The sequence below is a fragment of the Panthera uncia genome, chromosome D1 (assembly GCF_023721935.1).
Source record: "Panthera uncia isolate 11264 chromosome D1, Puncia_PCG_1.0, whole genome shotgun sequence".
Lineage (NCBI taxonomy): Eukaryota > Metazoa > Chordata > Mammalia > Carnivora > Felidae > Panthera > Panthera uncia.
The window spans coordinates 51,795,061-51,860,451 of record NC_064808.1 but is presented as its reverse complement, the minus strand read 5'-3'; the positions used below and the strand labels follow the sequence as shown (position 1 = coordinate 51,860,451).

General features: G+C 36.8%; 6 protein-coding genes and 1 pseudogene across 6 annotated transcripts; 2 read left to right on the top strand and 5 right to left on the bottom strand.

Annotated features, from left to right (window-relative positions):
• Positions 1-2,715: 2,715 nt before the first annotated feature.
• On the bottom strand, positions 2,716-3,660 carry LOC125916819 (olfactory receptor 52K2-like). The gene has a single exon (XM_049623096.1). The coding sequence runs from the start codon at positions 3,658-3,660 to the stop codon at positions 2,716-2,718; it is 945 nt and encodes a 314-aa protein (XP_049479053.1).
• A 5,972-nt stretch (positions 3,661-9,632) lies between these two features.
• On the bottom strand, positions 9,633-10,597 carry LOC125916806 (olfactory receptor 52E4-like). The gene has a single exon (XM_049623091.1). The coding sequence runs from the start codon at positions 10,575-10,577 to the stop codon at positions 9,633-9,635; it is 945 nt and encodes a 314-aa protein (XP_049479048.1). The 5' UTR covers positions 10,578-10,597.
• A 5,995-nt stretch (positions 10,598-16,592) lies between these two features.
• Positions 16,593-18,515, top strand: LOC125929294 (olfactory receptor 52A1-like; annotated as a pseudogene).
• Positions 18,516-26,333: 7,818 nt separating this feature from the next.
• Positions 26,334-27,284, top strand: LOC125916794 (olfactory receptor 52A1-like). Its single transcript, XM_049623084.1, has one exon. It carries the CDS (start codon positions 26,334-26,336, stop codon positions 27,282-27,284), a length of 951 nt encoding a protein of 316 aa, XP_049479041.1.
• A 10,781-nt stretch (positions 27,285-38,065) lies between these two features.
• On the bottom strand, positions 38,066-39,043 carry LOC125916783 (olfactory receptor 52D1-like). The gene has a single exon (XM_049623078.1). It carries the CDS (start codon positions 39,041-39,043, stop codon positions 38,099-38,101), a length of 945 nt encoding a protein of 314 aa, XP_049479035.1. The 3' UTR covers positions 38,066-38,098.
• A 7,360-nt stretch (positions 39,044-46,403) lies between these two features.
• Positions 46,404-47,520, bottom strand: LOC125916772 (olfactory receptor 52D1-like). The gene has a single exon (XM_049623070.1). It carries the CDS (start codon positions 47,518-47,520, stop codon positions 46,576-46,578), a length of 945 nt encoding a protein of 314 aa, XP_049479027.1. The 3' UTR covers positions 46,404-46,575.
• A 13,781-nt stretch (positions 47,521-61,301) lies between these two features.
• On the bottom strand, positions 61,302-62,260 carry LOC125916762 (olfactory receptor 52M1-like). Its single transcript, XM_049623062.1, has one exon. It carries the CDS (start codon positions 62,244-62,246, stop codon positions 61,302-61,304), a length of 945 nt encoding a protein of 314 aa, XP_049479019.1. The 5' UTR covers positions 62,247-62,260.
• Positions 62,261-65,391: the final 3,131 nt, after the last annotated feature.

The following is a 65,391-nucleotide window of genomic DNA, read 5'->3' as shown; positions in this document are numbered from 1 at the left end:
TGTGTGTGTTTACTCAATTAGTGAACAGTATGAGAAAATGTTTCACAGTTTGTATAGTGAAGAATCAGATACAAGAATTTAGATAGTTGAAGATTTCTAAATTTGAACTTAAAGGAATATGTGGGGACATTTGTTTTTGGACAAGTTGGAGTAACAGGAATGTGCATGAAAGAACTAAAGTACCATAAAATATGTGAAGTAAAGGCACTCAAGGTATTGGACATCAGATAATGAAAGACAATGGAATCTGTGGGATGGGAAACTAATGAGGTTATCCTTTCAATTGCCCAAGCTCTTACTGCATAGGGAAAGTTACCAAAACACATTAGGGAAAGGTAGAGCCCAGGCAGAGTACAACATGATTCTTAAATTCAGGATCTGGAGCTGGGATTCTTCTTCTTTCCTCTTTCAGCTTTCTTCTTTTTTCTTCTTCCTCTTCCTCCTCTTCTTTCCCTTCCTCTTCTTCCTCTTCTTTCTTCTTCTCCTTCTTCTTCTTTTAAGATTTCTGTTTGTTTGTTTGGGGTGCCTAGGTGGCTTAGTCGGTTAACCATCCAACTTCCAAGCTTGGCTCAGGTCATGATCTCACAGTTCAGTTCATTGAGTTTGAGCCCTGCATCGTGTGCTGACAGCTCAGAGCCTGGGGTTTGCTTTGGATTCTTTCTGTGTGTGTCTCTCTCTATCTGCTCCTCCCCTGCTCATCCTCTGTTTCTCTGTCTCTCAAAAATAAATAAACATTATTTTTTTTTAATTTTTGAAAAAAAAGGAATTTATTTCTATTTTTATTTTTGAGAGAGAGTGAGTGGTGAAGGGGCAGAGAGAGACAGAGAGGGAGATAGAGAATCCTGCTGTCAGCGCAGAGCCTAATGCGAAGCTTGAACTCACGACCCCATGAGATCATAACATGAGCTGAAGTCAAGAGTTGGATGCTTAATCGAATGAGCCACCCAGGTGCCCCTGGATCTGGGATTCTTGGAAGAATAAAACAGAAACAGTAAATCAGTGTACCAAAGAGAAGAAATCTGCAGAGAGACAACTTCTTTGTTCTTCAGAAGGACTGCTTTAAAAATTACTTCAATACTGATTAGTTCATTGTGAACTAATTAGTTCAGATTAGTTGGAGCAAAACCTCTGTGAACCAATCTACCCAAAACCACACACACAAAATTGGGACAATATTTGAAGCCAACCCTTTTTGAGAAGTCACTGAGGAATTTTTCATAATTTATTGTGATATAGGAAAATATAGGGAAACCAAACAGTGAGACAAAATGAGAACTATATGAAATATTGCTTTGGTTTCACACTGTACAGCCTAAAACAAAACCTGACAAGCTTGACCAATATTCAATCTAATTAAGTCCCAGAACAAAGCCTGAAAACATAGAAATACAAAAAAGAATTTAGCATCCCACAGGGTAAAATATATATTGTTTTTTTCATATTTTAGATGTTTATATATGTTTTATATATTATCATATATAATTATGTATATAATCCATTCCAACCTATAAGTCATGAAAAGTAATAGAAAAACAAAATTCATAATAAGTAAGAAAAATTAATCAATTGAAACTGACCCAGAAATGACACAGATATTAAAGTTAATCGACACAGGCATTTAAAGTTTTTAGAAATGCATTCTATGTCTTTGAAAACCAGCATCCTAGCATCCAAAAGAAGGGACAAAATTGGTTTGGCAGTCCAAAAATCACTATCAAAATAAACTGTCACTATTTGACACAACAGGAAGCTTGAAAAATGCTCTATTCAAAAGGCTTGTTTTTATTTGACATGACTCAGAAATCAACCTATGAGAAAAAGGCATTTGTAATGGCAATTGTTTAACATTAAAGTGTCCTAAGACAAACTTACTAATTGGGTTAACAAAAGACTGACTATAAAACTCAAAACAAACCAGCCAACAAACAAACAAAACAAAAACAAGCAAACAAATAAAAACAGAGAGTGAGATGTTCATAGGAGGATTTGAAAAGTTCCAACATATTTTTAGGAATATAGAAGGCCACCTACCCATGTGCATAGTGCATGCACAAGATTTCAAAAACAAAACAAAACAAAACAAACAAACAAAACCCACTCCAAGTAAAAATCTTGCTTACGAATCAGACTTGATATCAGCTATTACAAATAAGTTCCAAGAACTAAAATAAACCAAGTCTAAAGAAGAAAAGGAAGAGTTTGAGAATCATGTGTCACCAAATACAGAGTATAAATAGACAGGAATTATTTAAAAAGAACCAAATATAATGGAAATGTATAATAAATGAATGTAAAATCCACAATAGGTGCTCAAAAGCATATTTAAACTTAGAGAAAAAAATGAATAAGCAAGCTTGAAGAGAGGCCAATTGAAACTATTCAGCCTGAAAAGCAAAAAAAAAAAAAAAAAAAAAAAAAAAAAGAAAAAAAAAAAGAAAAAGTCTCAAAGACCCCTGTAGGATACAGAAAAAAAAAAAAAAAAGCCTATAAAGAAAATCCTAGAAGGACAGGAGAGACAGAAATAACATTTGAAGAAATAATGGCTGAAATTTTTCAAAAATTGATAAAAAAAACCAAAAAAACTTCAATCCTCACAAACAAGAAGCTCAACAAATTCTAAGCAGAATGAAAACAAGATATCTTTACCTAAAGTATCAGTCAAATGTTTAAAAGAAAAAGACAAAGGGAGAATCTTGAAAGCAGCAATATATGCTTTCAAACACATTTGATTATTAAGAATTTAAAGAATCCCTCCCGGATTCTCTTGGTTTTTACACCATAAATAATAGGGTTCATCATAGGTGGAATAAGAAGATATATATTGGCTATAAAAATATGGATATGTGGAGCGATGTGGTGGCCAAACCTATGAGTGAGAAAAGAGAAAAAGGCTGGTGTATAAAACACTAAGATGACCCATACATGGGAGACACATGTACTTAAGGTCTTGAGGCGGGCAGCTTTCGAAGGCAGATTAAAGACAGTGAAAAGAATAAGGACATAAGAACAGATGATCAATATGAAATCCAATCCCCCTGTCAGGAATGCCACAATTAGGCTGTAGGCTCTACGAATCTTGGTTTCAGTGCAAACTAGCTTTATCACAGCCATAAACTCACAGTACGTATGGGAGATGACATTAGTTCTGCAGTAGGAAAGCCACCTCAGTAGAAAGGGATGTGGACTGAGGAGTACAGCTCCTCTAAAGACAATGCCCAAACCGAAGCCTATAATCACTGCAGGGGTCAGGATAGTGGAATGTCTTAATGGGTGGCAAATGGCTATGTAGCGGTCAAAAGCCATGGCCAGGATAAATCCAGATTCCATAGTAGACAGAGAATGAATAAGATACATTTGAGTGAGGCAGGCTTCAAAGTAGATCTCTCTGTAATTGAACCAGAAGAGGCTAAGTATCTTGGGAAGTGTAGAAGAAGTAAGAATCAAGTCAGCCACTGAAAGCATGCATAGAAACAGGTACATAGGTTCGTGTAGTTTGTGGTCTGTCTTGACAATTAATAGAAGGGCAACATTTCCCATTAGTGACACGAGGTAGACTAGACAAAAAGGGATAGAAATCCATATGTGAACAGCCTCCAATCCTGGAATGCCAAGCAGTAGAAAGCTGGTAGGGTGAAGACTGGTCCTGTTGTAATTTAACATTATGCAAACAGTAGATATTCCATGACCCTGTCCAAATTAAAAATCACAAAGATTATAAATATATGAATATCAATGTTTTTCTTCCATTACTATGGGTTTGGAGAGATGCCAGTTATTGAATTATTTCTTCAGTAGTATAATCTCGCAATGCATTAAATATATGGGATTGTGCTTTTTTTGGGTAAGAAAAATTAGTAGAAAAGTATCTATCTATCATCTATCTATCATCTATCTATCTCCTTGCCTTTTTTTTTCCAGAAAGTGTTGTTCAGTTAGCCATATGCATTTCAGTAGTATTATAGTATTAGAGAGGTAACAGGTGATATATTGCTGAGTATGAAGATATAATTTTCTATAATTTGAGACAAGCAAAAAAGGGTAAGTCCAACCATTATGATTGAGATCAGTGATTTGTGATATTTAACCTCTCTCACCCCCTTCTCAATGATAGGGCTTATAGATATAATGAAAAGGTGACTTGGGAAATACTAAAGAACAATTGGGGAAATTAGCTAAAAAAAAGGAGAATGAAGAAGTATGAACCAAACTGGTCCTATTTTTAAAGGTGAGTCATTGAGCTAATAAATCAAGGACCCTTATCTTCATAAAATCAGCTCAACTGAACAATAAGAAAATCACTTAGCAAAGGACTATCCAATAGAAAAAATGACTAAGTCTGGAAAACATGGGTATTCAGATTACCAGATATTTGTGTTGTTTTGTAAAAGATCAATCAAATTCTTCCAGAAGGTGAATAATACATTTTTCAATCACACAGTACACTTCACACTGACTTCTGTTTCCAAAGCTAAAATTTTTTCCCTATATGCCCAATGCTGTGCCTTTTATTCCTATAACTTACTCATTCCATAACTGGAAGGCTCTATCTTCCATCTCCCACCCCTCTTCCCTCTAGCAACCATCAGTTTGCTGTCTGGGTTTAGAGGTCTGATTCCTTAAGAAAACTTTTAAATAAAACTCTTGATTTCCAGAAATTGGCTTACCAGAAATCACTCCTTAGAGTTTGTGAGCAATTATTTTGGAAGGATATCCTAACAATACTAAATTTTGAATTGATAAATAATTATCTTGGTTCAAATATTGGTATATGGTGAGCTTTTATAACATGAAGTATCCTTTCACTCTGAATAAAAGAATTATTTTTTAAAAAAATGTTTTGACCAGTTCAGTTTAGGACTAAATCCTAGAAGTAGATTAACAAAAATTATGAATGAACAAACTGTTCATTTCAGCTTAAATATTGAGTTCATCTTGTTCTACCTTATTTTTTGTCAAGAAGTTCAACCATCTTTCAGAGAGCCACAAGTGCTGTCTTCACCACTTAAGACTGGACCTAGAACCCCATCCTAGGTTCCATCATTCCCTTCTTATGGAAGCATTGAGTTTTCCAATCCCAACTCAACTACAACTCTGCAGCCTGTAACCAGGTTATCTTACCTCTATAATGAGATGGCCCCATTGTTCACTGTGAAGGTCAGCTTAATATATGCTATACTACAGCAAGTTTCATTATATCTCTTATCCTGGGGGACCAGATGCCTGCAAGGAATATCCTACCTATCACCTCCTTCGAGAATGTTGTCTGATTATAAGCAATTTCAATAATTTCTCCTAGTCTCTTCAGGAACAGTTTGGTCTCTTGAAGGGAATCAATCTTGTAGTGTCATTGCCACCCAAGCTAGCTCTGAACTTAGAAACCAAGAAGAGATGGTCTCTGGACTCCGAGTCTCTTGAGATACTTGATTTATTACACTTCTAGGGCTTAAGCACATGTAGGCACTGCGAATTAATGCCTTCTCACAACATATGTGATGAGAGCTAGACAGAATGGAGAATATCAGAGAGGCACATGGTTATTAATTAATTAGGGTATCCATATTAATATCCCCATATGTCTCCAGATATTAAGTAACTTACTTGAATCTTATCTAGTTCTGAAAAACAACCAAAGCTCCAGGATACTTTCTAGTCATGTTTCTATTACTGAATCCTCTTGAATTTTACTTGTTTAATCAAGTAAAGGATATTCATTATCCCTATATACAAAAGAATCATTATGTGCATTTTCGTTGCAATGTTATGCATATATTAAATATGTCTTCCTTATAAACTTGTCCTTCCTCAACTTCTTCTCCTTTTTCTGTATTTCAGGAGCATTGACCATTGCAGGCTATGTTTCCCAGGATCACAGATCATCTGTATTTATGCTGGGTTTGTTCAGTGTAGGTACTGGCAGGAAAATATTAGGGAAGAGGAAAGAAAGGTCAGGTTATTTCTCCCTATTTCTCACTCTCTTCAACTGCATCTACTCCAGGGCTCCAGATCCTGCCAGAGAGGACTTCCATGGTTTCACCTTCCACTGGGAGACTCATATCTTTGAGTCTGGAACTGCTGGCTGCCCCCTATGTTTCACTGACCTAGAGCTGGTATGGCTTCCTATAGTTCTTAATTTCTGGGAGTCTTTATTTTTAATATTTCACTTCTCAGAAGCTATATAATTATATAAATAATTATCAGTATTAAAGATATCCTGTCCTAAATATTCAAATTTTTTTTGTGTCCTGGTTAGATTCTTACTAATATAGATACCTTTAATAATTCTATAGGGCTTTGGTAATTGGTTGATTTGAAAGAATGACGGTATTTCCTAGTTAACTGTTATTAAATATTAGAAAGAGTACAATAAAAAATGACCAGCAACCTCAACCTCAACATAATAAAGGCCATATATGATAAGCCCTTGTACTAACATTGTACTCAATGGTGAAATACTGAAAGTTTTTTCTTTATGATCAGGAACAAGAGAGATATGCCCATTTCTATCGCTTGTATGCAACATAGTTCTGGAAGTATTAGCTATAGCAATTAGACAAGAAAAATAAATAAAAGGCATACAAGTTGGGAAGGAAGATACAAAACTATGTTTGCAGATGATTTGATCTTGTAAGAAGAAAACCATAAAGATATCACACTTGTATGCACACACACACACACACACACACACACAAACATACCTAATATAACCAATAAATAAATTAGCAAAATTGCAATATTCAAAATCAACATGCAAAACCCCAAAATTGCATTTCTATACACTAACAATGAGCAATCTGAAAAGGAAATTACATAAATAATTATATTTATAATAAATTCCAAAAGAATAAAATAGGAATAAATTTAAGCAAAGAGACAAATACTTGTACACTAAAAACTACAAAACATTGTTGGAAGATATTAATGAAGACACAAATAAATAGAAAGATATTCCATGGTCATGGATTGGAAAACATAATGTTAATATGCCAATGCTACCCAAAGTCATCTACAGATTCAATGCAATCCTTACCAAAGTTGCAATGACATTTTTGTAGAAACAGAAAAATCCAATCTAAAATTCATACAAAATCTCACACAAAATAGCCACACACAAAAAAAAATCTTGAAAATAAGAACAAAGTTGAGGTCTCATACTTCCTGATTTCACAACTTACTACAAAGCTATAGTAATCAAATAAGTATGGTACTGGCCTAAAGACAGACATATAGACCTATACAAGAGAAAAGAAAGCTCCCAAATAAACTCTAACATATATGGTCAGGTAATTTCTACAAGAGAGCCCAGATCATTCAATGGGGAAAGAACAGTTTTTTTTTTTTTTTCAACAAATGGCAGTGAAAAAACTAGATATCTACATGCAATGGAATGAAATTGAACTCATATCATACAGAAAAAAATTACTGAAAATGGATCAAAGACCTAAATAGGAGAGGTGAAACTATCAAATACTTAGAAAAAAAATAGAGAGAAAACCTTATGACATTGTATTTGACAATTTCTTGGATAAGACACAAAAACATAGGCAACAAAAATAAAAATAAATAAGCTGGACTTCACCAAAATTAAAACTTTTGTACTTAAATACAGACAACAAACTGGTTGTTGCCAGAGGGGAGGTGGGTGACGAAATGGGTGAAATAAGTGAAGGGGATTAAGAGTCAACTTACTGTGATGAGCACTGAGTAATGTATAGAATGTTGAATCATTATATTCTACACCTGAAACTAATATAGCATTATATGTTAATTATATTTCAATTAAAAAATGAGCAGGAAAACAATACTTTTGTGCATCAAAGGGCACTATCAAGAGAGGGAAAGGCAACCCACAGAATGGGAGAAAATATTTGTAAACCATATATCTGATAATAAATTAATAGCCAGAATATATAAAGAACTTTTAAAGCTCAACAGCAATGACAACAACACAATAGATTAGAAAATGAGCAAATAACTTGAATAAATTTTTTTCCAAAGAATGTGTACAAATGGCAAATATATACATGAAAAGATGTTCAACATCACTAATTTTTAGGGAAATGCAAATCAAAACCAAAATGAAACACCACTTCATATATATTAGGATGGCTACTATTTTTAAAAAATTAAAAAAATTAGGAGTGCCTGGGTGGCTCAGTCGGTTAAACGTACGACTTCAGCTCAGGTCGTGATCTCACAGTTCATGGATTCAAGCCCCACATCAGGCTCTGTGCTGACAGCTCAGAGCCTGGAGCCTGCTTGAATTCTGTGTCTCCCTCTCTCTGTTCTACCCCCTCCTCACTTCCTGTTTCTCTGTCTCTTGAAAATAAATAAACATTTAAAAAAATTAAAAAAAAATCATTGGTGTGGATATGAAAAATTGGAACCCTTTTGCATTGCTAGTGAGAATGTAATATGATGCAGCTGCTGTGCAAAAAGAGACATGGCTATTGCTCAAAAATGAAAACACAGAATTACCATATAATACAGCAATTCCACTTCTGGGTATTTATCCAAAAGAAATTAAAACAGAGACTAGAACAGATATTTATATAACTACATCCACAATAGCATTACTCATAGGAGGCAAAACTTGGAAGCAACCCAAGTGTCCATCCATAGATAAATGGATAAATGAAATATAGATAGATAGATAAGAATCTGTATCTAGATATATGTCTGTTTTATCTATGTATCTATAGTCCACTATAATATTTATTGGAAATATTATTCCACATTAAAAGGTAAGGAAATTCTGACGCATTCCACAACATGAATGGAATTATGTTGAGTGAAATAAGCCAGTCACAAAAAGACTAATACTGTATGATTCCACTTATATGAAGTACCTAGAGTAGCCAAATTCACAAAGACAATATAATGGTAGTTGCCAGGGAATGTGGGGAATGGGAAGTTAATGTTAATGGATAGATTTCAGATGGGAAAGATAAAAATCTCTGAAGAAGAATGGTGGTGATAACTGCACAGCAATATGAATGCATGAATTACACTGAACTGGACAATTAAAAATGGTTAAAATAACAACTATTATGTTATGTATATTTTACCACAATACTAAAAAAGCCACCAGTAAATGTCCTTTAGTTACATTCTTATCTTAATTGCAAAAAGCATAAGTGGTGATGTTGGATAGATACATAGATACATGGATATATAGATCGATGATAGACTGATCTTCATGGTCTTTTCTTTATTACCAACATACAAATATATATTAACAAAGAGAAACATCAAGAGAAGTTTATTGCAGTTGTACACTGAGCTGTTCCATAAATACAAGTGGGAAACTGTCCATCATTTAGTTCTCTATAGAAATCCTTTTTTTCTATATTGTTTACTTATCCTTTTTCTTCTTCCACTGTTCACTCTCTGTTTGTAATTATCCTCCATAAGACATACAGTTAGAAGGAGATTGATAATTTGTCCTCGAATATTTAATACATGAAAAAGCTGAAATAACTTGTTTGATTAGAATTTTTGGAATTCACAGACATATAGTAAATAAAAGAACTTTCAGATGGTAAATGCAATTCTGCTTGTGAGAGTAAGAGCAGCTAGTTATTTTAATTATATCACTTCTTTTATTTCCATTTATTTTATCAATTCAACTACAATCAAGCAACTTTGACCATTAATGTCCTAATAACATGTTCCCGTATTTTCTTGGTCCTTACTCCATATACAATAGGGTTGAGAAAAGGGGGCACCAAAAGGTACATATTTGCAATAAAAATATGGACATGTGCAGGCACATTTTTCCCAAAACGGTGAGTGAAAATGGAAAAACCAGCTGTGGAATAGAAGACAAGAATAACACAGACATGTGACCCACATGTGCCCAGAGCCTTAAAGCTAGCTTCTCGGGATGGCAGACGGAATACAGAGCAGAGGATGAAGGCATAGGATACAGCAATGAGAATTGCATCACATGAGCCAATGATAGAAGCCATACTGAGGCTATAACTCTTGGTGGCCCCTATGTCCATACATGCCAGCTTCACCACGGCCATGAACTCACAATAGGTGTGGGCAATAATTCGTGATCTGCAGTAGGGAAGTTGTTTGAGCAGGATGGGATGTGGAGAAAAGAAGGCTACACCCCTAATCACCACAATAATACTCATTATGGTGATGCGTGCATGGGTGAGAATGGTAGTATGGTGCAGTGGATGACAAATGGCCACGTAACGGTCAAAGGCCATGGCCAGAAAAAAGCCAGATTCCATAGCAGTAAAACTATGAATGAAGAACATTTGGGCTAGACAGACATCAAAGGCAATGTCATGGACTCCAAGCCAGAAGAGACACAGCATCCGAGGCAGTGTAGATGTGGAGAGGACCAGGTCAGTGACGGAGAGCATGCACAAAAAGAAGAACATAGGCTCATGGAGACTCCGCTCTGCCTTCACCACGGCCAGGATGCTCACATTCCCCACCACAGCCACCACGTACATGGAGCAGAAGGGAATCCCAATCCAGACATGCAGGTGCTCTAGTCCTGGGATGCCCATCAGCAAGAAGGTGACAGGAGAAGGATGAGAGGTGTTGAAAGGAGGCATGATGCTTTTTCCCGGGCTTATCAGTACTTCTAAAGATAAAGTTGCTATGGCAGATGATCACAACCAGACGCTAAAAACATGGAGATTCAGTTCAGGAAGACCCTTAATGATCTATTGCTAAAAACAATTCAAATTCATAATCAGGTGTATTTAAATTCACTAGGACCATAATACCAAAATTAGTAATAACTAACCAAATGACTGTGTTTAGAAGTACAGAAAGATAATACTTATATCATATTATCCCAGGGGCTTATAAATTACCTTGTCCCTTCATTTCCAGTAAAAGATTCCATCTGTAGTCATACCTGAACGTAAGTCAACTAATATTTACTGAATGTCTTCCTTGAGTTACCATTCATTATTTCCTGTATGTCAGTGGGCTTTCCCCTAACTAGAAGTGATCAAGCAGAGGCACTGTGAAAACATCAAGTAGTTATTGAAAGGACCCTTATAGTCCAATCTGGCATTCACATGGGGAATAGAAATAAATGGTCTTTGTCCCTCTCTGGACATGATATTGAAGTCTTTGACACAGCTTTTGAAGTAGAATCAACTCAGTCTTTATCTTTAGCCTTTCATTTACCACTGTGCACACGTGACTAATCTGACAAGATTACAACTTGCTTTTTTCCTATTGTTTATTTCTTTCTATCATGTACTGTTCAAGTAGGCACATATTATGTTCTTTTGAACCAACAGATATCTATTGGTAAGGATATTTCTTAACATTAACCCCACTCACTACCCTTTTATTCTCATTTTTTTTCCAGATTTAGATTATTTCACAGCACAGACGGATACTAATTGTGCTCCTTCATTTGTTGATCTAGAAACTCAAATTCTCAAACATGCACAACGGTTTATTTATTGGATTGGTAAATTTATACCTGATGATGCTTGAGATATCAGTTATGGACTATAGTAGATTTCTTTATACTTCGTCCTATAATTCCAAGCAATAGTCAAATCCCCATAGCAGAGAAGTCCTGGGATAAAGTGGGTGAGCATGAGGCAGGAGTTGAGAAGGTTAAAGAGAAAAACTAACTTCTAAGTCACCACAAATGCTTCAGTTGTAGAGTAACCCTTGGTTACTAGTTTTCTGCTTCTCCTAGCTCCCATCAAGGCAGTACATAGTACTTATGTAGAACTTCCATCAGTTTTTAAAGATAATATGCTCTCCTTCTGTCCCAAACAAATCCTTATAAATATAATATGTACTAATAAGAACTTACACAGAGTTACCAATACATATGCTTTCCTGAATCATGCCAGAATACTTATTATATCCCCCATATATTATTAACCAAACAATTTTTTCCAGGCTTTTATATGTACTATAACCTAGCTTTATTACAGTGAAAAACAAAAATATGTCTTTTTCCTGATTTAGCTTTAAACAAGTAATGGTAGTGTAACTTTCAACACATAATTTATATGGCCAAAACTTATCCCAAAGCTAAGGGAAGGATGAGTTATACAGAAATGATACCAAAGGATCAAATTAAGCTTCATGAGTCAAAAAAAGTCTTCTTGAGTAAATGGAACTTAGGTTGGAATGTGAAGATTATATGACTTGGTCCTATGGAATCTGAATATAGATATTTAGGTATAGATAAAGATAATATGTATCCGTCTATCTGCACCCACATGCACACACACATAAACAAAGCAAAGGAAAGGGGCATAAACAAAGTTCCACTGGGACGAACAATCATGATGTAATGAATTAAATCTAGTGTAGTTGAGACTCAAAGATTACAAAGCGATGGGGTGCCTGGGTGGCTCAGTCGGTTAAGCATCCCACTTGAATTCAGGCCATGATCTCATGGTTTGTGGGTTCAAGCCCTGTGTCATGTTATGTGCTGACAGCTTGGAGCCTCAAGCCTGTTTTGGATTCTGTATTTCCCTATCTCTCTACCCCTCCCCTGCTCAGGCCCTGTCTCTCTCTCTCTCTCTCTCTCTCTCTCTCTCTCAAAAATAAACATTAAAAAAAAAATTAAAAAAATGATTATAAAGAAATTAAAGTGAGATAAACTTCTGTGGGTAAACAAAGGTCCCTACACATTCATGTGTAAGCACATAACCACCAGCAGGAAATTTTATAATCTAGACCAATGCAGTGGTTGTCAGGTGCTTACTAGTAACTGTTGGAGTTACAGATACAATGCAGAGCATTGTAAGCACAGAAGTAGAAAGTGCACACACTCAGAGATACACACACTGGTTTCTAAAACACTTTTTTTTTTGTACAAAAACACATGATATAATGTCTGTGAGATCATCTCCCTGAAAATGCCAACCTGAGGTTGAGTATGGAGGTCATGAGGTATCCTTCTTCTTGTTCCTTCAATAGATTCACACAATATGAAATATGGTCAAAATGAGAGAAAACTTTCTATGAGATCCTTAAAAAAGATCTTCGTTTCCTACAATCTATTTTTTTCTTCATTTCATCCATAAAGAATGAAAAATGTGTATTCCCTCTGTTTCAAAGAATTATATCTTCTTTCTTGAAACTAGGACATTTGGAAAGTAAAAAGATGTTAAGAAAATCCCATGTCTTTGAAAGTTTTCCTTAGATTGCTCAGACTATCTTTCTCTCCATCCTTCTTTAGTTTCATAACCTTAACTATCTCACAAGGAAACGGACTCGGAACCAAGAAGCAACCTAAACATGTAGTTTCCATATATAGTAGCTTCAGCATGGTAATCTCAGAGGATAAGCAAGAATAACAAGTGACACAAACAGGTCCTCATGGAATCACAAAGAAAGGGGAGGGGGGTATTTGTATTGTTGGTAAATATTTGATAATCTTCCTAATTGCAGGAATCATAGTTTATCTGTACACTCCCTTGGGTTTACAGTTGCAGATATAGCCATCTCTTAGTATTTTGATATAATCTGTCAACCACTTAACAGGACTTGAAGGGAACTGAAAAGATAGAGAACACATTCTTTATTCCTTTAACACATCAGCTTCATTCCATTGCAACTTGGGACATAAACTTTGCAGGCCAGAACAGAGGGGGGTGCTATATGTAAATTATTAAAAAAATATTCAAGAATTCCTTATCTAGCAAAAGTGCCCTTCCAAATGAGGACAATAGGATATTCCCAGACACACAAAAGCTGAGAGAGTTCATTATCTCTAAACCTGCTTTACAAGGAATGCTAAAGGGAGTCCTTTCTGTTGAAATGAAAGGAAGCTAGAGAGTAACTCAAATCTATACAAAAATATAAAGTTCTTCAGCAAAGATAAATACATACACAGGTATAAAAATCAGTATTATCCCAATTTTGGTTCATAACTCAACTTTTTATTCTTCTACAGGATATGAAAGACAAAAGTACAAACAATTATAAATCTAAGTTAATGCATACAAAATATATAAGGATGTACTTTGTAACATTAATAACATAATGTCATTATGTGGGTGGTGGAGTTCTAAAGAAGGGAGTAGAGCTTTTGTCTGGGACTGAAGTTTAGTTTAAAATATATTGTTATAACTTTGGGATGTTATATGTAATTCCTGTGGCAATCACAAAGAAAATATTTGTAAACTATACACAAAAGGAAATGTCAAGGAATCCAAAAAGTGTCATTACAAAAATTAAGCAAACACAAAGACAGGCAATAAAAGAGGAAACGAGGGACAAGAAAGTTGTAAGACATAAAGGAAATAAATAACAAAACAGTAATGGTAAATCCTTCCCTAGGAATAATTATTTTAAATGTAAATGTTTCGGGGAGCCTGGGTGGCTCAGTCGGTTGAGCATCTGACTTCTGCTCAGGTCAGGATCTTCCAGTTTGTGGGTTCAAGCTGGGCTTGAACCGTGTCGGGCTCGGTGCTGACAGCTCAGAGCCTGGAGCCTGTTTCGGATTCTGTGTCTCCCTCTCTCTGCCCCTTCCCTGCTCATGCTCTGTCTCTCAAGAATGAATAAACGTTAAAAAAAATAATTTAAAAAATAAAAATAAAAAATAAATGTAAATGTTTTAAAATCCCCAGTCAAAATGAAGAGTGGTAGAATGGATGAAAACAGCAGGATTCAGACTTCAGTTTGAATCTCCAGTCTGGCATATGAGAATATGGAAGTTCACACTCTACCCTAACAACAAGTAAAAAGCTGAACCAACTGAGAAGTCAGCAACTCTTCCTAGACTCAGAGGTAAGGTCACAGGGCAAACTGCTGTCCCCCAAACTGGAGAAACCAATAAGTGAAGACAGAAAAATTATAATTTACCGGAGCAGAAATCTCTAAGAGAAGCAGTGCCAGGATAAGAAAATACAAACTATAGGGGTGCCTGGGTGGCTCAGTGGGTTAAGCGTCCGACTTCAGCTCTGGTCACGATCTCGCGGTCTGTGAATTCGAGCCCTGGGCTCGAGCTGTGAATTCGAGCGTCGGGCTCTGGGCTGATGGCTCAGAGCCTGGAGCCTGCTTCCTATTCTGTGTGTCCCTCTCTCTCTGCCCCTCCCCCGTTCATGCTCTGTCTCTCTGTGTCTCAAAAATAAATAAACTTAAAAAAAAAAAAAGAAAATACAAACTATAATTGACAAGTTGCTGGGGGCTTAGTCTGGGAAAACATGAGAGATAAACTCCAGGCGAACGCAGTCATTGATGGGTCCCTACACTTTTTTGAGTTTTACTTCAAGAACCATTAGCTCAGTTGTGACATTCGATGTGACATTCGATATCAGGTACTACTCATATTGTAAGACATCACAGTCAGAGGTGCTTCAGGATTTAAACCACAGCTAATCATTCACAATACAGTGTAAAGGTATTAAAAAGCAAAAGTAGAGAGTCTACCATGCAAAACAGGATATGCAATCTTAACCAGAGCTCAAGAAGTCTAGTGATCCAGTGATCTTTAACAGGGAAGAAAACATAATTACACTAACCTAGCTTCAGAGTATGTCTAAAGTAGCCAGATTCTGCTTTTCTTTTATTTATTTATTTATTTATTTATTTATTTATTTATTTATTTTTGAGAGAAGGAGTAGCAGAGTAAGTGCAGAGAGAGAGGGGGACAGAGGATTCGAATTGGGCTATGTGCTTCCAGCAGAGAGCTTGACTTGGGGCTCTAACTCATGAACCATGAGTTTATGACCTGAGCCAAAGTCGGAGGCATAACTGACTGAGCCACCCAGGCACCCCTGCTTTTTTTTTTTTTTAATACACTACCCTATTTTAAATTGTCCATTCTTCTTGAATTTGGTAACTGTGCATCCTTTTCTTTTTTTTCCCTTCTCTTTCTTCTTCTCCTTCCTTTTCCTAAGCCCCAGTAAAAACAGACTATTTCACATTCCCTATTCCACAAATCTACCCTAAATAAGTGAGCCTTAATTACTTTAGAGAATTAATTTCATCTGGCTGTATCTGAAAGATGAACACCCTCTTCAAATTTCTTCTAAGGACCACGTTGAGTGCCTGGAAAAGCAGTAGTTTGTTCAACATTTTGATAAACGAATGAGTTAATATAAGGAAGATAAACCCTTCTAACAAATCCCATGGGGAACCAATGTTAATGACTCTGAGATAAATAACTCCCTCTCTGGCACCAGGAGTAATATTGAAGTAATATTGAAGGCTCTCATAGGATTATATATTAATGCACACACAGTGACAGAAACAAGATTTCTTCTAGGACATCAAGACTGCCAGGAGAATTTCCAACTGCAGTGAAACTGGGTTGGCATCTAGGTAGATAAAGAAGGAACACTTAATGGTGGCTTTCAGGCAAACTAGGCTAGAGCTGATGACAGATGGCAAAAATCAGTGTTCTCCATCTCATGGTTTCCATTTCCACAAAAACGAAGGCAGGAATACTGAAATGTTCCCATTTTTTAGCTCAGGTTAAGGTCTGCAGGATTGTTTGCTTCTATCGCTCTGACATTATTATTATAGAACTTCATCAGAACATTCTGGCCATACTGCCATCCATAGATCTGAACTTACTTGCTCAATGCTCAATGGTTGAAAGATAATGGTTGAATGATAGTGAGGGATGAAGCCTCTTCATTTCTCATCCAAGTTTCCTTCTGCAGGTGTCAGAATCAGCAGCAAGAAGACAGAATACCAATGTCTATGGCATCCATCAATACATCATATTTGACCCCAGAACTGTAATCTTAATCAGAATTCCTGGACTAGAACATGTGCAGTTTTGGACTGGGTTTCCCTTCTTTGCTGTGTGCATAGTGGCTCTTCTGGGAAATATTATTTTACTAATCATCATTGCTACAGAACGCAGCCTGCATCAGCCCATGTAAAACTTCCTGGCAGTGCTGGCGGCCACTGACATAGGACTCTGCGCAGCCATTGCTCCCAGGATGTTGGCCATCTTCTGGTTCAGATCTTGTTCCATGGCCTTTGACAGCTGCCTGACCCAGCTGTTCTTCATTCATGACTTGCAGTGCATGGAGTCTGGCATTCTGTTGGCCATGGCTTTTGACCGCTACATTGCCATCTGTGATCCACTGAAGACACATCCATCCTCACGCCTTCCATCCTGGATCAGATGATAGCAACAGTGGCGATCCAAGCTACAGTGCTGGTTGGTCTGTCACCCACTCTAATCAAAAGGTTTCATGTTTTTCATTCCATTCTGATTGCCCCACTCTTACTGTGAGCACATGGCCATGGTCAAGCTAGCTGCAGAAGACATCCAAGTCAATAAAACATGTGGTCTCCTAGTAGGTTTTACAATACTGGGATTTGACATGATTTTTGTCCTCATTTCCTATATCCATATTTCCAGGCTGTTTTTTGTCTACACCAAAAGGAGGCACGGCTCACAGCATTTAACACGTGCACAGCTCATATTTTTGTTTTCCTTGAGTTTTATATTCTTGCCTTCTTCTCCTTTTTCAGCCACCGTTTTGGACATGTAGCTCGCCCTACCCACATTCTCCTGTCTACCATCTATCTCCTTGTGCCACTCAACCCTATTGTCTATGGTGTAAAAAATAAGGTAATTCGTAAGCGTGTGGCATGGATTTTTCTTCTGAGTCATGGATCCCACCGTGATCTATCAAATGTTTGTGGTCAGGTAGAGAATACTTTTATTTCCTAGAGATGGAGAGAGTTTGGACTCCGTGCATTCACTGTTGGGGATTCACATCATTAGGCTCTATCTTAAAAGCTTTTAGCTCCAAAACCACAGCTAGGTTGACATAAAAAGTATCCAGACTAACAATGGTACTTTCTATCTGTAATGCATTTGACTTCTAATCCAATCTTTATCATGTCTTTCCTTTTACTTTCTTTGTGTTTAATTTGCAGTTCTTTTTACTTATTCATAAAGAAGCTTTGATTATTGGTTTTCAAACTTTCCCTTTTGGAATTTATGCATTTTCAAGTAGGGATTTATTTTAACCATTGCTTTTTCACATGCTACACATTTTGATACCCTCTGTTTTCATTTATTCAATTACAAATAAAATTAATATTTATTGTGACTTCTGTTAACCATGAAATATGCAATATACTCATACATGTAAGGTCATTTGTTTTTTGAAGAAGATAGATAAGTGATGTAATGGAGATTAGATAGTCTTCCTGAAATGGAGAGCTGGAGCAAATAATTGTATGAGAAAATGAACTTGACATTTACCTCATATGACATAGCAAAATTAACTTAAGGTGAATCATAGACCTAAGCATTGATGAAAAAAACTATAAAGCTCCGGTCTGTTAACTAGACCTCATTAGAGAAGGAAGAGCCTTGGATCACTGAGAGACAGAAAAGTGGCTGTGATACTGCTTCAGTGGAACGTGCCACAAGTCCACCTTGTAGGATGCCAGGGCTCATGAGGAAACGGCTGGCCACTGGGTGCTGCCTCCTTCATTTATTGCAGAATTTGGGCCCTGGAGGAGTTGCAAGAGCTGCAGGAGCCTACTGTCGACTACAGATGGCAAACAAACTGCACTGAGTCTGTGGAGTGACCATGTAGGAACCAGGAAGCAAAACCCTCCCCTCCTTCAGTTCCTTACCCATGCCATCCACGGACAAAGTGTAGCATTGCACGAGCTGTGAAGACAAAGTAATCAGAGGGCCAAGGCACATTTTCACAGAGAAGGCAAAAAGTGAACCTGGAGCTGAGAGGCAATGAATCATTAACCAGCACGCACTTCATGGCAAATAATAAAGTTGTTAGTACATGCATTGGGAACACAATATACAAGCAGGACCAGTCAGCCATTTATCTTTAGTGAGTGTTGTGCTCACAGCAGCCATCACCTATATAGCTGACAATCAAATATTCTCTTTGCCATCTGCTAAAGAAAAAAAAAAAGTAAGAAAGCACAGACTAAGCATAAACACTCAGCTCTCCTGACATCAAAAGTGAGGATATTTTTAAGAGCCAGGCTGGAAGGGGCAGCTGTGTTTTCTAGTTGGCTATGTGAGTGATGTTCCTATTTTGCTCATGACTAGATATTTATTTTTTATTTTTTGCTTGAAAAAAATATTTATTTATTTTAGGGCAAGTGCAAGCAGGGGAGGGGCAATGAGAGGGGGATAGAGGATCCAAAGTGGGCTCTGAGCTGACAGGCTGACAGCAGTGAGCTTGATGTGGGGTTCAAACTCACAAACCCTGAGATCATGGCCTGAGCCGAAGTCAGACGCTTAACTGACTGAGTCACCAAGGTGCCCCTGGATATATGCTTGTTTGTTTGTTTGTTTGTTTGTTTATATTTTTAATTTATTTTTATACTTTTTAAAATGTTTTTATTTATTTTTGAGAGACAGAAAGAGACACAGCATGAATGAGGTGGGGAGAGGCAGAGAGAGACAGGGAGACACAGAATCTGAAGCAGGCTCCAGGTTCTGAAATGTCAGAACAGAGCCTGATGTGGGGCTAGAACTCACAAACTATGAGATCATGACCTGAGTCAAAGTTGGACATTTAACCAACTGAGCCACCCAGGCACCTGTAGATATTTATTTTTTAAATGAAGATTGCATATAGAACTTTTGAAAATTCTTTTTCTGCATATATTGATATGAACTTTTGTTTCTGGTTAAATCTTATTGTGTTGGGTTCCTATTAAAATATCCAGAACAAGTGCTTCTGGCCACCTCATTTACTAAATAACTACCTGGTACAAACCATTAATTTTTTTCTGGACATTGCAGTTACAATGTAGTAGATTGTATTATTAGTCCCTAATATTTATGAAGCTTTCTTAATAATGTCACCCATATCAGTCTGTGCCATATTAATCACATTTTTTTCCATATTAATCGCATCAGTATTACATCATGTGACTTCCTTGTCAGTGAAATAGAAATGGAGAGACTTATGTCACTTATGAACTAATAATTTAAAATTCATCATTTACTGGGGTGTCTGGATGTTTCAGTCAGTTAAGCATCTGACTTCAGCTCAGGTCATGATCTCAACGCTTGTGGGTTCAAGCCCCGGGTCAAGCTCTGTGCTGACAGCTATGAGCCTGGAGCCTGCTTTGAATTCTGTGTCTCCCTCTTTCTCTGCCCCTACCCTGCTAGCACTCTGTTTCTCTCTTTCTTTCTCTCTCTCTCAAAAATAAATAAACATTAAGTTCATCATTTACTTTCATAGTCTCTCTTTCTCTTTCTCTGGTGACACAACAATAGCAGTGGTTAATAAAAGGGCTCCGCCTCCAGCCTAAGCCCTGGATCAAAGCAGCAAAACTGACACATAGGTGAGAAGTATATCTTTGTTGTTACAAGTTCCTGAGATTTAGGGAATTTATTTTACTACAACATTAGTTGGTCTATGTTGATTGATGCAGGTTATAAATGGCTCCCTGTCTCAACTATTTTCCACTTATATTAATTACCAAAGGAATAGCCAGGAAGCTTACTTAAATACAGTTGAGAACATTAACACTTCTCTACTACAAAACCAAACTCAATTTCTCGCCTTTTTTTTTTTTTTTAAGAATTAGAGCCTAGGTCTTACAATTGCCCCACTCTTATCTCTCAAAATTATCTTTTATTTTAGTTTTTAATGTTTATTTTGAGAGAGAAGGAAAGAGCATGAGTGGGGGAGGGGCAGAGAGAGATGGAGAAGAGAAATTCCAACCAGGCTCCATGGTGTCAGGGCAGAGCCCAATGTGCAGCTAGATCAGGAAGCGTGAGGTCATGACCTGAGCTAACATCAAGAGTTGAAACGCTTAACTGACTGAGTCACCCAGGCACCCCTCGAAATTATCCTTTATAAGTGAATCCCCCTTGCTTATTCCTTTCCAGTTACCCATGCCTCCTTACAGCTACCAAGCATGCATTGTATATTCAACTTCAATGTCTTTGCATTTTCTGTTGTCCTTGACTGCAACACCCTTCCCCCAGTATCCATGAGGCACATACATACCCTATACTGGAACACACTATTGCAATTCACCTGCTCTCTAATCCTTGTCTATACCCTTATACACACGTGTGTAGACACCCACACACACACATTCAGAAAGAGAGAGATCGAAAAAACTTGTTCCTACAGTTTTAACCCTCATCATTAGGGGAACCTAATATCCATTTTTAAAATTAATCTCCAAGAAATGAATAGTGAGAGAATGAAAATGTGAGGCATTTGACAATGTTGGCATAAAATAAATATAGTAAGTAATTTCAAAGTTTGTGTTAGTCATGTAAAAGAATTATGAACACGGTAATAACTTTCATGGAGACAAGGAAGCACTTGCTCAGGTTGCTAATTATAAGCATGAGTGGCCTCAACAAAATGAGTCCAAATATTTAATAGAGACAAAGAAAACAATACAATGTTGTGATGAAAACAAGAGTAACTGGGAAATGAAAACTTTGCTTTAGCAAAAAGGGGGAGATAGTTTTATAGAGGTCCTTTAGTTTCAATTTTAAGTTTCCAACATAATTTTGCATGCTATGAGTAGTATTTATAAAGATAAGCATCTTTTCTATTCCCTTAAGCCACAAGTCTGGCCATAGGCCAGAGGGTGAACTAAATTGTCTTCCCTCTTTTCCATCTACAAATTTTCCACTTCCTAGATGTCCCCCCCCCCCGACATTTCTAATGATCTCAGATTCACCATGATCTGAACATGACCCATAATTTGAGATTCCCTGATTTTCATTCTTTGAAAATAACTTCTTACGGAGTAACAGTACTTTCTGGCTATGTGCCCTCCAGCAAAAGATACCTTTCTCCTCCAAAATGGGGCTGAGTTTCAGTCAGGTGGTGAGCTCTCTAGGCCAGGTCTGAAAATTGCCCTGGGATCACCTCAAATTCAAAGGCCAAGAAAAGCAACAGCTAAAGACAGATGATAAAAGACACTTAGCTATTAGTACCTTTCCAAATCAAAGCCTAGCAAAAAAAAAGAAAAGAAAAAAAAAAAAAAAAAAAGAAGAAAAGCTGCTTCATCCATTGATCTTACATTGTAGCCAGCTCTCTCTTTCTCTGGGTAAATTTCTTCTCCACTAACTGGGACCTGAGTATGGCTCAGTGTTTCTAATTGTAGCAAATTTTAAGAGGAACCAGAAAGGGTAGTGAATTAGATGATCCTAATCCTGCCTCTTTCAGTGGCATACTTTCCTTTGACATGTCACATTTTCTCTGACCCAAGTAGATTTGTCAATAATATTAGAGATGGACTAGATTCATGTCATTTAGAGATGGAAGAGATGCAAAGGTAATCCAGTACCATCTTCTTAATCCCATGTGAAGAAAACTATGAACTGCCATCCCAGTTAATTAGTGGCGGGGCAAAAATAAAATAAAATAAAATAAAATAAAATAAAATAAAATAAAATAAGGTTTTCAAGCTCCTTCTCTAGTGTTTACTACAAAGTAGTTCTAGCATTGCTTGGTTTATAAAAAATAAGAAGATAATCCATGTTTTTGAATGGTGTGTGTTTGTGTGTGCGCGTGTTTGCAGTTTGAGCAGGAAAGCTTGTAAGATATGAAGAGAAAGTAAAAAATGGGAACGTCCTATTTATTGCCTTTAATAGTTTTGCTATCTGGGCTTGTTGCCACCATAAGCATAGCTCATAACTCATCTCCCTAAATATAGTTTTCTCTTTATCTGGGGCATCAAAATCTAGTGTATTTGTCTCTTGTTTTTTATACTTTACCCTGCCTCCATTTAAGGCATCTTCTTATTCTTCTCTCCTTCTCTTTTACTCAGGGACCAGGAATGAATATTTTTCTGATCTGATTAATACAGAAAGATTGCATAAGATGTATGCCTTTATGGCCTTAGAAGCTACTAGAAATTAGTTTTCCTATTTATGGGTTTTCCATCTACCTACTGACTTTATTTATTTTTAAGGTTTTTTTTTAATTTAATTTTTTTGGGGTGTGCAGAGAGAGGGAGAGAGAGCCCCAAGCAGACTCCACACTGTCAGTGTGGAGCCCAATGCAGGACTCAAACTCACAAACCATGAGATCATGACCTGAGCTGAAATCAAGAGTCCAATGCTTAACTGACTGAGCCACCCAGGTGCCCCTACCTACTAAGACTTTAAAGGAGTACATGATTATTTATCAGGTGAAGTGGTCAAATTAATTAAAATCAGTGAAATATATTGACTCCACCACAGTCTGCACATGATTGGGAAGTCATTTTTTTGTTGTTGTAACAATGATCATTTCATTTGCTTACACAAATGTCCAATCCCATAGATCAAACTGAGGGAGTGTATTCCACTCCAGAAAATTCAACATCTCATGAAGTTTTAATCAACTCTTTTTTCAGGAAGTTTCTCATGTGCAGGATTGGAGGAGGTGTCAGCGTGAGCCCGATGTGGGGGTCGATCTAATAAACCGTGAGACCATGACCTGACCTGAGCCAAATCAAGAGTTAGATCCCCAACCGACTGAACCACCCGGGTTCCCTCATTTCCATATTTTTGTTTTACCTTTTGTTTTGTCTTTCTCAAGAAGGCAGTGATGTGTCTGTATTCTAAGAAGTTCTATACAGGTTCTGACAAGCACTAACTACCAAACATTGAGTGTTTACTTTCTTTCATACATTGTCCTGAGTTCTTCACATATAAACTAACACAGTTCTCACAATAATTCAGTGAGTTAAGTGCCATTATTACTCCCATTTACAGTTGAGAAAAATTAAGGAACTGGGTAAGATTCCATGTAACATATCATAGTGCCAGCAATAGATGATATGCTATATTTCTAAATTCTTATCCCATGATTTTACATACTATTTATCTTTTTATCAGATTATCAGTATGCTGCAGCCTCAAGAAAAAACAGTGGAGAGGCTCAGGAAAACAGAGGTAATCATACCAATAGGTCCTAGAGACAGGAGACACAGAGGCCTTGCAGGGCCAAATAGAAAATCACCAGGGTGATCAGGAGGCAGAGGAAAGGAGGGGGAGGTGGGGAGAGTGGCAAAGGCAGAGCATTTAAGTGCTTAAGCTCTGGACTTTGTTGGTATTTCCACAGGAAAGGAAGGAAGGAAAGTGTGAACAGTTTAGAATTGGTTAGTTGGAATAAGTTTGGTGGATTTTGTGTTAGAGGTATAGTGTCTAGTTTCCTGGTACTTGGCCCCAAGATAATTAAGGCAGAAGGATACTGTTTCCTGGCAGATAAAGGAGGTATGGACTGGTTAGTTTGCATATCAAAGGTATGATCCTGGCTGGACCCTTTGTTACTTTAAGAATTAACTAACCCAGCCAGAGAGAGGTGGGTCTCTCCCAGCCAGAAAGGTTTTGTAAGATATCAAAACATCATAATATACAAAAAATTACATATACATATATATTTATATATATAATATAAAACCTTACATGTAATGTATATTTTATCATATACAAATTTAATTTTTATATATATTTTGTTTACATTTATACATTTTATATTTTTATATTTTCTTATATATTTATATAATATAAATTACATACACAAATGTTTATATAAATATGTATTTGTCTAATATAAATTTATTTTATATAATATGTATTCATATTACTTGTATAACTATTATAATTATTTTATGTATTATAAATATACAAATAATGCATATATGTATTTGTGTTTATATAATACACATTTATATTATTTATATATAGCATATGCTATACTATTTAGCATTTTATCCTTATACCATCAAGCATTATAAATATATCTAGTGGCCTTTTACTGTTCCTTTAGGTTCTGCCTTTGTCTACTCATGTCACCTTAGTAAGATATATTCATGTTTATCAGTAATCTCTTCTAGAGAATCCACTACTTCCTCACCTAACCTCGTTATTTGGGCATCATAGGGAATTTCCTTTCACAAAATTTCTATAATATATAGCTTCTTATTGCCTTGGTCATAGTCCATTGGTATATGTAGCTACAGAAGGTCATATAATGATCTCCTACTTTCAATCAAGCAGTAAAGTATTTTAGATTTTATTGCATTAGGGACTTCTTAGTGATAGCCACATCTATATTCCTACTGACTGTGAACCAGTCTGTTTTTTCCTATGATGTTATAGCAGTAATCCTTCTAGTTTCCCTTCAAAGAAAATGTGTAAAATCTCATTCAGAGCGGTATTCTCTATTCAATGATTTGGCTGTGACAAAATCATAAGGAAAACAAAATGAAACTTTTGGATGATTTTAAGCTTGTAGAATGGCTAATGAAAAAGTAAAAAAGAGTACATAAGGTACATAAGGTTTACTGAATAAATTTATAAGGAAAGAGAGCAAATTATAAAAATTCCAGAAGTTTGAGGTGGGTGTGAAATGGGACAGTACAATCAAAAGGAGTAATTATTTTCTTGGCCAAATAACACCAGTAAAATGAACGAAAGCACCTAGGTTAGGTTGAGCTCCATTATGGACATTACAGTGGCTCACAGCCAACCCTGCCTTTTTGCATCTGAAACACATTAATATCGTCAGAATATTTAAGCTACACTGGTTTTCCAATTGATCTGTTTCTGTGGGTTACTATCCTATCCTAATTTATGGTGCCTGTTTATTCAATTGACTCCCTATCAATCTTCACAACTTTCTGTCTTCTCTAGGATCTGTGACTACTTATATCACCATCTACCCCATTCTGCTTATATATCCACTTTGAAAGCTAACCAAACAGAATTATCTCAGTGAGTCAAATACACTCTGCCTCTACTGATAAAAGAACAACTCCTCCATATCATTTCCATGAACCTGGATAATGGGTCTGCACATAGTCAGCTCAACCAGTATTTGCAGAAAGAACAAATATCCTCATTCCCCACTCTGAGAGTCAATTCCTAAGATCTGTGGGACAGTATTTTACTCCCTAAACCACACAAAAAAAATGGGAAGACCAGGAAAGGCTGCCACTTTCTGGAGATTCTGAGCTTTGAAAACAATGGACAGGTCTATGGGATTGAGAATCTATCCTATGCCTTCAAGTGCCACCGAGGGATTTCTCTTAATCTGAAAGGTGTCTGGAGTTTGGAGATAGATAAGACAAAGGAGCTAATATTGTCCTCTATGGCATCATCTGAGAACACTTCAGAACCTAGCAAGATCAATGCTCTTAGAATCATAAACTCCATTTCTACAATTTCTTCATGCAGATACCCACACTGGCTTTGGGAAAAGATATTCAAGAATCCTGTTCTAATAGTGACTTGTTGATTCCCCAAAATTAAAAGTAGTGGCCACATTTCCATCTATGTTTTTTTATGTTATAGAAGACATGATGAGAATTCCCTTATTTTTCATCCATAATTTTTCTCTGAATAGGTATCAGAGTCAGTGGAGAGAAAAGGATTTATCACCCTGATGGGATCTACCAACATGTCATATCTGAACCCAAAGACTGTGACCCTGACTGGGATCCCTGGACTAGAGCATGTGCAGTTTTGGATCGGATTTCCCTTCCTTGGAATGTGCCTGGTGGCTGTGCTGGGGAACATCTTCTTGTTAATCATCATCCCTACAGAACGCAGTCTTCACCAACCCATGTACATCTTCCTAGCAGTTTTGGCAGCCACTGACCTAGGTCTCTGTGTAGCCATTGCTCCCAAGATGTTGGCCATCTTCTGGTTTGGTTTGTGCTCCATGGCTTTTGATGCTTGCCTCACTCAGCTCTTCTTTATCCATGCCTTGCAGGGCATGGAATCTGGTATCCTGTTGGCCATGGCCTTTGACCGCTATGTTGCCATCTGTGATCCTTTGAGGCACACATCCATCCTCACACCTCTCTTTCTAGTTCAAATCGTACTGATGGTAGTAGTCCGGGCAACAGTGCTTGTTGGAATTTTACCCATTCTGCTTAAACGCCTGCAACTTTTCCAATCTGTGGTCATTGTCCATTCCTACTGTGAGCACATGGCTGTGGTCAAGTTGGCTGCAGAAGATGTCCATATTAATAAATCATATGGGCTCTTTGTGGCCTTTGTAATTCTAGGTTTTGACATGATCTTTGTCTTCATCTCCTACATTCTGATATTTCAGGTTGTTTTTCGTCTTCCCCAGAAGGAGGCACAACGCAAAGCATTCAATACTTGTACTGCCCATATCGTTGTCTTCCTGGAGTTTTATATCCTTGCCTTTTTTTCCTTCTTCAGCCACCGTTTTGGACATGTATCACCCTATGTTCATATCCTCTTGTCTACCATCTATCTGCTTGTGCCCCCAGCCCTTAACCCCATTGTCTATGGTGTGAAGACCAAGGAGATCCGCATGCGGGTTGCTCAGATTTGTATTCTGAAGCCTGACACCCAGAAGTGATCTAAGAACAGAATGACACTGGAAAAATGTATATTTACCCATTCATGATGGAAACTCCTTATACTATGTCTATGTTGGTGGGACTTTCACATTATAAGGATCTCCCCTAAATAATCTATATTCTCCAAACAAAAGGAATCAGAAGGTGAGATAAACTTGAGTAACAAGTATATAAGCATCTCATTAATTCCTATAATCTCCCCCATCTCTCTATTCCTTTCTTCCTTTATCTTTTCTTTTTACCTTCCTTCCTTCTATCAATCTTTCTTGTTTTTTTCTTCCTTCCTCATTTGCACATCTATTGTATCTTTCTGCAATACCAAGAAGCAGTTTATCCTTTATGTGTAACAGTGACAAAGACAGATTCCATGATTTCAAAAGATGAGAGTATAGCTACAATATAAAATACTGAGCAAATATAATTTAATGTTATTTAGGCCATGGTAAAAGAATAAGAAAATATCTACTTTCACATGTGAGAAGCAACTAATTTAGATTTTAAAAAGAATCGGAGAAGACCTCATATAGGAAGTCAAGACAAATGTGAGATTTGAATAATGCATTTTACTTAAAATGATAAAATGTTATTAACCAAGATTTCACATTTTTAAAACATTATCATCATAACTCATATAGATGTGGAGAAGTATGTGCGGGTGTGTGTGCATCTAACCTCCTTGAGCAGTGATTCAGGAAAAAGCAGGCTCATCTGTGCCTTTGTTAGTGATCAATAATACACAGAATTCTGAAGTAGGGAATTATGTATTAATATATCAATGTCTGACACATGGTTTTATTTAGTTGTACAAATATAGTCCTTTTATTGGATAAATGAACAACTCAACTTCTCAGAGTTGCCATTGACTAGCTTGTGATGGCCTTGGAAGGAGTTCATTCTCTGTATAGCCTGGTAACTCTCTATGAACTTATTTTTTTTCCCTAAATGATATTAGGAGATACTTCCAACATTTTTGAGATGCAATCCATCAACATGAGCAGTTCTCTGATGAGGGGCATGAAACTTCTCAAAGGGCTTACAAGCTACTGAAGAAAATCCAAAGACTTTGAAGTTTATCTATATCTCCTTTAGTTACCTTTTCATGTCAGACCTTCTTGTCCAGCATCTCTGTGGCTTGAGAGCATATACACTACCATTATTATCACCATATGGACACCAATAATCTTAACTCAGTTGTTTTTTCTATTTACCATAGTGGTTTGTCTCCCTCCTCTTGATGGTCGAGCTAAAGACTTATACTATGTCTTATAGTAGGAATAGAAGATTAAAGTTTACCCTATGATGATCTCAGTATATAAACAGGTGAGTATGGCATAAGAGTGTCTATCAAGGGTTTCCCCAAAAGCAAATCAAAGCAATAATTTTAGTGTATGTAGTATATTTGGGACTTGCTTCAAGAAAAAAGTTTGCAAGGGACTGAGCAAGAAAGATAATGAAGGGAAGTAAGCCATTCATGTGTGCATGACTGAGCAGGTTATTGCTATGGATTACCAGAGCTCTTTCCTGTTGAGGGTATCTGGAAAAGGTAAGGGTCACACCTTGAAACTGTACCAATGAGGGGCTAGAAACAGCATATTTATCTAGAAATCTCCATCTCTTGTTAGATGGTAACTCCTAAAATATCACCTTCCCAACACTTCTCACATGTACTATTTATGGACAGAGCATGCTCCCCAGGTCAGAGAAAGGTCTTGGAGTCATGGGAATCCACTGAAATGAAGAGACTATCTACAGGCAATATACGGAGCAGGTTGAGGGTAAATGGACAGACAGTCTTTTATAATGTAGGTAAGAAAATGTTTTTCTGGGTAAACATGAAAAAAACAAGTAAACAGAAGACAGTAAGTTCCTTCATGATTTCACAGACTTAGACAAGGTATGGAACAATGCTAAATGTGTCATGTACTCCAGAGAAAGAATACCCATGAAATAGATTTGTAGGAGAATTAATACATAGGTCTCAGGTACCAAGCAGTCAGATATTTATGGGAAAAATTCTGAAGTACGAACTATTTAGAAGAACAAATGGAAACACTAGTTTTCCAATATGTGGAGATTTTCCCTGTTACCTGAGCCAATGGAAAACTGAGTTTGGTTATATAGCCTTTCTACTGGGAAGGAGGGGGCATCCTTTGTTTCCCAGGCAGACAAGATAAGGCTCACTGGATGATTTTTTTTTTTTTTTGGTATTATCTTGCGTGTCTTCACAAGAAATATTGAGACATATTGAATTAAATTCTTATCTTAAAGTGATTTTTGTAATAAGAAAGATTCTTTTATATATTTTGTGGGACTAGAATTCCATCTAGAGGCTTTTACATTTTTTACTTTAAAAAATTTTGTTTAATGTTTATTTATTTTTGAGAGAGAGAGAGAGAGAGAGAGAGATACAGAGTGTGAGCAGGGGAGGGGCAGAGAGAGGGGGAGACATGGAATCTGAAGTAGGCTCTGGGCTCTGAGTTGTCAGCACAAAGCCCGATGCAGGGCTCCAACTCACCAACCATGAGATCATGACCTGAGCCTAAGTCAGAGGCTTAACCGACTAAGCCACCCAGGTATCCCCCCACCCCCATCTAGAGTCTTTTAAAAGAAAGACATACAAAAGGTAGACCAAAAGAGTGAGATTTCCAAATAAGATAAACTAGCTGTCTTCAAAAAAAATATGGAATATACTAGTGAAGGAAACTTTCAATCCTCCTGCCACTATCTGAATCAAAACCCAAAACAGGTGTGAAAGCTATTAATCTATTTATCCATTTATTAATTCATTCATTTCGTTTAAACTCAGTATCTATATTGTGTACATAGTATGAAAGGCTCTGAAAGAGCCTAAATAATGTTCATGCAGTCCCTGCCCTCAAGAAATTCTCTCCAGGAAAACAGTACTGTAAAAATATTAAAAACATGGATATCTTGATCAGACAGATGTAAGCCTGACTTTTGACTCTACTATCTAATAGTTGTGTGTTATAAAAAGAAAATTTAAAAATATTTTAATTGTCTAAACCTAGTTTCCCTCATCTTTATAATTGGGATAATAATAATTCCCTTAAAGGACGATTGTATGGACATAACAATTTAAAATGTGTTTTAAGCATAGCACATAATGATAAGGCACTTAAAAGATAGTTATTATCATTATTAAAATTGTTAACAATAATAATGAAGACAGGCATTAAAATTTTAATATAAAATGCAAGGAAGTCATTGTTATGACAGCGACCTGAGATAAGGAAAAATAGACGGAGTAAGGAAACACTGGTGGTGTATTTTTTTGTTGCTTCCACTATAAAATTTTAGTATATTGAAGAAAATCTTACTATAATAAAATTTATATTTCCTTTCTAGTCCTCTTGATATGAAGCTTCTTGCTCTGAATGGAAATAAGAATACCTATTTTAAAAAGTAGTGCAAATTTGAAACATCCTAAAGGAAATATTTGATACATGGACAGTGTATGACTTCTAATGGAAGTTGATTTTAGGGAAAACCTGAAGTTAAATTCTATAAAAACTCCAATAAATGTCTATGCCTTTACAATCATAGCATATTATGTGTTAATAGATGTTCACGTACCAATGCCCAAGTGAGATCATTTAGAGAGAAAATTCTTATGTGTAATCTGACTCAAGCTCCTACTTCATAACCACAGCAGAATTAAATTCTACATTGCATTTATTTCTCTTCCAGCATTGTGGAGATATAATTGACATATAACACTGTTCAGGTTTAAGATGTACAATGTGTTGATTCAAAACACATACAGTGCAAAATGATACCACCACAGTGTTAGCTAACACCAGCATCATGTCACATAATAACCATTTCTTTTCTGTTGTAAGAACATTTAAGATGTTATCTCTCAACAACTTTCAAGTATATAATACAGTATTGCTAGCTATAATCCCTATAATATGCATTAGACGCCCAGAACTTATCTTATAACTGGAAATTTGTACTCTTTGACCAACATCTCCCCTTCCTCCATCCCCAGGCCCTGGTAACCACCATTCTACTCTGTTTCTATGAGTTTGGCCTTTATAGATTCCACATGTAAGTGATATCATATAGTATTTGTATTTTTCTGATTTATTTCACTTAACATAATGCCCTCAAGGTCCAGCCATGTTGTGACAAACAATAGGATGTCCTTCTTTCTCATAGCTGAATGATCTTCCATTGTGTGTGTGTGTGTGTGTTTGTCCATTCATCCACTGATTGACACTTAGATTGTCTCCGTATCATGGCTATTGTTAATATTGCTGTAATAAACATGGGAGTAGAAATACTTCTTTGATATTCTATTTTCATTTCCCTTGGGTATATACCCTGAAGTATGATTACTGAATTATATGGTAGTTCTATTTTTAGTTTTTTGAGGAACCTCCATACTGTCTTCCATAGTGACTATACCAATTTACATTCCCACCAACAGTCCCTGTTTTCATTTTAAAAATAACAAAAATGGTGTCATATTTTGGAAAAAAAATGTTTCTTCTCTCTTGTTGATTTCAAACTGCTTGAGTCAAACTTTATGTGCCCCAGATGTTTAAAGATTAATACAGTATTGTTCTTGGTTGATGACATCAGTCAGATCAAGGAGCTTTAAATGCTAGCTGTATTTGGTACAAGGGAAAACACAGCTAAATGATAATGGCATATAGGAAGGTAAGCTGGTATAACCCAAAGATCAAAGGCTTTGAAGTACTACATATCTGAGATACATTCAGAGTTTATTAGAGGTGACCTTGGACATGGTTGTTTTAAGTTTATGCTTTAATGTCCCAATTTGATGAAAAAAAATAATATAAATTTTGCAATTGTGATAAGATAGTTAAATGGCAAAATTTAATCTTGCACTTAATCTGTACTAAAAAAGTATAGGGGCACCCAGGTGGCTCAGTTGGTTGAGTGTCTCACTCTTGATTTTGGCTCAGGTCATGATCCCAGGGTCATGGGATCAAGCCCCACATCAGGCTCCACACTGACTAGAGAAAGATTCTCTCTTTTCCTTTGCCCCTCTCCCTGGCTCACACTCTCCCTGTCTCTCTCTAAAATACATTTTTTAAAAAAGTAAAAATATTATTTCTTACCTATGGGGTGGAAAACCTTGAAAGTCATCTACAAACTAAACATTTGTTGTGAGTAATTGAATTGAAAGTGACTAATGTTATTAAGGAACTTTGAATTTTTACCTTTATTAAAGTAGAATTTGAAGTCTCTGGTAACTGTCACTTCAATTGCAAGAATACGCTAGACAAAACATATTTCTTTTGTGGCCACCAGATCTTATATATTTCAGGAGTGGATGATAAAAAGGTAAATTTGAGCTTACTATTGCTAAGAACTCGAGGGAAACACAATGCCATAGTATGAATTATGTAAATTATGCCACATAGTGCCATTAGGTGTGCATGTGGAGGAAGCTCTCTATCAGAGGAGATTTTCAAATAGCAATTGAGCAATCCTTTCTATGGATCGACATTCTTCATGCGGCAGATGGAATTAGAAGAAAATCACAGCAGCTATAAGTACCACTGATTGGGTTGAGTCAGAGCTGTAAGGAATGATAATTCTTTTCAGTGGGTAGGCATATGAACTAACAACTGGTTGTTGGTGTATTTAATCAGTGAGAATATTTGAGTATTTCTTTTTTCCATATGACTTTACATTCCATAACTGCACCCAATCCAACTTTTTTTTTTTCCTGGAATAGAAACTAGAGTTGATTGAGAGTCTTTTCTCAATGGAGCAGGAATCAGAAGGGAAGCTAATTTTTTGAGTCATGGGAAGAAAATTGCTATTGTATAGAATTAGGCATGTTGTCTTGGAAAGGAATAGATGTGTGCTGGTGTGCCCTGGCTGTCATGAATCCCTATAAATCTCTGTATCCAAAACACCTTGGCTGCCTTGGAATCTCTAGAGAATAAAACTAATTCACAAAATCGAGAGTAGACTGATGTATGTATGTATGTACATGTACATATGTATGTACATACATATGTATGAGACCTAATATGGGAAGCACTGGAAAATCATCATTGGTGAGCAATGATAGAAATGTTTAGGAACATAATATGGAGCCATTGAGAAGAGGTAGAAACTGAAAAATCATTTATGATGGAAGTGAAAGAAAAGTTGAGTGTGGCAAATTCTATCTTCCAAGAATGGCTAATAACCATATCTTCCACATCACACACTTTTCTGTTATGTGCTCTTGCCACTCCTCAGTCAAGAATGGACTCTTCCCTATACCCTGATATGTTTAGGGCCCTTCATCTGCCATGAATACAACAGAAAACAATCTGTGCCAAGTCTTGGTAGAGACCTTAACTAATACCACAACCTTTTCTGTTTTCATGCCACCATGTAAGAACCCACCTAATTCTAATCCGATGGAACAGGAGTCAGTGTGGAGGTAGACTGCAATGCCTAACATATGAATGAAGAAGGCTTGAGTACCCAGTCTTAGATTCCCGTTCTAAACATTATCTGCAACTGCTTGAGAGACTCCCAAGTGAGAACTATACAGATGAGTCCAGACAATCAATAGTACCTTGAGAGAAAAAAAAAATCATAAAATACCATTTAAAGCCACTAAGTTTTGCAGTGTTATATTACACATCACCAGTTAAAATATAAAGGGATGCCTGGGTGGCTCAGTCAGTTGAGTGTCTGACTTCGGCTCAGGTCATGATCTTGCGGTTCATGAGTTCGAGCCCCACATCAGGTTTGCTGCTGTCAGCGTGGAGCCCACTTCAGATTCTCTGTTCCCCTCTCTCTGCCCCTTCCTCTCCTCAAAAATAAATAAACAATAAAACACACACACACACATACATACATACATATGAAAAATGATGTTAACAACTAGATTCTGCAATAACAGAAACCCCTAGAATATGAAGCACTGGCTTTGAGCGGACAGACAGAATCTTGAAGGATACCAATAAGACTGTTAATGAAGGCATTAAATAGAATGACAAACTTGTCATTGTGTACCAGAGAATAAAGGTATCTGTGGATGGTGGAACTTTTTTTAAGGTAGAAAATAAAAAATGAAGGAAACTTCCAGACAATGTTGACAATGCCACTTGTAATAAAATATGTATAGAGAAAAATGAGTTAAAGAAGTAAGTGTTTAACTTGCAAACACTACTCATAACAGCCACAGAAGCCTCAGGTATTTCTGAGTTCGAACACAAAATTGTTTCTCATTCACTTTTTCTCTAGACATTATATACTCTTAAAGCATGAGCTAGCTTCTGGATAAAAGTATGCATTTTCAAGATCCTTTACTAGTCAGAAGAACTGCCTGGTTAGATTGAAAAGCACAGGCATCTCAAAATGAAAAGAACCACTGGAGTCCCCAAACTATAGGCTTAGGAAGATAAAATGAAAATGTGGTCCACTTCTTTTAGAAAATGAGTGATGATACAGAGTACGGGGTCTAGGTCTCAGCAGGTAAAGCCAAGAATCACAAAGAAGCAGAATTATCCTCATGGAGCAGGGTAAGAAATTAATCAAGAAGCTGAGAATGTGTGCCTTAGATTTTAGCATGCTAGGGACCAGCGACTCCCATGCTCCATCTTTCTTCCTCTTTTGGAATGGGAATGTTTTTACAGTTTTCTAATTGCTGTACTAACATTCTATGTTGGCAGTGTAAGAGGCAGAAGACTTATCTCTTCAGTTAATAGATATTCATAGAAAAAGGAAATTGTACTCAAAGAACTATATCTAAGGAACCAAACCTTTGAAGCCTCACCTACATCTGGGTATGATTTAGATGATGAAATTCTGGACAGATATCATAATAGGATGAGGCCTGGAATTTTAGAGGAGATGTTAAGTATATGCTGCCTATGAAAGGGATGTGAACTGTTGTAGACAGAGAAGAAACTATGCCAGACTGGATCTGTCAAAGATGGCTATAACAGTATTTTCTAAATTCAATGTTTTTCTGCAATCTAATCATCAATAGTGAGACTACTTTCCAACCCCTTGATTTGGTCAAATCCTTTGACTGCTTTGAGCAATAAGATACTACAAAAGTGATGCTGTCTAAGTCTTGGGTATAGACCATATCTGGTCCAGCAGCTTCTGGTCTTTACCTCATGAAGCCCTGAAACACCAGGTAAGAAACCCACGCTAATGTTATGGAAAGAGAGCCTAGGGGGAGGAGCACTATGGCACCAGGCTTGTCCATGAAGAAGCCACATTGGATGTCCATTCTCACCGACTCTTCATAAGATTCTAGCCCCACGCAACCCTTTTTGCCATGCAACCATGAAAGAAAATGAAATGGGAGTATTGAGCCCAAACAATCCCAAACTCTTAATTTGGGAGTTGTTTATAGCCTAGCTAAATTAATTATAACAATTGAGAAGGGGAATTATATTTGAGGAAACACCAATGGTACACTGAAGGTGAAAGAACATGCCCTAAATAATATTCAGAAATGGAGTCGAAGAGATTTCACTATAATATTATATATTTAATTTTAGTGTAGAAAAAGATCATGTAAAGAGGCAATTGTCATATGAAGTAATCATGTGTTACAATTAAGGGAGGACTGAGTGACACTGGAGACCACTGAAAATGAACCCAATAGAGAGTAGAGAAAAAGAAGAGAGGGGAGGTCAAGGAAGGCTTACATAGAAAGTATTGCATAAAATGAGTCCCAGATAATGATAAACAGCATGTGGTAGGGGCATTCGGAGAGGAGTCGTTAATTTATCTGAGCAAAGTTAGGTCTCTGAAAACTTGTTCAGGCAAACTGCAAGGAGTTTAATCGTGGTTTTGCATATTTATGGACGTAATTAATATGTACGTCAGATACACGTGTACATATATGTGCTTGTGAATGCTTGCGTTTCTCAGGTATGGTGTATGAACGTGTACAAATATGAATATGATAGCATGTTTCAGAGAGAGACTGAGAGAAAGAGATGTTTATAGACAAATAAGATGATCGTAAGCATGTATATGAAACAAAAAGCATGTATATTTGTATACATTTGTGCGACATAAATGTCATCTGTGTAATTTTGTTCCAGTTAGACCTAGGGATATCTAAATTGTGAACATTAGAGATAGGAAGATGGGTATGATTTACATGTATAGGTTATCCCATGTTTTATGAGTTGACGTTCAATACTGTTTCTGAAAAACTAAGACAAGGAGGATTACAATCTGCTTATGTGCAGTGAAAAATTCAGTTTCTGGGCATGGCCCTTAAAGAAATGTCAGTGTAAGGGTAATGGGAAGGCATGCAGACCAGCGTCTGAAGTATAGGCCGGATCAAGGAAACCTAGTGTCTGGCAATACAGAAAATGACTGAGTGATATCATCTGAAGGCAGGCATTAAGGAAAACAAATTGAAGTGTGAGATGGGAAGAATTTTGAGTAAGAAAGACCAAGTGAAAATGCCTCCAAAATAGCATTAAGAATGAGCTAAAGTAGCAAGGAATGTGTTGTTTCTTTTCAAATAAAGCAGTCAGCTTTAGCTGGATTGATGCCTAATTATGATTTAGTGAAAAGAAAGCACCTGGCAAGGCAGATGGGCATCAAGTCAAGCAATAACTTGAGTGCTGGGGAGTTTAGACTTTGTCTTGAGGCATAGGCTACTGGAGATTTAAGTGGACAAAATGAGATATTTGCTTGGGAAAGACGTGCTGCAGTGCTAATAACAACTTTGGATAGGAGAGAGATTTGGTATAGGAAAGTTAGGAGAATCTGCAGTACACTGATGAAAGTATGAGGTAGAGAAGTAGAGAGTGGAAATGTGCAGGCATGTCTTGGTCACTGGTTGGATGAAGGAAAAGAAATAAAGACAACTAAGTAATTTCAAGCTTTTTTATTTAATTTAACTGAAGTCAAAAGAAAAAAATGGGGAATGCAGAGGGACAATCAAGCTAGGAAGGAGACTAAGAGTTTAGTTTGGGAAGATTTAAGTTGAGGGTATATATGAAGAGTTGTTCACAAGGCTATTATAATGTGTTGTTTTTTTTTTTTCTGGAACACAGACATAATTCATGATTTAAGATACAAATTCGGGTGTCTTGAATATATGAAAGTATATGAGGTCAGGTAGGTGGAAGGGAGAAAATGAAGCTAGTGAAAAAATAACTTTGTTAAAGGCCTTTCCCCCCCACCCCCCGCTGCCTTTGTAAAATACTTACCTACCAACTCCAACCCATTGTATATTGGTTCCATATTTAGACACCAATAGTAACTCTCTAAAGATGACTCTTCTGCATTAAAACCATTCAGACCAAAAATGAGCTCATTACTCAGACATGATCATAGATATTTATACATGTTTGTTCCCATTAGGATTGTTTTTTATGATATATAATTTTATGTTGGTATAATATCTGAAAACATAGGTGTGGAAGAAAAATCATGGAATCAACAAAAAATTTGGATAATTATTTTTGCCCATAGATCATGAGAATGTATGACTAAATTCATTTTTTACATCATTTGAAAAAAAATGAGCTTACAATTTATGTTCTCTGATGGGATTAAATAATAGAACTAACAACAAAATATCTCCTACTTTAAAACTTACATAAACATTTGGGGAAGGTTCTGGTCATGAGAGTTTCATAAAAACTACATTCTGACAGAGAGAACATGCCCCCCATTATGTGCCCACACTCACCGAATCCTTCTCTTGCCTTTGCTATTCCTTTGCCCAGGAAGCCTGAAATCAGGCAGCCATTATCTCTACCTTCAACCTAACAAGATTTCCAGCTCCATATCACAGGTATCCTGTCCACCTCAGATATCATCCTCAGTTTCTATGACAGCGGAGGATCCGTAGTACCCGCTCCCGCATTTGCTTAGTCCGGGCTCCATAAATCAAGGGGTTGGCCATGGGAGGCACTAGGAAGTAGAGGTTGTCAATGATAATCCGGATATAGGGAGCCATATGGTAGCCTAAAATCTGGGCCAGGACAGAGAAGACAACAGGAGAATAAAAGAGAGCTATGACACAAAGATGGGAGCCACATGTACTGAGAGCTTTGCCCCCTGCCTCCCAAGAGGGGATCCGAAAGACAGCATGAAGGATCAGCCCATAGGACAGAATGATAAAAAGCAAATCAAATCCCACAGATGTTACAATAACCATGAGGCCATAGACAATGTGGTTGGAGATGTCCCCACAGGCTATCTGTACCACAGCCATGTAGGCACAGTAGGAGTAAGAGATGATGTGGGTTTGGAAGCTTTCCAGTCTTTTTGCCAGGATGGGTGCTGGAGTCAGCACTGCCACTGCCCTTGTCAGGACAGCCAGGGCCATCTTCACAAGTATGTTGTTAGCAAGGATGGTCGTATATCTCAGAGGGTACCAGATAGCCACAAATCTGTCAAAAGCCATGGCTAGGAGGATCCCAGACTCCATGACATAAAATGAAGGGATGAAAAACATCTGTGCGAGGCAGGCATTAAAGCTGATGTCTTTGGCATTCATCCAGAAGATCCCTAGCATGCGGGGCACAGTGACACTGACCAGGGACAGGTCAACAACAGACAGCATGGCCAGGAGGAGAAACACGGGCTCATGAAGACTCTTCTCCACCCAGATGATGCATAAGATGGCGGCATTCCCAATCATTGTAATGACAAATACCAAGAAAAAAGGCACAGAGAACCAGCCATGGGAAGATTCCAAGCCAGGAATTCCAGCCAGGACAAATGTCAAGGGTTGAGGAATGGAGTTGTTGCAAGAGGACATCCCTAATCTGAACTCCTAACAGTCTGATTCCTAGGGAGAAAGAAACAAGGGACATTTTGAAATCACAGCATCATTTGCACCTAAAATGCTGGGTATTCCAGTAGCTTATGGTGATAATCATAATTATACTGTATAAACTAATGATCAAAAGCTTCAGTTACTTAAGGTGTGGAGGGAGATAATCCTAGGCTACTCTCACTGAAGAAGGGAGAAGCAGTCTCAGGTATAAATTTTAAATTTTGAAGAGCCCCCAATAAGAGTGGCATATCTGCTAACATACTACTGTAATGTTTATACATCATAAATTGAGATCTAAGTATTTCATGTGTCAACTGCATTTGCCAAAAATACACGATAGCCACAGGATAGTCAGACCTCCTCGAAGGTAACTTGGGATAGTTAAAATAGCAAAGCCTTTGAGAAAACACATGTCTGGGATACAATCTCAGTCCTGCCACTTAAGTGACTTGATCAAGCTGTTTAAGACAAAGCCTCATTTCCTCATCTCAAAATTGGGATGAGGCTTACCTTTCAAAGCTTGAATTGAGGATTAAATCCATGATTAAATTTCAATATTGTATAAAACATGCAATGATCCTGGCATAATTTTCCGAATGTTTTGATATTCTATAAATGCAAATTTTCTTCTTTTTCTATAAGTACAAATTTTAAGTGAGATATGGAGAAAGTAATGTTCTTTTGGTTGTTTCTTGGAAAGAACTGTAACGAGGATAATGAATACTCTTTAATTGACACCATAAAAAGGAATATTTGATGGCCCTAAATAACTTTATCCTCAAATACTAAAGAGCAAAAAAAAAAAAAAAAAAAAAAAAATAGTGTCACCAGAAATAGGTATCCGGCCAAATAAAGGATGTTAAAAAATTTTAAAAGGTGCATTTTAGTCCAATAGGGGAAATGATCCTATCACAAATTCAAATAGAAAAGACAGTCCTGTGACACCAGAAACTCACTATCAATTGGACTTTTCAGGTAGAAATTGAATTATGAACCATGAGGAATAATGTAGATAAAATTTCTCCATGTGATGGGGACATTAGGACATTATAGAGTTTTAACAACATGGTGAAGTTCTGTCTGAGCAATCACGAACAGTTGCCAGGAACAACTATATCAACATTAATCATAAGTAAAGACACCACCAATTTAGACATAAAAATTAGAAATATACTTATTTTCTAAAGAGTGTCACTGGGTATCCTAAAGATTGTAGATTCCAACCGTGGCCTTACAAGGGCTGGTGATGGTAGTAGGTGGATTAAAAGAGAATCTCTTTTTCCCTCCATGACCTTGCATCCCAGGATTTTCTACTCTTTTCCCTCCTTTTCCTCTCTTTTCCTAGAGTAAGTAGTACCTGTAGATGGTTGTGAGTCTAGTCACAGTGGGACTGGGAGCAGCAAAGCATTCATTTACTGAAGGTATGGGGAAGATCTGCTGATGACCAGAATAAAAGGCAGATTTATGCTGTTTGTTCTGGTCCTTGGGGATCCCTACTGGCCTCTCTGTTGGCAAAGTGCCTTATTTAGCCTGGATATCCTGGAAAACAAATCCTAGAGCCAATCACTAAGGATACCACGTACGAATAAGAGCAATATTAAGGAGCACTGTAAATCTAACTGTTCATAAGGTTTAGAAACCCTAGAGAGAAAGAGTAAGGGCTGGAGAATCATTTAGGATGGAAATTAAAGCACACCTGGAGTAACAGAAGGCAGATGTGTGTGAAGCTATAAGCATTTTAAAATTGCTACAGCTTGCTTCCAAACCAATAGTTGAAATCATTTTCATTTCCAGTGACTTTGGGGCCTCTATAAGCAAAACTTAAACTAAAATTAGGAGTCTTGATTTCCTAGATGCAATTAAAATCTACAAAAAGTTGGAAAAAAGGGGGGGATTAAGAGCACACTTATCTTGATGAGCCCTGAGAAGTGTACAGAATTTTTTTTTAAGTTTATTTATTAATTTTGAGAGAGACAGAGAGAGAGAGAGCCCAAGCAGGGGAGGGGTAGGGACAGAGGAGGGCAGAAGATCCAAAGTGGGTTCTTTGCTTATAGCAGAGAGCCTGATTTGGGGCTCAAACCCACTAATTGTGAGATCATGACCTGAGTGGAAGTCGGACGCTTAACAGACTGAGCCACCCAGGCGCTCCCAGAATTTCTGAATCATTATACTCTACACCAGAAACTAATATAACTATATGTTAGTTACGCTTCAAAAAATGTATCCACTGAAATACATCTTAAGTGACTAAATAAGGCCCTTGTTAGGTAAGTAAGATATATAAAAAGAAACATAAAGGAGTGAGATTAAAGTAGGAACAAGAGAGGAGCTCTATAAAAAAATTTTTTTAAAAGCACAATACTGGGTTTAGGAGAGACTGAGTTTCAGAAAGACCTTTGGCAGAAGTCAGAAGCTCAATCTGAGAGTAAATGGTAAAGAGAGGGAAAATCTGTTAACTGTTTTGCTGGTGGTCAAATATAAAGATCCTAATGACAGTGACTGGATCTTGTTTGTTCATGGTTATTTCCCCAGTACCTGGTGAATTGCAGGTCTTCCAATGTTTACATATGAATAAATGCACACACTCTGCCCCTGCCCCCACAGGTCTCCACTCTAGACTCTAGGCCTATAATAACACCTGAAGGGTAACCAACAGTCCTGCAACCTGTGAGCTTGTCAAAGTCTTCATTAAGCCATTTTCTCCTAGCCTAAAGTATACTCAGGGTACTCAAATAAATTTAATTCTTTCTATCATGATTGCTACCAACTTGGATCAAATTATTATCATATTGTCCTCAAAAACTTTTATAATGTTCTAAGAGGCCTTTTGCATTCCTTTCTTCCATTCTTTGTCGCGAAACATTTTCCTCACTGTAGTCACAATGGTCTTTTTATTTTCCCTGTATGTTTCCTTATTTTTGAGAGGGGGAGAGAAAGAGAGAGAGTGTGCATGTGCAAGAGAGAGAGAAGGGGACAGAGGATCTGAAATGGGCTCTGTGTTGACAGCAGAAATCCCCATGTGGGGTGGAACTCACAAACCATGAGATCATTACCTGAGTCGAAGTTGGATGCTTAATGGACTAAGCTATCCACATGCCCCACAATGATCTTTTAAAAACACAAACATGATGTCACTCCTGTGCATAAAATGTTCAGAGTCTTCCTCTCATTTTTAGGATAAAACTGAGAATCCTCAGCCCCAGACATCCACTCTTCACTTCACTCTCTGTCCTTCAGCCCACAAAATGGACTCTCTCCAAGTTTTCAAACATATGGTGCCACTTCCTATTTAAAGATCCACCCACACATGTTCACATATCGTGTTCTCTTTCCCTGTAACATCACCAGTCCCATTTCATGATCTTTCTTTTCTCAGCTGCTTAACTCCCACTTGGCATTCAAATATGTTTTTTTTTTAATTTTCTTTTTAATGTTTATTTTTGAGAGAGAGAAAGCGAAAGAGAGCAAGTGAGAGAGAGTGCGAGCAGGGGCGGGGCAGAGAGAGGGAGACACACAATCCAAAGCAGGCTCCAGGCTCTGAGCTGTCAGCACAGAGTCTGATGCGGGGCTCGAACCCACGGACTTGGAGATCATGACCTGAGCCAAAGTCGGAAGCCCAACCAACTGAGCCACCTAGGCGCCCCTCAAATATCATTTTTAAGGAAGCTTTCCTTGACTCCCTTAGACTAGAGCAAAACCCCATGTTATGTGCACTTACAGAAATCTTTGTTTCTACTTGACAGCCCTTAGTATCCAGTATAATTATGCATTTGAGCATCATTTAATTATTTCACATTACATTTCCCCAGAATGTAAAGTCCCTGAGACATGGACTTGTGTTTTGCTCACCTCTCCTCAGAACCTAGCACAATCTGGCCCATTTTAGCCACTCCATCATTTTTTGATGCATGAATATATGAATAAGTTGTATATCTTCCTTCCTTTAACTAGAATTCAATTCAGAATCTTTGAAGATTTAGATTTAGTTTTGTGTTTGTTATTGTTGGACATTTCTTATTTGCCATCCATTGGTATATAATCTGTGAGTATAACTCCTTAGTTTTTATTTCCAAACCTAACATGTAAGCAATGCTGATACTTGTCAGGGGATATATTATAATTAAATTCCATGGTTCATGGTACTCCAAATAACAAAAATATAGCAAGAAGGTCCAGACTTAATAATTTGTCTTCACGAAACATCCAACATAATGGTAATAGTCTCAGAGTTTACGTTTCCTTAAGACGTCTTTTCTCTTTAGACTGGGAGAGATCTGTCTCTACTGTCATTGTCATTACTCTCCATTATCTTACAAAAAAAGATCATTGAAAGATATCCTTATGGCTTTAATGCAGGTCCCTTAATTACAACTATCACATGATCGGGAGTTCTAAAATACAGGAAATGTGAATTCAAACATCTTATTGCTTTATTCATTCCTTCAGAATCATTCACTGAACACATAGGTTCACAGGACACTTGGAGGCATTATAGATAAAAAGTAAGTGGGATTTCAAAAAATACAAAAACACTAATTCAAAAGGATATACACACCCCTATGTTTATAGAAGCATTATTTACAATAGCCAAATGATGGAAAGAGCCCAAATATCTACCAACTGATGAATGGATAAAGAAGATGAGGTATATATACACAATGGAATATTACTCAGCCATAAAAAGGAATGAATCTTGCCATTTGCAATGACATGGATGGAGCTAGAGAATATGATGCCAAGTGAAATAAGTCAGTCATAAAAAGGCAAATACCATATGATTTCACTCATATGTGGAATTTAAGAAACAACAAACAAGGGGAAAAAAAGGAGAAGAAAACCAAGAAACAAGACTCTTAACTATAGAGAACAAACTGATGGTTACCAGAGGGGAGATGGGTGGAAGGATGGGTTAAATAGGTGATGGGATTAAAGAGGACACATGTCATGATGATCACTGGGTAATCTATAGAATTACTGAATCACTATATTGTACACCTGAAACAGATATAACATTGTGTGTTAACTGTGCTGGAATTTAAAATAAAATTAAAAAAAAATAAAATAAAAGTAAATGGATTTTAAAGTGGGATTAATTACTGTCATTTTTGTTTAAATCCAGACTATACCACTTAGTCAATATGTGACTATGAGCAAATTATTTAATCTCTCTGAGTCTAAATTACTCATATGTAAAATCAAGACTAATAATCTAGTGATTATGGTGATAATTATATAATTTAAATTGCATGTATACATATCAATGTATACATTTACCCACACACATATATACATATAAATGCACACCTATGTCTTGCAAATCTGACATATAATAAATACACAAAATTATACTTGTTATGATAATCCACGATGTTTACTATGTTAAGTGTTTTATATGCTTTCATTCATTTAATCCTTAAAATTCTACGGGGCAAGAAATCTTACAATCCTCATTTTATTAATTTTGACAACAAGGTCCAGAAAGTTTGGACAACTTGCCTGTGAGCACACAGATAGAAAGTGACAGAGATGAATAATGAACTCAGCACTCTGCTTCTAGAGCCAGTGCACTTAACCCCAAACCATACCAAGAGTTTAATTGGCAAAAGGCATATTAAGAATTTAACTAAAACATATCATGGCATTTTTTACAATAGAGGTGGGGGGAATTTTTAGTTAATTTGACTTGAGGAAAGAAACGTAATCTTTCTGATAAGGTGGGGGAGTTTAAACAAGAGCTGGATCTTGAAGGATAATTAAGTTCTTCCCAGGTGACAAAGACAATAGGTAGGAGAGAAACATTCTAAGCAAAACATGAAGATATGGAGAGACGTATTGTTTGAATGAAGGCGGGGGACTTTATGAACAGGACCAGTTCAAATCATATATAAGAATGAGAAGAGAAGGAGCAGAAAAGAATTTCATTAAGTTTTGCTTTGCTATTCTGGTGCTTACATGGGTCTGACATATCAATTCTGTTTGTTTTCTTTTTTTTTTATTTTTTTTAATGTTTATTTATTTTTGAGACAGAGAGAGACAGAGCGTGAATAGCGGAGGGGCAGAAAGAGAGGGAGACACAGAATCCGAAACAGGCTCCAGGCTCTGAGCTGTCAGCACAGAGCCCGACGCTGGGCTCGAACTCACGGACCGCGAGATCGTGACCTGAGCTGAAGTCGGACGCTCAACCGACTGAGCCACCCAGGTGCCCCAATTCTGTTTGTTTTCTAAATTTTTATGAGGATAACTATGATCTCAATGTAAAGGATGTATTAGACATAGTAATTAAAAGCTAATGCTTTGAACATATCAGTGGCAACTGTTGAAATATCCCAAATTTAAAATTATAAAAGCTTGAACAACATTGCAACAGAGTCTAAGGAAAAGGAATACAGAGAAGCGGCCCAGATATTTACTTCTAAGAAGCTCCTATACTAAACAGAAGAAAGAAGATACAAATAATACTTTACAAACCACAAAAGAGAACTTTAGAAAACCACAAAAGAGAATATCAATTCAAGGAAATTCAGCATGTGTTTATTGAGTGACTCTGGAGTAATTTCCATTTTGTACAAGCCAGGAAGTGAAGAAATCATATTTTTTAAAGAGAAAATATTCAGACTTTTACCAGTAAAATACTTATATCTTTTTTAATAATTTTATTTTTAATTATCACCAGGAGCATAATCACTAAAAATGTATTAATTGAGTTATTTATAATGATAGATACCTCCTTGAGCAAGCACATGTAATATCTGTATCTAGTTCAGTGGGCTTGGGCCTAAGCTCTGGGCAAATTCCCAAGTAGATACATACCATCAAGCATAAAGTTGTTTCTGGTTTCAGGATAATTTGTGATGAAGGTAAAGAGAATATCTTTAAGAGACCCAATCTTAGTTTAGATAACAAACCAATATGAGGCACAAGTTATGCTTTGTGGAGACAGAATATTCTATGAGCAATATGTTTAAAAATTCTGTGGGCTTGATTATTGCACTATTGAACTTTTCCACATTTCTGCTTGACAACTTGTCTTGTGTGTGTCCATTCTTGTGACTAAAATACACAATTACTATGTCCTGTATTAAAAAGACATCAATCCTATTATATTGCCTCTTCTGTAGAATATTGATAGTGATCATTAAATTTTCAATTGCAAATACTTTACATGGAATTTTTGAGGTTCTCATGGGCTTCTTCACTTTTTTTTTAAATCACGCCTACTTCAAAATAAACTACCACCCCCAGTTACAACACAGATCAGTAGCAGCAAGGAGCAGAAGGGGACTGCTTTCCAATTAAAAAAGCTTTAAGGAAGCTCCTTAAAATCCATGTGTGCACAAAATGTCTCATGCCCTCTAGTTTCACTACAATTGTGGAATTTCTATTATGTGTGGTCACTCTTCTCTGTGTCTGATTTCAGTGGGAGAAAATTCCATGTCATTTATGAAAATGGGATCAATTATTTCCCTACTTCCCTTCTGATTATGATACCATCTCTGCAAACAATTCCAGGATAATCAAGTGACTTTTACCTTTAGAGAACTAAGGACATGGTCTCGAATTTTTTTGGTTCTAATACCATAAACAATGGGGTTAAGGAAAGGTGGTACCAGAAGGTACATATTGGCAATAAAGATATGAATTTGGGGGGCCACATTGTGGCCAAAGCGGTGAGTGAGGAAGGTAAAGACAGCTGTGGAGTAGAAAAGAAGGATGACACAGACATGAGAGCCACAGGTTCCTAGAGCTTTAAAACTTGCTTCCTGTGATGGAAGGCGAAAGACTGCATGGAGGATTAGGGCATAAGAGACAGCAATGAAAAAGCCATCGCAGGAACCAATGACAGAGGCTACACTGAGGCTGTAACGTTTGGTAGCTCCTGTGTCCACACACGCCAGCTTCACCACGGCCATGAACTCACAGTAGGTGTGGGTAATGACTCGTGTTCTGCAGTAGGGCAGCTGCCTGAGCAGGATAGGATGTGGGGAAAAGAAGGCCACTCCCTGGAGTACCACAGAAGCTCCCATTTTGGCAATGCGAGCATGGGTGAGAATCGTGGTATGGTGCAGCGGATGACAAATGGCCACGTAACGGTCAAAGGCCATGGCCAGGAAAAAACCTGATTCCATAGCAGTAAAGCTATGGATGAAGAACATTTGAGCCAGGCAAGCATCAAAGGCAATGTCACGCGCTCCAAGCCAGAAGAGACAGAGCATGCGAGGCAGTGTAGATGTGGAGAGGACCAGGTCAGTGACAGAGAGCATGCACAGAAAGAGGAACATAGGCTCATGGAGACTCCGCTCTGCCCTCACCACGGCCAGGATGGTCACATTCCCCACCACAGCCACCATGTACATAGAGCAGAAGGGAATCCCAATCCAGATATGCAGGTGCTCTAGTCCTGGGATGCCCATCAGCAAGAAGGTGTCTGGAGATGTTTGAGATTTATTGGCTGGTCCCATAGTACTGCTGCTCTCTGTCTTTTGTGGAAGCAATCCTCCTTTTTAGGGCAAAAGTTTTCTGGCAAGATCATCACAATCAAATCTGGCAACAAATGGAAAACAAAACTGGAAGACCCCAAAATATCACATTAGAAAACATTCAGGTTATAATTTAGAGTGAAAAAAACTTAGTAACACTAGGCAAAACTATGCAACCCAACACAAAGCCCTTATTCTCAATCAAGTCATGAATTTCACAAATTTGTTCAAAACAAAGCAGAAAAACCCAACTTTGTAACATCCATGTACAATAAAACTCAATGCCACTCCTTGAATTCACAATTCGATTCAGTCATAAGGCCAGATTAGCTTTTGCTAAAATATCTGGTGTTACAGGCAAAATGGATCTTAGAATTTATCTAGTCCAGCAGCCTTCTCAATGTCATCCTGAAATGTAATTTTCTAGCCGATGTCTCACTTTCTCAAGTATAGTTACTCATTTCTCAGACAGTCCTGTTTTTTCTAGTGCTGTCACAGAACCAAGCCCCAGGAGCTGCAAGGCATTACTGGCCTTTCTGATGGAGCATTACAGACTCACCTGTCTTCTGCATAGTCTTCACAAAGTCATTTAATACTCATGCTTCCACTAAGTTCTCTTCTGTTCTGTACATTCTGTGCCCAGTTCTGAACTTTTATTACTTGTATTTGAATATACTAGTCACTACAGAGATACATGCACTTGTTACCTCTTTTGATTTCTACACTATTAGTGTGATTTCAGTTCAAATTATTTCTTATACGAAGTAAGGAAGAAAAGTAATACTTAGTTGATCCTAACATGAAAAAAGACATTGTCCTGGAATCCTTCTATTTGTTCATTTTAGCTAGAAAACCAATGCAAACCAAATATTTTTCTGCCAATTTTACCAGTTAGGAAACAGAAACCCAGAGTGCTACAGATAATGCAATGGCAGCACAGAAAGTCTGGCGAGAGATCAGAACTCTTAACACAAAACTCTGCATGACTGCCAAATCCATGATATTTTCATTATGCTATACTCAATATTTCGTGGCACAGTGGTCAGTCTTAGTCAACTATAACCTATTAATATTTTTCACAATCTTCAAGTCAGATTTCTCAAGATGATTTCATTTAATTTTTTTTAAAGGTTATTTAGTTTGAGAGAGAAAGAGCGAGCAGGGGAGGGGCAGAGATAGAGGGAGAGAGAGAATCACAAGCAGGTTCTGTGCTATTAGTGCACAGCCTGATGCAGGGCTTGAATTCACAAACCGTGAGATCATGACCTGAGCCAAAATCAAGTCAGTCACTTAACTGAGCCACCCAGGTGCCCCAAGGAAGACTCTCAAAGAGATTTTAAACAAATGATTAAAAAATTAGCCCTTTCATTTAAACTTTATAATCTGTAACATTTTAAAATAATCATTATCATGTGTTTCTTTTGTTATTATTAAGCATTTATCCACACACATACATCTACATAAAAACAAGTGAAATATAATTTCGATGTAAGTAGATTCCAATAACAGGATTCTTTTTATGATCCTAGAATATTGTATTGATCCCTCTAACATGGTGTGTATACTGTTTATTAGTTAGAAAGAGACCTATTAAATATAATAATAATGAGATTACAAATACTGAATCCTGTTTGCTACATTATAATTTAAAATTTTTTAAATTTTTTACTGTTTATTTTTGAGAGAAAGAGACAGAGTGCAGGCAGGGGAGGGGCCAAGAGAGAGGGAGACACAGAATCCTAAACAGGCTCCAAACTCATGAGCTCTGAGTAAACCACCCTGGCACCCCTACATTATAATTCATAAACACTGGTCAAATGCCTTATTAAACTGGAATATGACTTACACTACCCAGTATTTGGGGAAGAATGTAGAACACATCAGACTGATTATATATTTGATTAGAAATATTCTCAGTGTTATTGGGAATTTTTCTTAGCTTGGCCTGGGCCTTATAAAATGATCATTTATATAATACTTTCAATTATTACAATATTTGGCTCAGAAGAAATAAAGTTCAATAAGCCTTGAAATTGGTCAAGTATCACTAGTGATGTTATCATTGTTTCCCTTCCATCTGATTATTTTCATTCTCATCATAGACTCTTCTTATGTCTTTTTATCAAATGCATTTATCTCCATAATAAGATTTAGGTTGTCTTATACATACTGACTATATCTTTTTCCCCAGTATTGTCTTCTGGAAAGTGGGTGAAACAAAAACTTGCTGGGAGGATTAAGTTAATTAATACATTAACAAATTAGAACACTATCTTACAAAGAGCAAGAATTTAAGAAACTAATCATTCTAATGGAATTTGGTAATCATTCTATAGGTAATGAGCTCCAGTAAAGTTTCTAAGTATCCATAATAAGATCTGCATTTTAGATAACAAAATAAACCATTCTTTCCAGCCTTTTCACCAGGTACTCTTTCTATACCCTCCATGGGGTAACACCAACCTTCTAAGTACTCCCCAGTATGTCATGCTTTTTTGTAAAATTGTGCTTTTGTTCACATACTTTTCTAATTGCAACTTTCCTCCCCCTCCCTTTTATTCATTTCCCTTTGCAAACTACTGCTCTTCTTACAGTGTCTAGCTCAAAAGTAATCTCCTCTCTGACTTTTTGCTGAATTACCTCGGACAGAAATTGGCAGATTATTTCTTTTTGCTCTTATTGCATCTTTACAAGTCTTTTACACTTATTTTTGACAGATCTTATCAAGTTGTGGAATATTAGATTCATAAATATATTATTATTATCACTTTCATAGGATTAAATTCTCCTCAGTATAGAAATAATAGCATAGCTAGATATTACCATGACCCAGCCCTGAGACTGGCATTGGATGATGCCTATTAACACAGTAACACAAGTAGCTGTACAGCCTGTGTAACACCACATCCCTATTCTCACTGACAAATCTATCGTGTTTCCCAACACTTTCACAAATGCAATGCCATGTCTGATATTTATCAAGATTTCCACAAGATACCTAGATATCAGAGGTAAGATAAGAGAACTATCCCTGCCACCTCTGCCCATAGTGAAATAAAAGAGTTTCTGCCTTTGATCTTTATTACTGCTTTGCTCTTCCATGATTCTGAGACAGGACCCCAGGGACAGAGAGATAAAGCAACTAATTGAAAGAGGATTTCAATATAATTACTGCTTTATCTGAGGGCTTCAAGATCCTGATTACTCACATCTCCACTTTCAGAGAAACACAAAGCTATTCACATTTCTCTGTTGGCTCCCAACATGTTTTAATTAACAAATTGAGGAGTACCTGGGTTGGTCAGTCGGTTGAGTGTCCAACTTCAGCTCAGGTTGTGATCTCATGGTTCATGAGTTTGAGCCCCACACTGGGCTCTCTGCGTCAGCACTGGGCCTGCTTCAGATCCTCTGTCTCTCTCTCTCTCTCTACCACTCCCTGCTCATGCTCTCAATCTCCCTCTCTCAAAAAATAAACATTAAAATAATTTTTTAATTAATAAATTCATTCAGAGAAGATCTAGATACCTGTACTCACATATGCCTAGAGGCCCAAACAAGCAGATTTTTTGTACATCTGAAGTTTTCTTTTGTATTGTCATAAATTATGTTACACTACATCCAGAGATCCAAGCACGCAAAGACTCTTCAACTTTTTGAATACAACATAAAGCCTCCTTCAAAAGCACACCACTTTGATGCTCAAAAGTGCATTCAAATATGCATGGATATATTAATAATCTTATATTTTAAAGCACAAGCAAAGCACTTTGTTATACCTACTAAAACATACCCTGCATTTTTTCTTAGAATTATTAGTCTTTCTACACTTCAGCCTGGAAATCAACATGTGGGTGTGGAGGCGGCACACAAAAATATCAACTGCCTTCTTTTAGAAAATCCATTTAGGTGAAATGTTTATGTCCCACAAAGGTTTACAATGAAGTATTTCTATACTTTGTACTGTCTCTTATCTGTGCAGATTAACTAGTTTGAAGATGAACTACATCAAATATTATGATAGTTAATGTGACTAAGAGAATGTAGGAGTCTGGAGTGTTTTGAAAATAAAGGCTAAAGGGAGAAAAGGTTGGCTATGGCTTGATCTTGCCCAATTGATCACCTCAATAAACAGACACAGTTTTTTCACCTTATTCCAAATATTTTTCCTCCCATAAGATTTGCAATGACTCATCACATCTAATGTTGAGCGGAAAGAAACTGTTCTTTGTTCACAGCTGTCTCAGACCTCAAAGCCTATCTGGTCAAGCAGCTTTAATGCTATATTAATTCTAATTTGGGGTATATATGACCTTGTGCTCCCTATACTTCAGAGCTAATTAACCTATATTTTTATCAGTTATGGAGAAAAAAGGTCCATTCTACCTTCTAAGTATACTACATGTCTATGATCTTTATTCTGAGCTTTACTAAGTGTATTTGAAGACATGAATAAATTACCTTTTTGACGATCTCATAATTCTATAAATGCAGATGTTTGAATGTAGCCCTCTCCTCTCCTTCTCTGTCTTGTATCTCTATCTTAACTCACCCAAATCAAAAGCTGGGAGTCATCCAGAGAGTCAGTTTCTACAGGGAGTAGATGCTAAGAAGTGTGCTCAGTGAACACGAGCTATCATTACATCCACCTCTAAATTCCACTGGATTAAAGAGTGTAGATGGCAGGGAAATCAGTGGTCCTCTGGGACACAGGGCCTTTTCCCCAACTACAAGAACTAAATTATTTATAGGTATAACAACCATTATTTACTATCCCTTAAGATAAGAAATAGAAACATCATTATTTCCCAAAGGTCTGCTGAGTGCTTTGACATGGAATATATTGGCAGAATTTATCAGGAAAAAATATTATAAAACCATAGAATCAAGGGAAAGGATTATGTTTATGCACTGAGAGATCATCATTTTCTAGACCCTAGGCTTAGTGCTTAAAGTCCCTTCTCCCACTGAACTTCCAAAACTTCTGGAAATAGAATATGATCACTAAGTATATGAGGAAACAGACTGACAGATTAAATATTTTCTGTAAAAGTTTACAGCTAATAAGGAGTAATATCAGGATCTGAATCCAGATATCTGGCTCCACGTTTTATTTACTTAACTACTCTATCACTAAGGTTTGAAAATGAAGTATGCTTGAATTAAGGTTTATATTCTTTCTTATGCAAAGCAGTAAGGGGCCTAGATTACAACTGATAACATCCAATAGAACTAGCAAATGCCTTTATAATCTGGTCCCTACTAGCCCTTTGGCATTACCTTCTGCTAAAGGGCTCATCTTTGAGTTTTCTTGAGTCTCAGCCAACCTAGACATTTTTAAAATGTCTACTTTAAGATTCTGTTTCATGTTTTTGCTTCTGCCTCTAACATTCTCTCCATTTCTCACATCATGTCTTCTCATTTCCTGCTAATTTTAAGGTTACAGATAGAGTAACATTGGACTTTTTTTTTAATCAAGTTATGTTTGTTACATTTCTATTCCACCTGTATTCTTCTACTCTCTCATTTATCACATTAGTAAATATTTATTAAACCAATATTATGACAGTCTAGGGGTTTAGTAGGCAGTGATGCCAGTCATATATCCCTGGGGACACTGACCTCATACAGTGATGCCTCTGGACTTAGGGAAAGGAAATTATGTCTTGTTGTGTACCATCGATATATTAAAATGTTGTTGAATGAGTGAGTCAATCCATGAATGAATGAACGAATGAATGAAAGGAGAAAATGAATAATTTAAAATGCCTTAGGAAAATTCTAGGTTAACACCCTTTCCGGAAAACAATTACAACATCTTCATTATGATTGTAATCATCACAATTAAAACATTCATCAAGTGCTTATGATATACCAGGAAATTTGCTAAATTCTTCATAAGTGTGATAATCTCTCTTTATAGGCACGCACACACTCACACACACAAACACACTCACAACCTTATAAAGAAGGTGCCATTATTTTCAGCATTTTATGCCTGATAATGTGTGCCCCATATCTGAATTATTGAACTTTGCATCTTCCTTGGGGATTGTAGTTGCTAATAACCTGGTTTTTCAATTTCTTGATCTCTTCTCCTCTAAAGGTCTTATTCTCTATCTTGTTGCAAATAGTACCCCACATTCCATAGTCTAGGTTTTATTACCAATGAACCTGAATCTTTCATAATCTCATGTTCATAATCTCAAGCTCAAGTCATCCGTTCGTCACTTGTAACCTTATAACTTCCCAGCTTGTTCCCACCAGTACTGCATGTTCAACAATCCATTGGTAATATTCATCTCCTTCAAACCATCACTTTCTGATTTACCCAGTGTAAAATCCAGGATCAGACTCTTACATGTGGTCTAAACTCCCTTTCCTTTCTTGTGATCTTATCCTGATGAATATGATCACCTTCATCAATTTTACCCTGAATATACATACAGGGTGTTCTGCAGCAGAGACCTAAACAAGATAGATTTCTTATCATATAACCTCATAGTAAATAATAAGTGCAACAACCTTCTGTCCTCTGTTTACACTAGTATTTAATCTAGAAAGATGTGGTAAGATTCAGGTCAATTGTCCTACAAAAACTACTGGACAGCCCATAGGCAAGGGATCAAGAGATGTGGGAAAAAATTTCTCTGTTTACAAAGGGGAAAAAGGCAGTCACACATACTCCTCCCTCTCCCACCAATATATACATACATACATGCTTACATGCATACATGCAGGATTTCAATTGGTTGACATTTGTTGAATGCATGACACAGTATATAGTTAATTTCCGTAAATATCTTGTGCACTTGGAAAGATAATATATATAGTCTTTGTTATGATATATAATGATCTATATATATCCATTAAGTCTAGTTGTTAATCGTGTTGTTTAAATCTTTATCTGTATCTTTCTTATTGTTTCATAATTTAATGAAAGAGATCATTTAAAAATCTCAAAATTATGATTAAATTTGCTTATTTCTTCTCATAATTCTTCCCCTATGAGATTGAACAACTGGAAATTGCCTAGGACTTCTGTGACAATGAACTCTGACCCATGTGGGAAGTCCAGAAAGCTCATCCACAACCTCTACAGCAATTAATCCAAAATGGTCAGAACTTGGTCAACGACTGCCAACTGCTTATTATTTTATTTTATTTTTTTGTCTCCACTTCCAACACAGGACCCACTACAAATGTGTTAACTAAATCAATCAAGAAGCTCACCTTTAGTGAGCCCACTACCCGTTTCCACATATTGACAACCGTCACTCAGAACATACCTCGGGCCTTGCATGTTATTACCTTCAAACTTCCCACTCTTCTGACAGTCTTTGAATCTCTGCAAAAGGCAAAGAGTGATGACCAGTACTCTTGCTACAGCAAACTATGAAAAAACAGTATCTGCTTGTTCTCATTTGTTTATTTCCACAACTGTATTAATGTTTCAATGTTTTTTGAATGTTTTAATGTTTTGTAGTAATTATTAGTTGCATATAGGTTTTAAAACTTCTTGAATTTTGGTTACTTGAATTTCTTTCATTATCAAATAGCCACTGTTATATCTAGTAATGTGATCAACCCAAATACTAATTCTGTTACTAATGAAAATATACAAGCAATTGTTTTTTGTACGACAGTCTTCAGAGATTCAGACAGCAATTTCATGTGTTAAATACTGTGAAATACTGTATTGTATGATTCTGGAATAACTGTGAAATGTACTCATCAGCTTATTGGTGAGCCATGTTGACTGATATCAGCTGGTATATCAAATAGTAATGAGAATGTCATCTGTGAGAAAAACAATGCTTCTCTCAGAAATTTGATTGCAATCTAAAAAGGTTGCCACATCTCTCTTCTGAATGATTGATGCAAATAAGAATTGTAAGTTCCTGTTTAGAACAGGAATGTTGCAACATTAACATTTTTACTCATTTGCACTGAAAATAAGGAAATCCATTTACAGTATCAGGATGCTTCTCATGAGAACAAAAGGGAAGGTTTCAGAAAGACAAATACTGTATGATCTCACTTACAAGTGGAATCTAAGTAAAGAAAAAGCTGACTTCATAGAAACAGAGAACAGGATGGTGACTTCCAGAAGTAGAGTGGGGGGATGGGGCGCTGTAGGTCAAAGGGTACAAATTTTCAGCTAAGAAAAATAAGTCTGGAGGATCTGATGTACTGCAGGTGACTGTAGCTAATAACATGGTACTGTAGACTTGAAAATTATTGAGAGTAGATATTAAGACCCACTCAGGATGACCACAGACACACACACACACACACACATTAGTTATGTGATGTGTTGGATGTGTGTATACCAAATCACCATGTTACACACTTTAAATATATACAACTATATTTATCAATAATTCCTCAATAAAGTTAAAAAATAAAATGGAAGCAGAGAACAGCGGTTACTAGGGGCTGAGGGGAAAGGAAAATGGAGAGATGTCAGCCAAGGGGTACAAAATTTCAGTTATGGAAAGTAGATACATTCTGAGTCTAATGTATAGTGTAAGGACTATGGATAGCTGTACTGTAAACTTGAAATGTGCTAAAAGGATAGATCCCAAGTATTCTCACCACATACAAAAGAGAGGAAACTATGTGAAGTGATGGATATGTTAATAAGTTTGTAGCAATTACTTCACAATATACACATACACAAAATAACCAAGTTGTGCATTTTAAGTATATAAAACAAAAAAGGGTACATTATTTAAAACATGGTCTAAGTAATAAATATACATTGTTAAACATTAAAAGTGAAATTTTTTAAATGGCAGTTTTCATGTATGGGGCCTACTTGAGATTTGTGACCAATGAAACAGTTTGGAACTTACACTTCCAAAATTGTTTTGAATAAATTTGAGCAAATATCAATGAAGATCTGTACTGAGTTAAATGTTAATTATGATCTGAAAAAAAAATATTTTCCTTTCTTTAAAAAATCTGTATAGTATTAGGTTTCCCCATTCTTTTACTTCAACATCTCTGTATGCTCTTTGTACTACTTTTATACAGTATATGATTATTTTTAAACTGATTTTTAACCATAGTCTTTTGCATTGACATTAATTGTTTAGATAATTGGTCTTGCTTTGCTATTTTTATTTTGTATTTTAAGTTGTCAGGTAAATTTTCTGTTCCTTTTTGCATTTTCTAGATTTATTATTTTTATCATTCTGGTTATCCTCTATTAATTTAGTAATTATGTTTTCTAATATTTGTTACTAGTCTCCATGGAAATTAAAACATACTGATGGCCAATTTTGAATTTGCAGACTTCATAAGTAATTCACACACAAAAAAATAATTTCTCCTAGGTTTTTGTATTACTAAAGTTAGAATTTCCTTGATTTTGTTTGATGAGCACATTAAATCATTTTCCAGAGGAAAGGCTTCAGACTAGTTTGCATACTATAGCGGAGACAAAGATTCTTCAAATAAGACAAGGATAATTTAGAGTCTTTTCTCAGAGGTTAGGATGACACTGCAAAATAGAGAAACGTCTTTAAAGTCTAAATAAAGACTCACAAAATACCCATTGTGAGTTGTTTTTTGGGTTTTGGGGGGTTTTGTGTGTGTGTGGGTGTGTGTGTGTGTGTGTGTGAGAACAGTATTTTGATTTTCTTCATTTTTCCTTTGGTTGCTTTTTTTTTTTAATTTGTTTTTAAATTTGAGAATGAGAGAGACAGAGAGAGAGGCAGAGAGAGAGGGAGAGAGAGAATCCTAAGCAGGCTCCGCACTATCAGCGCAGAGCCCAACACAGGGCTCAATCTCAAGAACCGTGAGATCACGACCTGAGCCGAAGTCAAGAGTCAGATGCCTAACTTACTGAGCCACCCAGGCACCTCTGTTGTTTAATTTTTTAATATAAAAATATTTCAATTATATAATCACAAAAATATAGTCATTGTCATTTTGAAAATATTAAAATAATCTATATCATATAAGGTCAATATAATACCACGTGCAACATCTTCCTTTAATATTAAGACCCTACTGTTAGTTACTTTGAAAAGACTATTCTAACTGAAAGGAAATTCTGTTTGTAGATTTTTAGTTCATCACCATAATTTTCTTTCTCTTTTTTTTTTTTTTCTTTCATTTTATAATTTGTCTCCAAACTAAGAATATCCAAAGGATACCCTATTCTGGAGGCAAAACATTTCTTAAGTTCTGTGGCACAAACGGACATAAAAAACCTGTACATGAATTATACAAATCAGTTCTCTTAAAAATTAACGCCAAAGACTGTGCAATAAGTAAAGCCTCAAACATGTCCCCAGTTTCTTTATAATGGAAAGTCACCATGGAATTTCTTTCTCCTCCCTTCTCTTAATTCACCGCATGCTGTTCACAAATGCCTCTTTTTCTGTTATCCTTTTCTCCTGTTGATTCCATGATGAAATCAGATATGGTGAAATCTCATACCCATGGTGGCAAATTTTGATTCAAAAACACATTAATTATTAGAAATGTTTCCTGAATAGGAAACTTAACCACTGTGTTATCTGGAAAGCAATTGGTTGACACATATATTATAAATGTAAAACTTAGGAATCTAAGATTAAAAGTATCTCCTAAATTTACTTGGAATGTGATTTGTGAAATTATGATCAACTTTGAGGGAAGTAGATATAGGACTTTTGGTATAATGGGTCAAATCAATCCTGTGAAATTGAGGGTATCTGGTTGGTTCAGTCAGTTAAGCCTGGGACTCTTGATTTTGTCTCAGGTCATGATTTCACAGTTTGTGAGATCGAGCTCCTTGTCAGTCTTTTTGCTGAGCGCGAAGCCTGCTTAGGGATCTCAATCTCTCTCCCTCTCTCTCACTCTCTCTCTGCCCCTCTCCCCTGCTTGTTCATGCTCTCTCGCTCTCTCTCTCTCTCTCTCAAAATAAGTTAATAAACATTTTTAAAAATTCTGTGAAATTATGATCAACTTTAAGGGAAGTGGAAGTAGAACTTTTGGTATAACAGGCTCAATCAGTTTGCTGCCATCTTAAGAAGCCCAGGCCAGGGGCGTCTGGGTAGTTCAGTCAGTTAAGTGTCTGACTTCGGCTCAGGTGATGATCTCACAGTTTGTGAGTTCGAGCCCCATGTAGGGCTCTGTGCTGATAGCTGACAGCTGGGAGCCTCCAGCTGCTTCACATTCTGTGTCTCCACTCCCTCCACCCCTCCTCTGCTCACACTCTGTTTCTCTCTTTCTCAAAAATAAATATTAAAAAAAAAAAAGGCAGCAGCAGCCCACGCCAAGGATCACAACAGCTCTCCTGTAAGGTACACTGCTGATATATATCTTAGGCCAACCTCCAGGGCAGTTCCGGAGACTACCATCCTTACAGGATCTCTCATCTACAAAAATCATCTTCCCTGCCTTTCTATTGGAAGCACTGAGTGACTACTACACGCAAATAAAATAACAGTGCCAGGAACTTGTGCTCCTGCCCATGCACCTGGTTATGTCTTCTTCCTGGAGTACACTCAGGTGTCAGAGAGCTGAAAGAATAGCCAGCTGCCTGCCCACCTGTTATCCTGTGGGGGGAAGGGATACAGGATGGCAGTAGAATAGATAATATCTCATGGAATACATGGCAACTGGCACATGACTTCTAACGACAGGTCCCTTCCAGGGACCTCTGATCCTCTTAGTCTAGTGTCCTGGCCATGGAAAATACCTGATACAACCAAGATTTGGGCTTGGGAATAACATGGGGAGAATCTCTCAGCATCAGATTCATGAAAATAATAGTTTCATCCACATGTATAACAAGCACATACAGAAATTATGGACATGGACAATAATCATTGGAAAAAGTGTATTCAGAACCCCCACTACAAGACTTTCCAGCCTATAAACATACTAAATGCAATAGTCTAAAACTTTAAAATTGTAACTTGAGTCATTGATTTCCTAGTGACAGAGGTAGGACAAGTACTTCTATTATATAAACAATACATTTTCCCAACAGTACACTTTCAAGATAGAAGAGAAGGGGCACTTTTGGGGGTGATGAAAATGTCTTCTACTATGATTGTGGGGTGGGTTACAAGGGCCATACATTTGTTAAAACTTATCTAACTGTCCACTTAAGATCGGCCAATTTCACTGTATTTTTACACTCAAAAAATGAATTCATACATTACAAATGCAGCAGTCTAAAATTTGTTAAAAATGTAACAAGTCATTGGTGTCTTAATGACAGAGTGAACACACATTATCTGAGAAGAAAAATACTGGAAAAGGGCACCCTTGATAATTAACCTGGAACAACAGCTGTACATTAAGAATGTCTTAGGCAAATGTAGGTGAATGGGCATGGAAGCGAAAATTTCAGCATGTTTTCATATTGTCTGTTTTCTTCATCCTGCAACTGCTGCTTGAGTGAATTTACTCGTAATTGGCCAGACCACCACACTTATATGTTCAAAATATGTGAATATTTACCTTAGCTAAGACCTTCTCCCTTAGGACATATACAATTCAATATTCCACGTGAATCTCAAACCTGCCATGTCCAAATTAAATGTATTACGGTAGCCCTCAAACTGCTCCTAGTCCTGCATCCATGATGTCAAAGGAATAATGCCAAATGTATGCAGTTTTCCAAAACAGAAAAATTTACACTCTACTTATAGTTAAATTACATATGGAGTGTTAGTGAATGCAGAGATGTTAGTCTTTGTGCCTAGCTATGGATGTTAAGTTCGTAGGATAAAGACACAAGGAGTGAGAAAAAGTTTCACAGCACAAATATCACTCCCCTTTTCAGATGGCTGCTAGTTTTTAAATAATATTTTTAAAAGATGAGAAACATATAGTGGGGAATCTAGTGAAAGCTGAGGAAAATGAACAAGAAAAGAAGATAGTCTTAGATATTGGGGTAATAAAAAGGGGAAATATTTAAATTTGTTAATAACAGATTTCACATTCTGTGTCTTGATATTAAGTTCAAAGTCAACTAATCAATAGGGAAAACTGAATGTACATGGTAGCCTGTGGTTTATTGTAACTACTACCAATCAAATTTGAAATATATGGAACTATACTTTAGCAGTCAGTAGAATCCAGAATATGAAGGACCCCGTGCCTCTATCAAAACTGCTCTAGAAACCATAGAAGCCCTAATACCAATGTTGGTATTTTCACACAAATACATGTTTCTGAATTTAATTTTTATTTTTATATTTTTGTTTTCCTTGACTGGGTGATCATTTCTTCTTACTTACATTTTTAAGTCTTTGTGCATTATTAGTCTATTCATGTACTTTGAGACATTAATTTGATATAATTTGACTAGAGATACATTTATTACCTGTTTTTAAAAATCACAGCTATATATATGCCTCAATATTATTTCGCTTACTACTCTATAAAATTCAGCATATAGATCTCAGAGACCTCTTCCTTTTTTTTTTCCTAAGTATCTTCATAGGTTTGTTTCTCCTTCTACCTACTGTTCATTCTATAACTCCCTCTGAAAGGTACATATTCAGAATGAGATGAACAAATTCATCACCAATATTTATTAAATAAAAAAGGTAAAATAATTTGCTGAGTTAATATTCTTAGAAATTCTAGACATATGATAAATAACAACTTTCAGGTGGTAAATGCAATTCAGCCTGTGGGAATAAGAACAGTTAATTATTTTCCCTACATCATCTCTATATATTTCTATATATAGATGATTTCTAGGTATTTCTATATATCTTGAGCCATCTCTTCTATTGATCAAACTAAAATCAGACAACTTTGACCTTTAGTGCTCTAAGAACATGCTCCTGTATTTTCTTGGTCCTTACTCCATACACAATGGGGTTGAGAAAAGGGGGCACCAAAAGGTACATATTTGCAATAAATATATGGACATGTGCAGGCACATTTTTCCCAAAACGGTGAGTGAAAATGGAAAAACCAGCTGTGGAATAGAAGACAAGAATAACACAGACATGTGACCCACATGTGCCCAGAGCCTTAAAGCTAGCTTCTCGGGATGGCAGACGGAATACAGAGCGGAGGATGAAGGCATAGGATACAGCAGTGAGAATGGCATCACATGAGCCAATGATAGAAGCCACACTGAGGCTATAACGTGTGGTGGCTCCTGTGTCCACACATGCCAGCTTCACCACAGCCATGAACTCACAGTAGGTGTGGGCAATGGTTCGTGTTCTGCAGTAGGGCAGCTGCTTGAGCAGGATGGGATGTGGAGAAAAGAAGGCTACGCCCCGAATCACCACAATAATACCCATTATGGTGATGCGCGCATGGGTGAGAATGGTAGTGTGGTGCAGTGGATGACAAATGGCCACGTAACGGTCAATGGCCATGGCCAGGAAAAAACCCGATTCCATGGTGGTAAAGCTATGGATGAAGAACATTTGGGTCAGGCAAGCATCAAACGCAATGTCATGGGCTCCAAGCCAGAAAAGACAAAGCATGCGGGGCAGTGTAGATGTGGAGAGGACCAGGTCAGTGACGGAGAGCATGCACAAAAAGAAGAACATAGGCTCATGGAGACTCCGCTCTGCTTTCACCACGGCCAGGATGGTCACATTCCCCACCACAGCCACCACGTACATGGAGCAGAAGGGAATCCCAATCCAGACATGCAGGTGCTCTAGTCCTGGGATGCCCATCAGCAAGAAGGCGATAGGAGAGGGACGAGAGGTGTTGAGAGGAGGCATGACGCTTTTCCCTTTGCTTTCTGTCACTACTTCTGAAGATGAAGCTGCTATGATAGATGATCATTACCAGATGCTGAAAACATGAAGATTCAGTTCAAGAAGACCCTTATGTTAAAAACAGTTCAAATTCATAACCAGATGTATTTCAATTCACTAGGACCAAAGTAACCATATTTGTAACATCACATAAAATACTGTGTTTGAAAATACAGAAAGATAATTCATGTATCATTTCATATTATCACAAGGGCAAATAAGTCACCTTAACTCCGTAAAAAGATTCCCTGTCTATTCAATTGTACTTAATTCAACAACTGTTCAGTAAGCAGTGACTGTGTGACAAACCATGTTCCAGGCACTAGGAATAAAGTAATTCACAGATCAGATTTATTCTCATGGAGGTTACACTCTACAAGGAAAACATCATAATATGATAAACAATGACTAGCATGTGTGGGTGACAAGAATGCCATATATAGGGGCACCTGGGTGGTTCAGTTGGATACACATCTAACTTTAGCTCAGGTCATGATCTCATGGTTCATGGGTTCGAGCCCCGTGTCGGGCTCTGAGTTGACAGCTGAGAGCCTGGAGCCTGCTTCAGATTCTGAGTCTCCCTCTCTCTCTGTCCTTCCCCCACCCATCCTCTCTCTCTCTGCCTCTCAAACATAAATAAAAAATGTTTAAAAAAATTAAAAAAACGAATGCCATATATAAGTTGATCGTCTGAATGACAGAGCTCAAGCCTTCAGAGCCTGAGATGTTAAAGCAAGAAAAACAGCAACAAAAAGAAATGGACAAAGATATCAGTGTGTCCCAACACACTTATAAGTCAAAGGAGAAAATGGTAGGAGGTGAGGGACAATTTCTCTACATTAATAGCTTCTCTGCATCTTCACTTTTCCTCTGCCCATTTTAGAAAAAGATCAATTGCATAAACAATTATTTTGAAGATATTCTAAAATTCTCTGCTTCATTTTATTCGTTCAGAAATTTCTGCAAAAGATCTAATTTTGCATCAATTATATGTTGTAGATAACCTGTCTTGGTATATTTTCATCTATTGCTCACTGTAGTTCTCCATATCATTTACTACACGGTATTTTATCTTTCCTTTCTACTCCTTCTTATTAGTACCTGTCTGAAAATTACATCCGTAACATATTTATTCTTTTACAAGTGTCAAATCCAGTGTCAAATATGGTAAGTGCAGTTAATATTTAAACAGTGTATCTATGCCTACTGATAAGTTGGAGTCTAAGAAAGAGTATTCTTCAGATTCCCCAAGGTGAATAATGCAGTATATTACTCCTCAGGATGCAGAAGTGCCCTCCAAAGCCATTTTGAGCTTCCCTAACAGTAGTAATCAGAAACTATATTGGAGGGTTCAAGAGTTTGAAATTTTCCACTCGAATTTTTCAGTCAGTATTTCTCTCCAGTGAGTGGACTTTCCATGACTACAAGTAAGCAAGCAGAAATTTTGTGAAACTTTCGGGGAGTTATTGTAGGGATTCTTGTTTTAGGCAGGAGACTGCACAAACCACACTCTTAAGTGATTTATGCTATAGAAATAAATGATGTCTTCTCTCCTGATTTAAGAGGAAGAAAGTCATAATCCAGACAATCAAGCTTTCAGAGTTACATATTAAATTTGGACAACTAGAAATTTGTAGGACTGCATGTGGTAAGAGTGTGACATCGCTTGGAATATTTCTTAATGATAGCATGATATGTCCATCTTTGGGATTGTTTCTTTAATGAGAATAACATATTCCGTGCCTTCCAGATGTCATTTACCACAATCCGTATGTGGCCAACAAGAAGCATAGTATATTACAATGTCATTTTTTTCCTATTGTTTTTTCCTATCATGTACCCTTTAGAGACATATATTCTTCTGAAGAAAAATATATTGATAAGGATCATACACACACACACACACACACGAACAACATATTTCTTAACCTTAATGTCATTCACTACCTTCCCATACTCAATGTTTCAGACTTGTATCAGTTCACTGTAGAGATGGACCCTTCTTGTGTGGTCTCATTTATTCATCCAGAAAACCATATTATGATACACGCAGAGCAGTCATTTACTGGATTGGTAAATTGGCCTAATGAGGTCCAAAACATCAATTACTGAATAAAGCATATTCTTTTATACTTCTCACAGCTCCAGGGAAGAAATGATCCTCTATGGCAAAGAAGCCATGGGGATATCCCCAGATAAAGGGATGAGTGAGGAGGCAGGGGTTGGGAAGGTTACAGAAGAGAAAGACTCTTAACTTGATACAAATTATTTGCTTGTAGAGAAACCTTTGGTACTAGTTTTCTGTTCTCCCCTATGTCCTACTGTAGCACTGACACTGAGTAGTAATGCCTTCAGCTCTTGAAGAGGAATCTGGTTATCCTAGGTCTCAAACAAGTCCTCATAAATATTATATGTACTCATTAAAACCATACATAGTTATCCCTTCATATGCTTGCCAGAATCATGAAAACACACTTAAACTCTCCAAATATCACTAACTGAAGGATTGTTTTCTAGGCTTCTACATTTGCTAACCCTGGGTTTTCCTCTTGAACAGTACAGACATGGCTTTTTGAATTGATTCGTGTGATAAATACACTGTAAATAAGTAATTTATAAGGCAATGGATTATCATGAGTGGGGCATGAATTCTTTAGAAATGATATCAGTAGACCAAATTAAGTTTTGTGACTCATAGAAAGTGTCATTTAGACTGGAATCTAAACAATATATGATATCTGGTCTTGAGAATATGTTCTTCCATTAGGAAGGATAATCATGACATAATGAATTTAAATCTTATGTAGTCTGGACTCAAAGAGTACAAAGGTACAAAGTAGATAAGATTCTATGGGTAAAAAATACATACATACATATGCACACTGTATAACCTACAGGGAATTTTAGAATCAAATGTTTAGACCACTGGATTTGACTTACTAAGTGTTCAATAATACAGATAGAACACATAAGTACGATACAGAACATTGGAAAAGAAGAAAACTGCACAGAAGGATATACACATTGGTTCCAAAAATATTTTTCCCAGAAGCATACAGGATAGGATCATTATGATGCCATCCTCTTAAAAATACCAACCTGTACATGA

Bases quoted from the DNA above. Each gene is read 5' to 3' on its own strand.
- LOC125916783 (XM_049623078.1), bottom strand. From the start codon at position 39,043: ATGTCCTCTTGCAACAACTCCATTCCTCAACCCTTGACATTTGTCCTG.
- LOC125916762 (XM_049623062.1), bottom strand. From the start codon at position 62,246: ATGCCTCCTCTCAACACCTCTCGTCCCTCTCCTATCGCCTTCTTGCTG.
- LOC125916806 (XM_049623091.1), bottom strand. From the start codon at position 10,577: ATGCCTCCTTTCAACACCTCTCATCCTTCTCCTGTCACCTTCTTGCTG.
- LOC125916772 (XM_049623070.1), bottom strand. From the start codon at position 47,520: ATGGGACCAGCCAATAAATCTCAAACATCTCCAGACACCTTCTTGCTG.
- LOC125916794 (XM_049623084.1), top strand. From the start codon at position 26,334: ATGGGATCTACCAACATGTCATATCTGAACCCAAAGACTGTGACCCTG.
- LOC125916819 (XM_049623096.1), bottom strand. From the start codon at position 3,660: ATGTTAAATTACAACAGGACCAGTCTTCACCCTACCAGCTTTCTACTG.